General features: G+C 47.7%; 3 protein-coding genes and 1 pseudogene across 3 annotated transcripts; 3 read left to right on the forward strand and 1 right to left on the reverse strand.

Annotated features, from left to right (window-relative positions):
- Positions 1-8652: 8652 nt before the first annotated feature.
- LOC122732327 lies at positions 8653-9990 on the reverse strand (annotated as a pseudogene).
- Positions 9991-48936: 38946 nt separating this feature from the next.
- On the forward strand, positions 48937-58989 carry LOC122730483 (E3 ubiquitin-protein ligase Mdm2-like). The gene is made up of 6 exons (XM_043969621.1): positions 48937-49229; positions 50903-50987; positions 53147-53253; positions 55986-56096; positions 58162-58252; positions 58564-58989. The coding sequence occupies exons 1-6, from the start codon at positions 49164-49166 to the stop codon at positions 58869-58871; spliced, it is 768 nt and encodes a 255-aa protein (XP_043825556.1). The 5' UTR covers positions 48937-49163; the 3' UTR covers positions 58872-58989.
- Positions 58990-62072: 3083 nt separating this feature from the next.
- On the forward strand, positions 62073-66814 carry LOC122731470 (GTPase NRas-like). Its single transcript, XM_043971597.1, has 2 exons — positions 62073-62192; positions 66339-66814. The coding sequence occupies exon 2, from the start codon at positions 66368-66370 to the stop codon at positions 66812-66814; it is 447 nt and encodes a 148-aa protein (XP_043827532.1). The 5' UTR covers positions 62073-62192; positions 66339-66367.
- Positions 62839-63402, forward strand: LOC122731471 (GTPase NRas-like). The gene has a single exon (XM_043971598.1). The coding sequence runs from the start codon at positions 62839-62841 to the stop codon at positions 63400-63402; it is 564 nt and encodes a 187-aa protein (XP_043827533.1).
- Positions 66815-70646: the final 3832 nt, after the last annotated feature.

The following is a 70646-nucleotide window of genomic DNA, read 5'->3' on the forward strand; positions in this document are numbered from 1 at the left end:
TATATTGTCTGTCAGTCTTTTCACCATACAAATGCTTTATAAGATTACTAATTAAAGACAAAAGCAGGTTAGCAAAATTATGAACAAAACGAGCATATCTGGAATTTAAAGGGTTTTCTAAGGTTGTCTCAGAAGCACAGCCAGGCCGGGGAAGGGCTGAGCCTGAAGCTGCAAATGCAGGTAGAAAAAGTTGAGCATGCGCACCAGATCTCTGGACTTCCCAGGCAGGGGAAGCTATGGGCTTGGCCATAGGAGGAGTAGAGGGTGGGGTCTGGAGAGGAGGGGAGGGACCAGAGCAATTTGAATCAGACTTGATTTTGAACTCAGGCCTGGATTCCTCTTCCCCCACTTTGCCTCCAGGTGCTAGGGGATTAAAAGCTTCTAGAGGGTGGGTCATTGCCTCCAGGCATGCAAAATTAAAGCAACAATTACTGTTAGAACTGGGAAAAGCTGCGGGAATCTTTTCAGGTTTCTCTGAAAAAGCATGGTTGGGAGAGGGAGAGATATTTCCTTGTGTGAGTAAGTTGCTGGCTCTTTTAACAAAAAGAAAAAGAAAAATAGAAAATCCACAAAAACAAAGCATTAACATGATCTTATCTCCCATTTGTCTGGTTAAACAGACTAAAATCAAAAATGGGGTAATTAGGGAGTTTAAAAGGTCCATTCGAAAAAATTTAAAGGAAAACACAGCCAGTGCGCCAGTACTTAGCAATTTAAAGGGAGAGGGAGGGGAAATTTCTTACCCAACCAGAAGATCAGAAGACTGAGGGTTAGCTTTCCTCTTCGTGGTCAGCCATCTGTTAAGGGGTAAAATTCTAGCTAGTCTAAAATATTTAATGAGTGGTCGCCAATAAATTATAAGCTTTAGCAAGAGTTAGACTTTTAAGCATTTATTAAGGAGAATAAGAATTTGGTAAAGAGAAAGGCCTAGATTCCTATCTATTAAAGGGAGAGCACATTTCTAGCTCCGCTCTCCACCAGAGTCCAGATGAAAGACCCCTAGAGTCAGCGCCAGTCTCTTCCTTCCTCCTCCCACTAGTCCGCGTCACTTCCTCCCGCCAAGAACTCTTCTACAGTAAGTATCCAGCAGGTGGCGTCATTCCAATCGTTACAATGCCCTACTAGTACGTTCACCCAACCCATATCATTCTTGCTTTCTGCCATCTTACAGGGCAGCTAGATATCGTTGCCAGTCAAATACTTGACCAGCAGGAGGGAGTACGCTGTATTAGGCACTCGGCCCCATGAGTAGTCTCCCCCACCCTCGCAGCTTTGTGGGCTCAGAGCACACATGACTTTCCCTGGGTGTATAGTGATATGGAGAGTGATCTCAGGGTGACCAAAACCCACAAAATCCCTCACTGTTATTCATCTGTTTCCTCCTTTCTCTGAACTGTATGTGCCAGCTCCCACCCTCTTGAATCCCTCAAGTCATAGGAATGACTCCCTATGATCTCTTAGACTTTCTGGTGGCAAGTTCCCACCCCACACCCCACCCCTGCACTCTTCATTCTCAAATTTTTACCCATTACACTGACTGGAATAAGAGGCACAAGACTGAGCAAGTCTTGGAACTTACAAATGTGTTCTCTATAGGTGCTCGCTGAAAAAAATGGGAGGAGGGACAGTAGAGCAGAATTAGGCAGTTGCCAGAAGCAGCCTGGTTGGGTCACTAAAATCAAGCCAGCCTTCAGCTAATCTTGGCTCACTTGCTCTTCATCTGTGTTCTCCTGCCATGGTCCTCTGGGCTTTTCCCAAGATAGTTCACTCTCTCCTTTCTATTCTGCTCCCTGTCACTTAGGGACACCGTGCTTTCAGTTCCTGGTGATGGAGTCTCCAATGTGGAGAGTTGCCTTCTCTCTCACTCTGAAACCATCAGTTCTGAGCAGAAGTCCTCCTCCCAAAGAAACGAAAATGGACATCTATTTTGGAATGTGCACCGTCCTGTTTGTTAGCCCCTCTGATTAGACTGTGTCTAGGAGATCTCAGCCAGAAGCTGTTAGGCACCAAAATACTAAGTATCCACATTACCCTAGGATTAACTCAAGATGCATTGCTGATGTGCTCAAAGACTGACAGGAAGATCTGCCTGAAGAACAGGGTGGGTTAGGGTTAGGGATTTGTGTCCCTCTTCATCTCTTGATCCCTTGGATGTACTACTGGTGGCACAGTCCTGCTGCAAAGGTGGGAAGTTTGGAGTGAGCTCCTTTACTGGAATCATGGATCTTTTTAAAAAAAAATAGAGAGATGTTGTGCATATAATAGAATATTAATTAAAAATAATATACATTTCAGAGAAGGGAGAAATTCCAGTGGGGGTGGGGAGTATTAAAGAGGCTTCCAGCTCTCTGGGCCGTGTGGCTTCAGGGGAGGAGGGGTAAAGCTCCAGGTGGCTCAGATCAGAGCTGGTGGTTTCTCAGGAGAGAAATGTGTATCAACACGAGCTGTGACCAAGGAGAACCTGAGAAGTCCAAGCATCTTGTCCTTTTTCCCTCCCTTTTCTCTGCTGACTCTTCCTCTTTGGTTTCCCTTCTCAAATAAGTTTCTACAGGGCCACCACCACCACCACCTCCCTCCTTCCTTTACCTTTTGCTCCTTGATGGAGCTGCTCATGTATTTGCACTCTTTGATTGGCCTGCCTGAACAATGCTTGGATCCACTAGGTCCTTCATGGTCTCTCTGGTGTAGGGACCAGAACTGGAAAGAAATACAATGTTCTTTTTCCCCCTCCCACCATTTGGCCTCCTCAGCTGCCATGTCCCCCTTTCCACTCCCTGATGGATCAGGGCCAATCTTCACTGGAGACAGTTTGCCTTGCCCCTGTCTACTCTAGACTTGGCTCTTCTCCTTGCATTAGGAATGAGGAAAGGACACCTTCTGAAGTGGATGTTGAATGAAAAAGGACCCGATGGCCAAGGAAAAGAGGAAGACCTCTGAGAAAATTGGAGCATGCAGGATAGTGAAGACTTTGTGAGCTTCTGTTCCTCATCTGCAGAATGGGATAATGGCAACCTCTACCTCAAGGTGAGGATCCTTATGGAAGTCCTAATGAGGAACCCCTGAAGCTGAATGCCACTGGAGCTCCATGGGGCCCTTAACCCATGGTGGACCAGACCTCTTGTCCAGAGAGGTCAGAGCCCCTCTTGATAGTTCCTAATGTTTGGGCTTCTCTAACCCTCTTCCCTATAGATGCTGGGTCACAGCAATTCATACTTGGACATATTTCTTGTGCTATGGTACTACTAGATAGTAGCAACCCTAGAGTTACTTCAAATCACACAATCTTTCATCAGTCACCCATCTTAAGTGGACTTTTTCATCTTCCCTTTATGACCACCCTTCCCCAAAAATCTTAACTCCATCCATGGTCCTTTGCTGCATTAGACTTGCAGTTAACAGGCTCTCTATCCCCCTCCCACTCTTCATCCCAGCCGGTTTAGGGGGTAGGAAAGAAAAGGAAAGAATCAGGTTCAACTTAGAATTCATGACTCTCTCCATACCTCACATATGAGGAGAGTGTGGATGGAGAAGGACATGGTAAATTGGAGCAGAGCAGCTTCCCAGAATGTGGCTGGCCTTGGTTTACCTATTATTGCCCCCTGGCTTAAGAAGAGACCAGTGGGGGCAGCTAGGTGGTGTAGTGGATAGAGCACCAGCCCTGGAGTCAGGAGTACCCGAGTTCAAATCTGGCCTCAGACACTTAACACTTACTAGCTGTGTGACCCTGGGCAAGTCACTTAACCCCAATTGCCTCACTTAAAAAAAAAAAATTATACCTTCTTGCACACAAATCCAATTGGAATAAAATGATTAAAAAAAAAAAAAGAGACCAGTGAACCTTGACAATTTGGCCCAATGTCCAGCCTCTCTCCCTTCTCTACTCCCTGCCACCCATGCCTCTGTCTAGCTCATAGTGGAGGAAAATCCATGTTAGAGTGTTTGCTTCTCTCTCATCTCTAGGCCACCTACTGGGAATGAAGAAAAAGCAGCTGAAACTTCAGAATGAATGTGTTCACACATCTCCTAGCCTCTCATCCTTCACCCCAGCCACATCCAGGAGGAGAGAAACAAACCCATTTTCTTGCCTTTCCTGGTGAAAGGAAAAAAGCTCAATAATCAATGCCTTAAGAGTTTTGCTCTGTATTGCCTTGCTAATCTTTTATCAATTGTAGCTATTATAGGGGCAGCTAAGTGGCACAGTGGATAGAGCACCGGCCCTGGAGTCAGGAGTACCCGAGTTCAAATCTGGCCTCAGACACTTGATACCTACTAGCTGTGTGACTTTGGGCAAGTCACTTGACCCCCATAGCCCCCACCCCCCCAAAAAAAAATTGTAGCTATTACAATAAGAAACAATTGTGTGCTTTCTTTTTTTTTTTTTTTTTTAGTGAGGCAATTGGGGTTGACTTGCCCAGGGTCACACAGCTAGTAAGTGTCAAGTGTCTGCAGCCAGATTCGAACTCAGGTACTCCTGACTCCAGGGCCGGTGCTCTATCCACTGTACCACCTAGCTGCCCCTATTGTGTGCTTTCTAGTAAAGATATAGTCCCAAGTAGAAAAACCTATGTGTAACCAAATTATGATACAGTCCAAGGAAAATTCCTGTGTTAACCTAACAAGTAACTATAATCACTATCAGAAGTGCAATATTGTAATCATAATCATATTTGTGACTATTAATCAACTTGGCTACATCAATCATATTTATATTAAAATATAGTTCTTTACTCTGTTCCCAAAAGGGATTCCCCCTTTTGCAGTGACCTATTAGAAGACCAAATTCACAGCATTTTTTCTCTCCTAAACAGAGACCAGAAAAACTATAAATGAATGAATTCTCTATCTCAGGGTCTGACTGTACTGGGCAGACTGTAGACCCCATCTTTGTTTCTCTTAACAAAGGTTGGTTTCTTTGCCCAGAGAGGCCTCCCAGGTTTTTTTAATAAATTTATTTTATTCTGAACTTAATAAATAAAAAACATTTTCATAACAAAGTAGGATAAAAAAATCCAAAGCATTGTCCTGAGAATGACAATCTACTATGTACAACTAGCTTTTTCTTTCAAATATACCACCCAGTTATCGTGCAATGTTTTTTTTTCCTCTCCCCCGACCCCTGACTTCGAGATGGCTACCATTAGACATAAATCTGTGTGTGTGGTGACATATGCGTGTGTGTGTGTATGTGTATGTGTGTATATATGTGTGTATATATGTATGTATATATGTGTGTGTATATATATATGTACATATATGTATGTATGTCAGTTATTTTTTCTGTATTTGAGCAGCTTCTTCATTCATAGTATCTTTGCAGCAGATTTGGGTATTTGTGATAGAATAACTTGGTTACTCAAAGTTCTTCTTAATACTGATGTTGCTATATAGAATGTTCTCTTGGTTCTGCTCATTTCACTGTTCATTATTCCCTGGAGGTCTCTCTAGGCTTTTCTAAAATCACTGAGCAGAGTAATATTCCATCACAAACATGTGCCACAATTTGTTCAGCCTTTTTCCAGTCCATGGGCATCCCCATGATTTCCAGTTCTATGCCACCACAAAGAGTGGCTAAAAATATTTTAGAACGTGTAGGTTCTTTTACTTTTTCTCCAATCATCTTGGGAAAGTCCTAAGAGTGGTATTGCTGGGTCTAAGATATAGGCACTTAAATAACTCTTTGGGCATAATTTCATCTCTCTCCAAAATGGTTGGGTCAGCTCACAGGTCCACCAACAATGAATTAAAGACCCAATTCCCCCCCCCCCCATCATTTTAGCCAATTTGATGGGTGTAAAATGATCTCAAGGTGTTTTTAATTTTTAATCAGTGATGACTTAAAGCATTTTTATGTGGCTATAAAGTGTTTATTGGTAAACTACCTGTTCAAATCCTTTGACCATTTATCAATTGGGGAATGATTCACATTCTTATAGATTTGACATAGTTCTTTTTATATGAGATATGAGACCTTTATCTGAGGAAATGTATATAAAAATGTATTCCCCAGTTTTCTGCTTTCCTTCTGATCTTGGCTACATTTGTTTTATTTGTATAAGAACTTTTTAATGTAATCAAAATTATCCACTTTACATCTGTAGGGACCAATTTTTAATTGGGGAGTGTTAGGCGGCTCACCACAATACTGGGGCAAGGAAGGAGACAGACAGCCTCCCTCAAAACAGAGCAGGTTTTATTTAACAAGAACAAACTTAAAAAAAATAACCACAAATAGGTTCAGTAGGATTAAGGGAAAGGGAAATTACACAACCTGAACAACACCACCACCCAGGAATCTGCTGAGAACACACAGCAGTGTCCTGTTGCTTTCTAGCTTCAAGCTAGAATGGCAAAGAAACCTCCCTTCTTCCCAGCAGACCCCAGGCTGACCACACACAGCCCCCAGCCAATTGGCTGGCTGCTCTGACAGTCACATGAGTGGCTCTCACTGAGCTTCCAATCATAATTTTGCCAAGCCCATGTAGGCATCAGTGAGTGGTGATGACGTGAGGTGCCAGCGCCACGGGATGGCTACAACCAGTGGGTAGAGCACTGTGAGGTTTGCGGAGCCCCAGGCAAGTACACATGCCGAGGGTTTTTTTTTAAATTCTAGCCAAAAGATGGGATCATAAAAACCTCAAATAACAATTAATTCTTTACACATCTCACAATGTTCTCTCCTATTTGTTCACAAATTGTTCACCTCTCCCTAAATCTGATAGGCAATATATTCCATGTTCTCGAATCTTTTCTTGTAATATCTACCTTTTTTATCTAGGTCATGTATCCATTTTGACCTTGACAATAGATATCAATCCATACCTAATTTCTGCCAGACTGCTTTCCCAACAGTTTTTACACTGGTAAACATAGTGTTTCATTCCAAAGAGGCAATATAATGAACCCTCATGTTCTACCATGACAAAGTTGAATATTTGAGGGAATCTACAGAGAACAATTGTTTGGCATTGCTGCTACTGCTTCTACTTACTCTGAACTGAATGCTATTACCAAAATTAGAAGGGAAAGAGGCACAAGGTTCTATCCCCATAGTTGGGTTCTATTACCTGAACATTCTGGCCTTAAAAAAGCAAGATAATTGTCTCTACACGTGTCACTAAAATTATCTTCAAATATTAGAGAAGATAAGCAGCCAAGAGGTAGTGCTGAAGTAGAGGAAGACCTTTCTAATAAAATTTGTCATCCCTGACAAATGGGTAGGGGTGTATTTTTTTTTTCCCCTACAGTCCTTATCCCAAATTCAGAACAGTCCCCTGTGACCTCTGAGGTGGCATAAGCAATGTCCTTCCTCTTGCTTCACAAATGCTGTTCAATAAAGTCTCAAAGATCATATGCAATCCCACAAGTACAGATGAAAATCCACAATTATTTCCAAATACAGAGAATTAGATTCACAGAACAAGGAACTTTCCACAAAGATCCACAAATAAGCCAACAAATTAAGAAGCATTTCACAAAGTTTACTAAGTATCTCGGCTTGCTTAGCCTTACCCTTGTTATAACCCTATTGAGTCTTTTTTTTAACTTACAAATGAAAGGGCAAAGACAAAGAAAACTGGTTTTCATCTTGAATAGAAGCTGGTCCGCATGGAGTTTTCCAATCTACATAGAGATCTCCTTTACAGGGATTTGGGACCTTGAGTCAATGTGGTGGTGTGGTCCTTTCTCAGATGAGAACTGTCCTGGGTAGAAACTCTTCCAATGCTTCCCTCAGTGCAGAAGGTCATGCAAGTGGAAATTGCATAAAATGTGTCCCTTTCCACACAGGGCACACCAAAATTCTTAGGGTTCCTCCTAGCAAAGAAATCCTCCTAGAAATCTAGGCAATCACTTTCAGGCCCTTTATCCTGAAGAGCACCGAAGATTCCCCATAGAGCTATGCTCACTGCTAGAGTAAATCCACTGGAATTGAAAACTCACCCAGTGCCAGTAATGGTTTGAATGTAAACTTCCTGACCACCTGTCCAACTCCCTTCCTATCTCTGGTCTGAGAGCTCCCAAAGTAGCAGCTGCTGCTACTGCTATCACTTCCAAGGCTGCTCTTTAAGCAGGTCCCATTCCATTGTCACAGACCTCTCTCACCAACCTCCCTCCCAAGTTGTCTTAGGCTGGAAAAATGTCTCAATTCGATCCTTTGTTGGGTATGGCACTCCAAAATTTGATTTGAAGATTTATTTTAAAGTTGTTTGGAAAGAAATGTTGGGAGAATTCAACTAGGTTGTTGCCTATATACAACCTTGGCCTTGCCCACCCCACCCCCAAACCATACACTGTTTTGTTGTTCTTGTTGTTGTTTGTAGAATACAAACCACCTTAAAAAAAATGTAATTGGCTGTCCTGTGAATACATTTTCTTAAAAAAACATTTTTATTTAGTTTGGTAGCTTTGTATTTTATTGAAAATACAGTTTAGAGGGGCAGCCAGGTGGCACAGTAGGTAGAGCACCGGCCCTGGAGTGAGGAGTACCTGAGTTCAAATCTGATCTCAGACACTGACACTTTACTAGCTGTGTGACCCTGAGCAAGTCACTTGACCCCAATTGCCTCACCAAAAAAAAAAAAAGAAAATACAGTTTAGAAAGAACTGTAGTAAACTGACTCGGGGAAATATTTTGAACCTTATTCACATGGGAGATCAACTTATTGGTGCAGCAACAATCTTCCAGAGTTCCAACTGCTCTGTACGTTCATAAGGAACTGAGGGAAAGTAGCTTCTATTGGCTCTACGATAAACTTCATTTTGCTGCTCTCTCTCAGCTTCTCTAGATCATTTAGGGAAAATCAAAAATGATTGTAAGCTTCACATGTAATGTCCAAATGTCTAAGTGTGAAGTTTAGTCTTTTCTCTATTAAGATTGTACAAGTATTGGGGCAGCTAGATGGCACAGTGGATAGAGCACCGGCCCTGGAGTCAGGAGTACCTGAGTTCAAATCCGGCCTCAGACACTTAACACTTACTAGCTGTGTGACCCTGGGCAAGTCACTTAACCCCAATTGCCTCAGTTAAAAAAAAAAAAAGATTGTACAAGTATTTTTCAAATTGTGAGTAATTCTGTAGAGTGTTTTAAATAAAGCATCTGAGGTCATCATCATAAAAACATCAGCTGCCATTATGATAGTAGTATGAGCATATAAGTCAGAAACTTCTTCAGACCAACTGAAAGGAACTTGAGGATCGGTGCACAAGTCATCTTTTAGCCAATCCAGTTCTTTAACCTTAACTGCACCTCCTCTAGTTGAAGTTAGGTTCCTGTTGAGGGCAACATTTGGTTGGCATAGATCCAAGAGATCTTCACCTACATCTATGCAGTAAACAATCTTAGCAGCAGTTGCTGTGGTGATGCTGGCAATTCCGGTGTTGGCCCCAAGCTTAAGCACAATGCAACTTTTGAACAGATCACGTTGGAACAGGATGTAGTCACCTAAAAGGAAAACTCCTCAACACACCTTTTTGCCAATATCTTCCAGAGGGGTTGCCATGGCGTGCTCTATTTTAACCATGTGGTGGTAGATATTTTCTTGCTCTTCACTGAAGTTTTCTGCTCTCTGGGTTAGGATTTTAGGATGTATTTTATTTCTTGATAGCTCTTTTTGTTTGTTTCAGAGAAAGCCTGTGGTCTTCTCACCACTTCCAAGTCACCATCATCATCCAGTAGAGCTTCTATTCTCATAGAAGGGCAAGTTTGAGTTTCATTTTTGTTCAGAAAATCTACAGAATTGCTACTCTTACCACAGGGTTCCTGAATACTTCTGTCTTCATGTCTTTTTGTTTTTTACCCTTAACTTGAATATCTTTCCAAGAATCTTTGTTCTACAGAAGTTTGAATTGTGACAGAAAAACAGATTGGCCAACAGCATTCTGATGAACCATGAGGTGCCTTCTGTTTGGGATATTTAGATGCACATCAGACAGCACAGTGTCACTTTTAAATGTTATTTCTTCCATAGCTTCCTCCTCTTCTAGGTCCACCATGGTGCAGTGTTACTATTGTGAGATTAAAATTGGATATTAGATCATAAATCTCCCCTCTTTAACCTTTCCCTTAATTTATCTCCCAGACTAATAAATGGAAGAAGCTTCTGGTTTTCTAGATAGACCTTTTATTGTATGGTAGTCACAAGATGATGTTGATTAGAAGGATAGGAAAGTAGAAATACAATACAAATAGTCTTAAGTCTAGGCTTAGTCTATATTCGGTATAAAACTCACCAAAACCCAAGGCCACCTTTGGGGAGAGAGACCAAGTCAAGCGCGTGCTGTTAACCGAGAGCCGGGCCGAGTCAAACTCCAGTCAGCGTCTGTCTGTGCAGTGCAGCCAGGAGACCAGCAGAGCAGGAAAAAAAGGCCCCACTTCCATTCTCTCCTTGCCTTTTAAGCTTGCACCCAGGAAGTCGAGTGCTCAGCAGGCAATCTGGTGTGCGTAGCTCAGGCTGTTGGTCTCCTCCCCAAAAGGGTGGTCCTAAAAAAAAAAAACAAAACTGGCGTCTCTCCATTATCTAACCAACTGTTAAAACTTTTTATCACATTCCCCCCTTTTGTTCCTCAAGAAACAAAATATTTCCTTGATGGAACAGTAAAAATAATATAATAACTATTGCTAACTAATAATATGTGAACAACAATATAGAAAAGGAAGAGAGGAAAGTTTTGTCCAGAGGGGCGATTTTTTTTTTTCTCATGAACTGACCCTTTGACATTAGTCTTGCAAAGGGAGAGCCTCTACAGAGAGTACATGTTACAGATAGTTTTTACTATCTCCTTTCTGTTATAGTATACACTAACAAAACATATAAAGTCTCTGAGTTCTCTTGTCTTCTTGAAGTGGTAAGATGTCATCAGGAGGAAACTGGATTCTGGTCTGGAAAACTGGATTCTGGACTCTGGTCTGGATAGCTGGATTCTCTTTAACTGTTTGAATTGCTGTATTTTTACTAAACCTTAGCATAGCATTGTCAATGATCAAATTAATAAATTCCATTACATTCCCTCCTTTATATCCTTAGACTTCTAATAGAGGGTTGAGGTAGTTATGCAATCTGTAACACTTTTTACCACCATGTGTCTGGATCAAAGCCAAATTCAGTATGTGTTCATGACACCTGAAAATGTTATGGAAAGGTTATCATACCATATCTCATGGTTCCAAGACAAGTGATTGTGCTAGGCCACAGCTGAGTTCAACTGAGTGAGATAAAAAGATAAATAAGTTCAGTTAAATTAGGTTAAATTAGAAGGGAGAGAGGATGAATACTGGACTGTGCCTAGTAATTGTGTTCTACATAGTCACCATCATAAGCAAACCATGGACTTACGTATACTTGTCTCCTTTTGTTGCACATATATTCTCTCCAGGGGCTGCATCAGAGTTCACAGCAAGTTACTCTGAAATAAGTTTCCATACTTCCAAAATCTCATTAATTTCACCAAAGACAGTATGATGGTAAAAATGCGTGCTATGCTGCATAACTGAGAACATATTAGTGATATATACAATAATTCCAAACCATACCCAGCGTATAATGACATAAATAATAAATGAATGTAAATAGCTGATTATATTAGACATTATTACATAATCTTCTTTTAGCAAGTAAACCACATCATCTTATACATGACTCCTCTAGTATAACAGTAGCAGATACTTAAAGTGGTGATTAATTTATCAAAAAGAAATAAGACTTCAATTAGCAAGATTCAATATTCAATGTTTTTAGTGAGGTATCAAGCAATAGGGTTCAATAACCCTTTCTGGTCTTTTTTAGTTAAACAGAACACAATAAAGAGAAAAGAGAGAAAAAAATAAAACTCATTAGAACTCATGGTTCTCTCAAAAGAGAGTAAAAAAAAAAAAAAAGAAGAATTCTGGTAGCTTCTGAGGCTGGATGGTCTCACCCACAGCATATACTTAAAATGTCTTTGAAAAGTCACTTAGTTTACAAAATCAGGTTTTTAAAGAAAAGCAAAAGAAACAAAAGTCAAAACAAAGAAAAACCAAAAAGCAAAAGATTTGCTAAGCACCCTTTCGTGCTCTTAAAGAACTTAAAGGTGTGGTGAATTCCAGGTCTTTTCAGTGCCTTTCAAGAGTCAAAACAAAACAAAAACAAAAACAAAAAGGATTAAAAAAAATAGGTATAGGGTAGGGAAAGGGTGAGAGAAATTGATGTGGGCCAGAAAACTAGGCCATGTGCTTCAGTGCTTTTGCCTGTAGAAGGAAATGCTTGTTAAATTTTAAAGTATTTAAGCTGCTAGAGTTTGGGGTATGCCACATTGTTTTAACTGGTTCCCCAATTCTCTGCATGCCAAAGTGGGGTTTCTGAATTGTCATTGATCTTTCTAATGCTGTCATAATGTTCTTTATGGTAGAAAATGTGGAGTTCTCTAGCATCAGTTTTGTCTGTGCCACTGATTTTTGCCATAGGGGGTTATTCAACTGATGAATGATTACATTAAGTTGGTTATATTTTGCAAAGGCTACAATTGCATTGTTCCTAACAAAAGTACTAGCTTTTTTTCGGTATAACTTTCAAGCACCCTGGTTTAATTTCAGAGAACCTGAAGTTGTGACTTGTGAGGTATTTAATGACTGCTGGTTTGATTCTAGCAACTCCTCCCGGACTATGCTTTCCTCTTCCTGTAATCACAGAAAGATATGGTTTACCACCATTCTGCTTATGCTCTTCAGTTTTTTGTTGCAATATAGTTGTTAAATTATTTATGGCTTCATCTACGTGGAGTCCATGGAGGTCTAAAACATTCTTTGGTAGTAGGGAAGCATTGACTTTCTCAAATATCTGCACAGCAGCAAGATGGTTGGCTTCTCATCTTCTCCTCATGGAGACTACCCTGCTGTGCATAAAATGCGGCAACATTTTTTTTTCCCGTGCGATAAGCTTCTTTTGCCTTGCTATAGCATTCCAATCTCTTTTGCTGGTGAAGGACAGCCTCTGCCCTATAGTCATCATACTTAGGGGTTTTGTGCTGACCTTTAGATGCCTGACCAGAAAGCACTGGTGCCAGAATGCTCTGTTTAGGCTTATTCTCCTCATTTGACTCGAAGACAGAGGTGGCAACTTCCTTAAGCTTATCTATGGTCATATTTTTCCACTGTGGACATTGTGTCAGAAAATATCTGTATTTCTGGCAGTGAATTATAAACATATGTGTTGAGAACGATATAGGAATCTCTTAAATCTACTGGATCCAATCTGGTGTACTGTCTAGCAGCCTCACAAAGTCTATCATAAAATCTGTTTGGTCTTTCATCAGCCTCCTGAGGTAGGCTTAAACATTTCTGCCAGTTTTCCGGTTTTCTAGAGCAAGATTCCATTCCCTTCAGAAGTGTTTCTCTAGCATCTTTTAATCTTTGGAAATCCCTATCATTATTATAATTCCACTCTGGATCCTTTAGAGGCTATTCCACATCGGCCTTACCCTTTGCAACAAGGGCATTTCCTGCTGAGATAATATCTGTAATCTCAGTTGGGGACAGTAAAGTTTCCATAAGGCAAGTAACATCAGCCCAAGTGGGTTGATATATATTAAATATAGTCCTTAACTGTGAAATTACAGTGTTTGGATTTTTCTCAAAACTAGGGATGATTGATTTCCATGTGCTCAAGTCACTTGGTTTAAAGGGGCTATATTTTCTGTCTTGAATTGGTGCTCCTTTTTCAGTATGTTCTATAGTTTCCTGCAGGGGGAGCAGTTTCTGCTGATCTGATTCTAAACTTGGATCATCTCTAGTAGAAAGAGCCATCTTGACGGCTCTCTCCATATGTGACAATTTCCCCCATATTATAACAATGATAATAGCAAAAATAAAATCCTTAGTTGTATGAACTATGGATGTGGTATTAAAAGGTATTTCAATTGCAGGCATAAAATTTCTACTTATATTAAATGTATTTTCCCAAAGATTCACACTTAGACTATCATACAAAAAACTTTTTGCTGCCTGAATGAAGAAAAAACCAATAATGTTATGAAGGACCATTGAGTAAACTATTCCTCTAAGTCGGGACGTTATGCTGTCCCAATACATTCCGATGAGAAAAATCAAAGGGATAGTAGAATATTCGAGCATCTTGCCCTTTAAACTGGGCTGGCTTTTCTGTTTAAAGCAAGGCTTTTAGAGGCTTTAAAGCAAGGGAGATTAGGCAAATGAGGCAAAGCCAGTGGGGGTATTTAAGAGAAAGTCCACTAAATTAGGTGGCTCATGGCCAAACTAGGGAGAGTGGGAGGGTCCTTAAGATCCCTTCAGGGGTTGCCAAACTGTGAGATTAAAATTGGATATTAGATCATAAATCTCCCCTACTTAACCTTTCCCTTAATTTATCTCCCAGACTAATAAATGGAAGAAGCTTCTGGTTTTCTAGTTAGAGCTTTTATTGTATGGTAGTCACAAGGTGATGTTGATCAGAAGGATAGGAAAGTAGAAATACAATACAAATAGTCTTAAGTCTAGGCTTAGTCTATATTCAGTATAAAATTCACCAAAACCCAAGGTCACCTTTGGGGAAAGAGACGGAGTCAAGCACATGCTGTTAACCAAGAGCCGGGCCGAGTCAAACTCCAGTCAGCGTCTGTCTGTGCAGTGCAGCCAGGAGACCAGTGGAGCAGGAAAAAAGGCCCCACTTCCGTTCTCTCCTTGCCTTTTAAGCTCACACCCGGAAGTCGAGTGCTCAGCAGGCAATCTGGTGTGCGTGTAGCTCATGCTGTTGGTCTCCTCCCCAAAAGGGTGGTCCTAAAAAAAAAAAACTGGTGTCTCTCCATTATCTAACCGACTTAAAACTTTTTACCACACTATTAATTAGTATAGAAGCATCTGGCTGCCAGGGGGAGGCTGAGTCTGAGTGGACCCGCCAACCCTCAAGGCCACCCATCGGGGAAGCCTGAGCCACCTCCTCCCCCACCGCCATGTTCAGCACTCCCAGGCCAAACATTTTTATTTAAAGTTTTAAGTTTCAAATTCTAGCCCTCCTTCCTTTCCCCTCCCCACCACCATTATAAACATATATATGTATGTATGTGTGTGTGTGTGTGTATCACACACACATACATATAAATGTGCAGTTATATAAAACATTTCTACATTCATTTTGTACAAGAAGATGAAAAAATGAAAAGTGAGTTGGACTCTGGTACTACACTTACAAACTTTTTGTGTTGGTGCTGGGACTTGGGGTTTTACTGCTAGCTTTCATTGGGCTTCAGACCTTAGTTGCTTATTTTCATTGGAGGTTAGGTTTCCCTTCTGGTAGAGATCTCCTTGTTGTTCTCCCCTGGAGGTGGGGTTTAGCTACTGGTCTGCCCCAGGTATAGGGCCTTGCTGCTGGGTTGCTAATGAAACAGGATGTCTCACTGTTAGCCAGCCCCTGACCCCATTGGTGAGACCAGTAGTGTGAAGGTTTTGCTGAGGGCTTGTGCTGGGGGTGGGGTCTCTGGGGTGGGGCCTCACTGGTGGATTGATGGAGGCTTGAAGCTTTGGTGCAAGCCCCCTGCTGCTGCTGCTGCTGCTGCTGCTGCTGCTGCTGCTGCTCTTAGACTTTGCTTCCCTCCCATCCCAATGAGACAGAGCTTTCCTGCTGTGCTGTAAGCTGCTTCCCTGAACCTTTAATTGAGGGCAGTTTATTGGTTTTTTTGGAGGGGATTTGGGAGAGCTTCAGAAGGTTTCTGTCCTCACTCTGCCATCTTGGCACTGGAAGTCTCCTGTCAACATTTTAAAGAGATTCATGTAAAAATTGTCATGGAATCTGATACGTAGGTGAGACCTCATGGGCTATTTCTCTAAAGACATGAGGATACTTAGTCCTGCCATCTTTATAACCAATCTTCATAGCATTTAAAGTCCTCTCTGTACTCTTTCAATATATTGTTTTGAAAATCTGGTTCGTTTTTATAGTTTAAAATTTTCAACCAATTCTTTCTGAAAATCAGACAGAATTGTTTGGTGGCACCCCGATATTTAAAACATATTAACTGGTTTCCCTTTATGGTATTTCTGTTACCTCAGTTCAAACTCATCTCAGTTATTTTCTGCATCATCAGTTGGCTAGGACTAAAACACTGGATCCTGGCTTCTGACCCTCCCAAATAGGCCTGGAGGGAAATGGAGCATGCCTCATTGGCATGGCTCTGGGTGACATAACACTTGTCACATGGCAAAGCCCCTTAACAAGCACCAATATCATTGGCATACCAATTCATTCAGTAGAGTCCCTTGTTATTGCTTCTGGACCTCTTTAATAGGGCATCCAATACATCTAAAGATGAGCTTCCATCTATGATTTTTCTGAGATGTTTCGGTAGATCCCCTGCCTCTTCTACAGCTTTGGGCTGGGATCGTGTCTAGGACTTTCTATAGCTACAAACTTTTAAATATCCATCACCAAACTTTACATACCAGTCCCTTTCTTTTCTGCTACCGTTAGTCAAGAGCCAATTATGGGTTAAAAGTCTAGTTTTAGGTGGTTAAAATTTTAGTTTTCAAATACTAAGACAATTCTTCTCTAACTCTAACCTTGGCTTCTATCCTTCTTACCAGGACTTACCAGAGACCTATTTGTATGCATGACCCTAACACATCCCTCTTCGCTAAACTCTTCCTATCCTTAGTCCTACTCCCTTTCTTTATTACTACCTTCAGCACAGCCCTTCCCATGTCCCTAAGGGAAAGAAGCCAAGGATCCCTAGCAATGTCCCTCTTCTTGCCCTAAATTCATTCGTAATTCTCTGGTCCTGTTTCCCTTCCTATTGGTTAATTACAATCTTATCCTCACCCTATGTAATATGTAAACACAACAGAATAGAAGCTACACTGTAACCACGCCCCTTCCATACTGTAATCATACACAGACTGGAGCAAATCGTACAGAACCCAGCTCCTCTACCATCTGAAGATATAGCATACTCTGTAACCAGACACAGACTATCTCAGGATACAAACTCTTTCATGTTCCTTCAGCTCTCATTGGAAATCCTACATGTCACATGCTGACTCCATAAGCATGCATAGCACACAAATCTCCAATGACACAAACTAAACCATCTCCAGATCCTATTCCTAACCCCATAAATGGAATTACCCAGGAACCTCAATTCACATCCCTACCTGTCTCGCCCCATACACATACCCACAAACCAGCTGATGCTGCCCCCAGTTGTGGTGAACCCAGAAGGCTCTCTGTCACCCCTCTGAGTTCCCCCTCCCCAGGCTTGGGCCGTGGTCACTGAGGCAGCAAGTCTCCTAGGAAACTTTGTGGTCAAGGCCTGAATTCCTGAGACGATGCTTGGCTGGCCTCCCAGGGGTCCAAAGCCTCAGCTGTACAAACCTTGCTCTACCTTAGCCTAGAACAAATTCTGCTAGGTCAAGGCTGAAGGGCTGAAAAATTATTCCTATTCTCTTAGAATTATTCTAGCAGAGACTCTATTCGATTTCTTTATGGCTTTCTGCTATAAATACTGAGCTATCCTGGATAATAAAACACACATAATTTATCACACATAATGTGGTGTTGATGTGTCAATGATTAATGGTCTGCAATCCTCAACTTCTGTCAAGGGAATTAAGCCTGCAACCCCAATACCCAATATCTTCCTATTTCTGAAATGCTCTATCACACACTGTCACATATAATAACCTGCTTTTTACAGCATGTGCTATCAGGCACATACTATCTCCACTAATTAAACACCTGCTATAAAGTTAGCCTGTAACCACCTCAGTCCATGTACAACCATAATCTGACCCAGATGCAAATGCACACACACAATCCCATATCCACTCACATGCACATGGACTGACTCCAAATCCCATGTTATTTCCCATGTTAGGCTCAATACTAACCACTTTAATGATCACTGGCCTACAAGGTAGCAGAGAACTATGTAGGGGACAAGGAGGGATCCTTGTAGAGTTCTATGCTGTGTGAAGCCATAACCAAGAGCTTCTGTCAGCTCATGCTCTCCTAAGTTCCCTGTAAGTCAAATGTAGGCCTTCTTCATTTTTATATTCCCCTACTGTGCCTAGCCCAGGGCCTTGCCCTGAGAAGGTAGGAATCCGTATTTGCTGAATAATTGTGCAAGGTATTATTATAATAATATTTTAATAACTAATGCAAAATATCATTCAGAATTTTGTGTCTGTACACACAAGGCCTGGATCTGCCCTTTCAGTGGAAAAGGGAACTCCTATACCACTGGGCAAGGAAGCTCCCTCTATCGATGTGTGCAGATCAGCCCCTTCTCTGCAAAATATTTTCCTAAAGAGGGGCCCACAGCACTGGGATGAAGTGACTTGCCTAGGGTCACACAGGCAGGGTGTCTTCCTGACTCAGAGCCAGGAAGTGGCCACACTGTCTCTCATGGGTGTGTATACTTATGATTTAGCCATTTTTCAACCACAGCCTCATTCAGCTTGGCCCTAAAGGGCAGAGCCAAGAGCAAGGGCTACCACTGTAGAGATGGGGCTGAATGAGCCTTGGTGTCAGCCAAGACTTTGACGATGAGAACCCTCCCCGGGTGGGCTGAGCTGCCTCGGGAAGTGGCAAAGGGCAGGGATCTGTGTCCTGGGAGATGTCTAGTCAAAGCTGGAGGAGGGCCTACTTTTCCCACGGGTTATAAATTATAAATTACAGGAATTCATGTCCAAGTACTAGTTAGACTGGATGACCACAATGGCACTTCCAACTGTGAGATCCTACGAATAACCTAGGCTGGGGATACGTGTCTTCTTGCAGGCCTCCTCTTTGGGCCCTGGAAGTTCCAAAGGATGCTTGTGGCCTTTGCTCAGACTCCCTGCCTGCAGCCTCTCTGGGGACAGGACAGGTGAGGCCAGTGTCCACTCCTAGAGAGATCCCTGGAAGTTCCAGCACAGCTTGTGTGGCTCTGTCTGGAGCAGAAAGAGGCTTGACAACAAACCCCAAAACTGATGGAAAAATTATTTCCATCGGCACCGACAACTGTACTTAGCGTATTTTCTTTCATTAGCAGCAGCTGACATCTGCTAGGGATGATAAAGAGGGACTACCTGGCTTGTGACACTCCCTGGTTTTTGAATGAAAATCTAAGTTAGTCAAACATTAAGTGCCTACTATTTGCAGGATGGCCTTTTGCTTTGTTTTTTATTTATTAATTAATTTGGGGGGGGCAGTGAGGGTTAAGTGACTTTCCCAGGGTCACACAGCTAGTGTCAAGTGTCTGAGGCCAGATTTGAACTCGGGGTCCTCCTGAATCCAGGGTCGGTGCTTTATCCACTGCACCACCGAGCTGCCCCCCCTTTGCAAGACAGTTTTAAGGGGTTCTGGGAGAGCCATTTCAGCTGTGGCCTGGGTGAGTCACTTGAACTTTGTCTCTCCATCTGTAGAATAAGTCAGTTGGATTAAATATAATCCAAAGCTTGGATTCCATATACAAGAGCAGAAAAAAGGTGATGATGGGGGAGGATAAAGGGGATGAAGCAGAAAGCATCAGTCATTAGTATTGTCGTCTGACTGTCTAAGAATGAACCATCACCAAAGCACACAACTAAGCAACTCTTTAGAGAGAGGTCTAACTGGCAGCACTCGGCACAACACCTGGCACACCAGAGGCACATGATATATGGGCAGTAACTGACCACCCAACAAGTGGAAAGGAGCTGGTGTTTGACCCTGCCCACATGCTCTGCCTCCCTTCCATGGGCTCTCCCTCTCCATCCCTGCCTGGCCTCAGAGCCCAAGAAAGTCCTTGGCTCCTTGGTTTAAATTCTAGCTGAGGGATAAGGGCATGGTTTTCCTCCAAATGTTCTCCTGAGGGTTGGATGGGTGGCTATAGCTCCATAGGCTAGGCACAAGCTCTCTTCCAGACTCTAACTTCTGCATCTTCCAAGGATGCTTCCAGATGCTGCAAAAGAATCCTCAGTTCATCGGCTCCTACAAAATCCCAAACAAGGGGAATAACGAACTCGATGCTAAGGGATACTAGTATCTCATCCAAAATATCAATGCTTTACTCTGCATTCAGCCACCAACAACTTTCTTTGTATCCCATGAGCAATTAAGTTTATGATTATTTAGTTCTGTATTCATGCAAGCAGTCACTTGTAGTAGTATTCACATGGGTCTAATGTGTGTGTCTCGGTAGGCAAATTCTAAAGTACTTTATATATTTAGACTGACTGTAAGTGGAATTGTTCTTTATCTTCCTGCTGGGGTTTATTGGTGCTAAATAAAGATTTGTGTGAATTTTTTATTTCCTGCAAATTTTCTGAAGTTAGTTTCGATTAAATTTTTAGTTGAAATTTTTAGGGTTCTTTAGGTACACCATCACATCATCTGCAAAAGGTGATAACTCTGTTCTTTTATTCTCTCAATTTCCTTTTCTTTTTTCTTTTAGTACATACTCAAATAGAAGTGATGACAATGAGCATCCTTGTTTCACCCTGAATTTATGGGAAAGGATTGTAGTTTATTTTTAATATATATAACATTAACTCTTGATTTTAAACATTTTCTATTTGTTATTTCTGTTTTCTAGTGCTTTTAGTGGGTGATGGACACTAATACACTTAGTGGAACTGTGAACTGATCTAACCTTTTTAGAGAGCAATATGGAATTATAAAACTGTGTATAGCCTTTGACCCAGAAATACCACAATTAGGTCTGTTTCCCAGAATTCCTAGAAATTATAGGAATGCTCATCAATCAGGGAATGGATGAAAAAGTTGTAGTATATAACTGATGGAATACTACTGTGCTGTAAAATGATGTGCTGGTTAATTTTAGAAAAACATGGAAAGACTTTCATGAAATAATGAAGAGTGAAATAAGCAGAACCAAGAAAATGTTGTATGTGGTAACAGCAATATGGGTCCATCAAATGTGAATTACCAAGTTGTTCTGAGCATTATAAACACTCAAATCAACCACAAGGGCTCTATGAAGATACTATCCACTTCCAGAGAAAGTGATAATAGAAGTATGCATAGTGTGGTTTTACATATATTTATATATTTGTTTTTTGAATGGTGGCCTTCTCTAGTGCAGGGAGGGAGGTTAATCATTTTTTTTTAAGCTTAATAAAATGTAATTCAGAAAATAGGGGAAAAATAGGATTGGCCAAAAGGAAAAGGAAACACAAAGGCTCATTGAAGAAAATACATTCCTTAAAGATTCAATCTGGCAAGTGAAAGCTAATGACTCTGTCAGACATCAAGAAAAAAAAAAAACAAAATTTTAAAAATTAAAAAATAGAATGAAATATGAACTATCTTATAAGGAAAAACAATTGATGTGGTGTAACAGAACAGATCTGTTCTTCCCTAATCATGGCCAGTTGTAGGATGGTATAGCCTCCAAGAGAGTACTAAGATACCAAAGAGGGGCTCATACCACTTTGGTTATTGGTAGTTTTTCATTAGGGTTAATTAGGTTAATTGAGGGAGTTTACTCACTAGGTGGCAGCAGGATAAAGCAACACCCTTGATCCCACCACATCCCTAGGATCAGCTGGGGGGGGGGGGGAAGCTAGGTGGTGTAGTGGATAAAGCACCAGACCTGGATTCAGGAGGACCCTGGGCAAGTCACTTAACCCCAATTGCCCAGCCAAAAAAAAGAGTCATGAGACAGGCCAAGAGATCAATTCATAGAATCATGTATCCTGGGGACCAGTGGATAAAGCACCAGCCCTGGAGTCAGGAGTACCTGAGTTCAAATCAAGTTTCAGACACTTGACACTAGCTGTGTGACCCCTGGGCAAGTCACTTAACTCCCACAGCCCCACCAAAAAAAAACAACAAACCATGTATCCTGTTAAAGGGGGCGCCAGTATGCAACAAGGATCCCTGATCTTCTCAGGTGACCTGGCAGTCACTCTTCCCCCGATCAACAGCTGTCATTAACATAGCCCCTTAAGCTTGGCAAAGGAATGAATGAGGAGCCAGGTAGCATAGGCAGAAAACTCATCTTCCTGAGTTCAAATCCGGCTTCAGATACTTCCTAGCAGTGACCCTGGGCAAGTCCCTTCACCCTATTTGCCTCAGTTTTGGCATATGTAAAATGAGTTGGAGAAGGTAATGGCAAACCCCTCCAGTATTTTCACCAGAAAACCCCAAATGGGGTCAGTCAGACATGACTGAAACCACTGAACAAAAAAAGCACTTTATAAATACATCATTTAATTTTTTATGTATTTGCCTTTTAATAATAAACACTTTTAAAGTTCCAAATGTTATCGGGATAACTGCCCAGGCAGTGGGCAATCAGATATAGGTTATACACAGGCAATATGTAAAACATCGCCATTAAATAGATCATTTGATCCTCACAACGACCCTGAGGTAGTTCTAATATGATCCCTGTTTTACAGAGGAAGAAACTGAGCACCGAGAGGCAAACGGGCAGTGTCCGAGGCTCCAGGTCCAATACTCTATCCATAGCACAGCTCTGACAGGGGGCTCGGGATAAATCAGAAGTCTCTCTGGTGAGAGAAGCGAAAGCAAAGATAAGCAAATAACAGGAAGGACATATTGAGGAATCAAGGGACTGTTAAAGTTTAGACTGACCAACTAGCTATCAGGAACAACACCCTAAGAAGGGAGCAGAGAGAAAAGTCAGGCGTGGCTACTACCTGACCAGAGGAAGGAGACAAGAAGAACCCTAAAGATCAGGTCACCTGTTCAAAAAATCCCCTTTGGCTCTTGAGAACGACAAGCAGCCAGGCTTTCCCCACCCCACAGGGAGCTTGACAGGTTTTCAAGCGGACGCCCCATCTACCCTCTAGAAAAGCTTTTGCCTTCCCCCGTTCCAGGAGGAGAATGGTTCTAAGCTCTTCTCCCCAGGGCTTAAGGCTTGACTTCCCACTTAGTCATTTTCCTAGCTCCAAATAAAACACCGGCCACTTTGATTCTATTGGAACCGTGGGAGAGTGTAATTCCTTTTGGAGGATACCTAAGGAGCATCAGCTCTCTCTCTCTCTCCCCCCCCCCCCCCCCCCCCGGGGACAGCCTTATCCAGCACCAGGCATTAAGTCTAAAACGTAGGGATAACCAAAGAAGGCGCAGGGCGGTTGCTGCCCTCGGGGAGATTCCAGTCCAATGAAGAAACGGGCAAACAAGGGTACCGACAGGATGACTTGAGGGCAATCTCGGGAAGGCACTAACATTGGAGGGGATCCAGGAAGAGTCCCGCTAGAAGGGGAACTTGAAGGAAGTGAGGAAGGGAGAGAGAAAGGGAGAGACACCCCCTCCTCACCTCCCCCACCCAAGTACAGGTTACAAGGTGGGAGGGGCTTCAAAGACCTCCTCTTCAGCTTCCCCAGAAACAAGAGGCCCCTCCACCAGCTCAGAGACCAGACCCACTCTAGGAATGCAGCATTTGGGAATGATCCCACCCAGCAAGCCCCCCAGGGAAAAAGAGATTGTCATTGAGATTAACCGAAATCCCTTGGGGGCAAAGGAGATGCTAACACAACTTCAGGCTTTCCAGTGTGTGCAGGATGGGGGAGGGGGAAGGAAAGGGGAAGGGGAGAGAAGTGATAGCTATAGATAGATGATATAGGATTGATCTGTGATAAAGGATAGGTGAATTATTATTATTATTATTATAGATCATACAGATGGAGGATGGAAATGGATGGTGGAGATGAGTGGATGATAGACTCTATCTATGTCAATCCATAGACGTAATCCATCCTCCCAACAACTTGAAGTTACATCCATTTTACAAAGGAAGAAACTGAGGTTCTGGGACCAGGGTTCATAGACTTATAACCTAGTACTTAGAGTTAAGAGGGACCTGGTGGAGCAGCTAGGTGGTGCAGTAGATAAAGCACCAGGCCTGGATTCAGGAGGACACAAGGTTCAAATCTGGCCTCAGACACTTGACACTAGCTGTGTGACCCTGGGCAAGTCACTTATTCCTCATTGCCCTAAAATAAAAAGGCTCGGGGGAACCCGAGAGGCCATTCAGTCCAATCTTCATCCCCCCAAACTCATACACACACCTTACTCAGAGGAACTGAGGCCCGGGGTCCCATGGCTAAAATACCCAAGCCTTACTGACTCCCAAGCCAGCTCTCTCTCCACTAGGCTACAGTGCACTCATATATTCCTACCCACAGCACACCAAGCCCCTGAGAACCACCAAAGACTTATAAACATACCAACAACCTTTATTTGTAATAAAATCTTAGACAAGAAAAATGACCAACTTTGAATTCAAGTGGGAGAGAGGTCCCTTTAAGCTGAATTCCCCCTCCTCCCCAACCAGGCAGGTTAGAGTCCTTCGTACTCTCAGCCGAAACAGGAGACTAGCCCTCCTGCACTTTTCCCAATGCTCCCAAGGTGGCTCAGATTCCCAGGGCAGAAGGCTCCACCTGACCTGTAGTTGTGGGGTCTCTAAGAATGCTCACAGCCTGCCCACCCCACCTCCCCCTTGACTTCTCTGGGAGACAATAAGACCCTGAAGCTTACTTGGTCTAAAGGGGATTAGCTGGCTGCTAAAACATAAATAAAAATAAATAACACTTATGGCACACTTCCCATCCAGGGCTTTCCTCCTGACTGGAGACGGGCCCCATTCTACCCCACCTCCCCCCCTCTCTGCTAGAGAAAGCACTTGGGGTGGCAGGCTAGTGTGAGCAACAAAACTGCCCCTGAGTCCAGTCTTGGGACTGACTGGGGGCCACTTCAGAGCAGGCTCTTCACTAACACCACAGACGAGGTTCTCTGGGCCACATCCAGAGCTAGTGTAACCTGGCCCCCAGGCAGTAAAGACACCCAGGCCAGGGGCAGGAGGGAGAATCACTAGTGACCTGATTCCTAGTCAGGGTCTCTGTGGGGCAGCAGCATGATTGTCTGAGGAAGGGAGAGGAGACTGCTGAAGACCATGAGCCAGATGGGGAGAGAGAGGGCAGGGCTCCGGCTGTCTCTGGGGCCTGTAGAAAGGAGGAAGGAGAGTCTTTTCTTGCCGGGTCAGGGTACCAAGTCATTGAGATAGGCAGTCACTGCTTCTCAAAGGGAGGGGGGGGTGTCAAACCCCAACAAGCCTGGGTGGAGACAGCTGATGAGGCCCACCATGAAGCTCCTGAGAAATCCTGGTGAGGCCCCCAGAAGAGTCCGGGGGAAGAGCAGTACAGAGGGAGTCCTGGAGTCTGGGGAGGGCCCCGGGAGGCAGGACCAGCTGAGGGGGTGCACCTGCTCACAGGATGGTACAGGGCTTGAGCCCACAGCCCTGGTTCTGTTCAGCCTCAGGGAGGTATCTGAGCTTCTCAGCATGCATCCTCCGAATCTCTCGAACCAGCTCATGGAAGGCGTGCTCCACACCCTGCCCAGTCCTGGCTGACGCTCGCACAAAAGGAACCCCAAAAGCTGTTGGCCACCGCCTGGCCCAGCTGGAGTCCACCAACCGTCAGTCACGTCGCTTTGTTGGCCACCAGCACCACGGGCCTTGGTTGGTGTCCTTGACCCTCTGGAGAATGTGAATGTCTTCCTGGACCAGCTGCAAAGACCTGATGTTGTCCACTGCATAGACACAGAGGAAGCCCTCCCCCCAGCGCATGAACTGGTCCCTCATAGAGTTGTACTCTTCAGTGGCCCGTGGTATCCAGAATGTTCCAGCTGGCAGGGTTCCCCGTCCACTACCGTCTGCTTGTGTAGGAATCTTCAATGGTGGGGTCATACTCGGTCACAAATTGGTTCTGAACAAACTGGACAGTCAGCGCACTCTTGCCACAACAACAGGTGCCCATGACGACCAAGTTATACATCTTGATCTGACTCTGTCTGGACCAGAGACACCAGAGTCAGAAAGCATGAGAAGTGGAAGGGACCCCAGAGGTCTCTAGTTCACTTCCAGCCTCAGTTGCACGAGGACACCTGCGCGCATGAGGATTTTCCCCCATCATCCAACCTCAACTGGCTTTGCAACTCCACCCCCCCCCTTCCAGGCCCAGCTGAACAAGACTCTTCCCTCCTAATGACAGACCTTCTCCTTGAAAACAGCTCCCATGGGGCCCCTGGCTCTCGCTGGACCGTGCCAAATAGCCCTTAGAGCACATGGGCTACAGACCATTTCATCCTGGCTGTCTTCTTCAATACCTCGCCACTTTCTGGTGCTCTTCAGCCTTCGCACCCAGAACTGACCTCAGGGTCAGTTAAGGGGGGGGGGGTCTCAAGGGAGCTCCAGTTTAGGTGGTTGCAGGGCCAGTATGGCCTCATTAATGCAACCTAAGAGTTGGCTTGACACAGACCAGCGCTGTGGGTTCCCCCCACCCAACCCCATCCCTATATTGATGCAACCCAAAAGAGTATGGGCTCAGGCTTCTTGAATAATGCAGCCCAAGCGTGCACGGGCTCGGTTGGCTTGGGAGGGGGGCAGCATCGTCTATATTAAAAGCAGCCTTCAAGGTGGCAGGAGTTCCGCTGGCTGCAGAGTCAAACTTCCCACGTTAATGCAACCCAAGATGGTAATGGCTTTGGCCTGATAGTAGGCTCAATGACCACCCAAATCATTCCCTAACCTGAACAGCTCAGCTGTCTCTACTTACCTTTTCTGAATTGGTAAAATACCCAGTCACGATCCCATTCAAATCTAATCTGAAACCACGTGGACCACCTAGAATCCAAGATTAGGAGTCCCGCCTCCCACGACCTGCAGGGGCTTCTGGAGCCCCACCCCAAAAGGGATTTGGGGAGCCCCGCCCCCAAGCAACAAAGGCTCGTGGGAGTCAAGCCCCCTGCTCCTTGAGGTGGGAGCCTTGCCTCATCTTGGAACTTCACCCCAAAAAGATTTGGGGAGCCCAGCCCCCATGCTACAAGGGCTTCTGGGGACCCCCTACTCCAACACTAGGGCTTAGAGGAAACCTGCCCCCATGCTTTAAGCTCTACCCTTAAGAGGACTTGGGGAGCCCTGCACCCAGATACTGCAGGAAACTTGGAAGCCCCCGCCCAAAGGGCTTCTGGGAATGTCCCCACCTGGGTTTGAGGGGACCTCTACCTATATCTTATGCAAAGCATTCTAAAAGCACTCCTCCCATGTCACCCCTTTATCCACCTTATGGCGATTCCGCCCCACCCCAACAACAAGAGGACTTCTGGGAACCGTCATCTACTCTGCTGTTGGAGCTTAGGGACCCGGGCCCCACGGCCCAAGAATTTCTGCAGTCCGCAGCCGCAAAGATTACCTAGAGCCTGGGATGGGGGGGGGGGGGGAGAGGGGTTGTGGCCCGCCCAGAAAAAGCGGAGCCTTGGCTTTTCAGGCCTTTCCCTAATCCTCTCCTTTTTTTTTTTTTTTTTTTTTTTTTTTTTAGTTGAGGCAATTGGGGTTAAGTGACTTGCCTAGGGTCACGCAGCTAGTAAGTGTTAAGTGTCTGAGGCCGGATCTGAACTCAGGTACTCCTGACTCCAGGGCCGGTGCTCCATCCACTGTGCTATCTAGCTTCCCCTAATCCCTCTCTTAAACACCTCTTCCTCCTTGTCTTCCTCTTTCTTTTCCCGCCACCTATTTCTCATCCTCCCTTATTCCCCAAACTGGCTCTAGGCGGCCTTGCCCTTTTCCTTCTGGTCCCAGCTGCCTCTGGTCTGGAATCCCTTTCCCCTTCTTCTCTGCTTCTAAGTACTTCAAACGCCTGTCCCCAAGCCTCCGCACGGATTTCTTCTTAACTCCTGGGACAGGACTGAAGGTAGTTGCTGCGTAGCATCAGCTTTTTATACTTAGGTCCTATCAGCCCAACTCCAGGACCAGGGTGTTTTGAACATCCTGACCCAATCCCAGAGATCCAAACATCTTTTCTGGAGTTTTTTTACATCACATTCCTTTCACTCCATTCCCCAATACAACAGGCACCCACAACAACCCCTGCCCCTGACAAAACCAGATGACGGGCCCTCAGTGACTGACCTCAGTCCCCCACACTCAGTGCCCAGAGGAGAGAAGCTGTGAGCTCCATTTTCCCAGCCAAAAATGATTGTTCCCGTCTTACACTGTTTGGTTTAATAGTCTTTGAATTGGCCATATTGTAGTCACGGTCCATCCGCTTCCTCCTCTGCTTCTGCTCCTCATTCTCCACAAGACTTTATGTGTTGGGGCAGCTAGGTGGTACAGTGGATAGAGCACCGGCCCTGGATTCAGGAGGACCCGAGTTCAAATCTGGCCTCAGACACGTGACACCTACTAGCTGTGTGACCCTGGACAAGTCACTTAACCCTCATTGCCCTGCAAAAAAAAAAAAAACGACCTTCATTGCCCTCACCAAAAAAATTTAAAAATAAAAAATAATAATCACGGAAACTACATTTTGCTAAAAAAGAACGATGAAGTAAAGTCAAACTTCTATTACAGCAAGTTTCTCAAAGGCCTCATCTCCCCAAATATGAGTATAGAACTGAGTCAAATTTATAAAAAAGAAAGCCATTCCTCAATTGATAATGGTCAAAGGATACAGGCAGTTTTCAGAAGAAATTAAAAGCAATCTATAGTCATATGAAAACATGCTCTCTGATTAGAGAAATGCAAATTAAAACTGCTCTGAGGTACCACCTCACACCTATCAGAAATGACATGCTGGAAGGGATGAGGAATATAGGTCCCCTAATAAAAAATAGAATAGAACAGTCCAACCATTATGGAGAACAATTTGGAACTAGGCCCAAAGGCTATGAAACTGTGTATACCCTTTGGCTGGCATACTACTACTACTGGCTCTGTACCCTAAAGAGATCGAAGGAAAAGGACCTAGATGCACAAAAATGTATAGTAGCCCTTTTTTGTGACAGCAAAGAAATGGAATTCGAGGGGATGTTCATTTATCAATTGGAGAATTGCCTGAACAAGTTGTGACATGTGATTGGATAGAGTACCTTGTGCCATAAGAAATCAACAGTAGAGTAGTTCAGAAAAAAACACGGTAAGACCCATAGGAACAAAGTGAAGTAAGAAGAACCAGGTTATCATTGTACACAGTAACAATAGTGTGTGCTGATGATCAACTGTGAAGGCTTGGCTCCTGATCAAGACAATGACCGAGACAGTTCCGTGGGACTCGTGATAAAAAATGCTACACACTGCCTCCAGAGAAAGTACTAATGGAGTCTGTGTACAAATTCAATATAATTTTCTTCTCACTTTATTTTTTTTGTTTTTTTTTTTTTGGGGGGGGGGCGTGGAGCAATGAGGGTTAAGTGACTTGCCCAGAGTCACACAGCTAGTAAGTGTCAAGTGTCTGAGGTCACATTAGAACTCTGGTCCTCCTGAATCTAGGCCAGTGCTTTATCCACTGTGCCACCTAGCAGCCCCAATTCTTGCTGTTTTAAAAAATATGGCTAACATGGAAATGTTTGTATGATTTCACATGTATAACTGATATATTGCTTGCCTTCTCAGTGGTGGGGGCAAGGTATGGGAAGGAGAGAATGTGGAACTCAAAATTTTAAAAGAAAAGAATGGGGGCAGCTAGGGTGGTGCAGTGAATAAAGCACCAGCCCTGGATTCAGGAGGACCTGAGTTCAAATCTGGCCTCAGACACTTGACACCTACTAGCTGTGTGACCCTGGGCAAGTCACTTAACCCCCATTACCTCAACACGACAAAAAAAAATGTTTAAAAATAAATAAATCAAATGCTTTTTAAAAAAAAACTCAGCAAATCCATCCATCTCCACTAGGTTTCATCCTAACAATTTTCCTCTCTTAGTGGAAACTACTTTGAAATGAGTCTACTCCTTTTCAGACTTGCTTTCCTCTCAGACTCTCCTGAACCCTCTAAATATAATTGCCTTTCTACCTCAGCTGACACTGCTCCCTCCAAAGTCGCCAGTCGACTCTGGGTTCCAGACCTCAATGTCTGATCAGTCCTCATTCTTGATCTCTGTCAGCATTTGACACTGCTGAGAACCCTCTTCTCCTAGGTACTCCCTCCTCTCTCCTGATTCCTCCTCCTGCCTATTCGGACAGCTCCCTTTTCAGTCTCATCTCCTAGCTCATCACCCAAGTTACAAGTGATGATTGATCACACAAGGGACTCTGCCCTTCTCCATTACCTGTAAATGCTCTCACTTGGTGATTGTCTATTCCCATGGGTCCAAATACCACCCTCTTTAGAGAGGATTTCCAGCGTCTGACCAGATTCAGCATTGTTCTCTCTCCTGACCTCACATCTCCAGCTAGCTTTTGGACATTGGGAACTTTATGTTCCTGTGGGCACCCCAAAGTGCAACATGTCTAGAAACGACTCTCTTTTCTCTCCCAACCCCTCCCTCTTCTGAGTTCCCTCTTTCTCTAAGAACTCTGGTTCTTGCATTTGTATTGCCAGTAGTCACAGCACAATGCCTGGCAGGCATATAATAAATGCCTTGGTGATTGGATGGATTTGTAAGGACATTACTGGAATTTTGCCATTGCCATAAGATTAAGAGGTGAGACAGTCCATATTGTAATGAGGATCAATAATTTTCTATCATTAATAATTTTGTCATTCCTCCCTCTGGTTCTGATAAGGTCTTGTCTTCTCAATACTCAGCTGAACCTATTCTTAAGGGTAGGAGAGGACATTACTGAAATACTGGCATTACAGGGATCATTTAAGAGAGTGGCAGTCCATATTACATTTGGTATAATTTTCTACCGAATTAATCTTTGATAGCCTCCACTCTCCTTCACCCCACATCTGGTCAGCAGCAAGATATTGTCATTTCTGTCTCTACAGTGTCCCTTCCATACTCCCCCAATCCCATAGTCAGTAAGTCCCTGTTCTGGCCTCTACCACCTCTTGACTGTAATAGCCTTCTTGTTGGGTTAGAGAAGAAAGAGGCTGGAAAAAGGGAGTCCCATGACTCCCAAAGGGCTTCCTCTTTTGGGTGGGTCTGACCATCTCACTGCCTTCCTCCTACTACAACAAACATTTCTGATACACCTGCTGTGTGCCAAGTGCTGTGGCAGGCAAATGATAGGGATAACAAAATACCATGAAGCTGTGCCTCTAGTGGCAGGTATAAAAAGTCCTGACATTCCCGCTCTGTCCAGCCTGCTCCCTCCCCAGCTTTGTTACCTGTCATGCTTCTCACACATTGCAGTCCAAACTGTCGGCCTTCCTGCCATTCCACACATACAACTTTCCATCTCTTTCCTGTGTCCGTGTCTTTGCTTCAGCCACCCCACCCTGCTTGATGCACCCTCCCTCCTTCCTGCCTCCCCTTGAATTGCTGGTTTACTTCAGGATGCACATCAAAAGCCATTAACAGCAGGGGGCCTTTGGGGGGGGGCCTTGGGCCCCACCCTGGTAACAATAGTGCTCCTCTGCAAGGTTACCCAATATCTGCTTTGTGTGTGTTTTGTATTTTATACTTACATAGCCTTTATAAGCCTGGGGATCCCACTCGCGGGCATGAACTTTGTCCCCCTGTGCAGGGCCAGTATTGTTTTAGGGTTACCCTGATGGGCAGTGAGTTGTCTTATTCATGCTACTGCTCCAAGTCCCCATTCTGATGCATTCTCCCCAGTGTTAACTATCATTTGCATTTTGTATCTCTCTTGTATCTTCAAAGCTACAATAAGGTCCCAGGATCATTTCACCAATTGACATCAATTAGCTTTTGCAAAGGAATATTTATTGAGATTTTTAAAAAGTATTTGCCCCAACTGAGGTGACTTCTGTTTAGCAAATGATGGCTAGATGCGTTGCTGACACTTCCTCTAGGCTGCCTTCCTGGCCTGCTATGCTGACGTCAAGCATGTTACTCAGGACTTCATCTGTCCTGGCCCAGCTGATTGCAGAGTCTGATATGGAGTCAGCTGCTGGCAGTGGGGCCACTTGCTCTCCTGACCTGAAGCTCCGAGGTCGAGGTCGCTGTTTCACCTGATACTCCTCCACCTAATTAATAGCAGAAAAAACAAGCGCAGAAGAGTCCCATGTGGGCCTGGATAAGGATTGTCTGGTCTTCTCTCACTGGAAGTTTATAGCAAATCGTCTCCGCCCCACCCCCTTCACAGCCGAGAGACGAAGGGACAGAATTGTTCCTAATTGGATCCTTGTAGGGAGATGCCCCGATTCTCTCTTTGTTTGTTTTGGTGGGGCAATGGGGGTTAGTGACTTGCCCAAGATCACACAGCTAGTAAGTGTCAAGTGTCTGAGGTCAGATTTGAACTCTGGGTACTCCTGAATCCAGGCCGGTGCTTTAACCACTGTGCCACCTAGCTGCCCCTCCCAATTCTCAATGTTGCCTCTGCTACCACTCTTCACGTGAGAAGCAGGCAGGAAACAATACCTGCACAGCTGCAAAGGATATATGGGATTGGATCATCGGTGTACAATACACCTGTGCCTCTGAGGACACCCCACCCTACGTTGTATCTGTGTGTAGCCCTGTCTGGAGCTGTCCCATCCTGCTGATAGTGGGGCTTTCAGGCTTAGCACCAGGTGATCTAGATGCCCCATAGGGAGATCAGGGAAATCACTGAAAGAACCCCAGAGGGGGGGGTCTAGGGTAATGGCCCTAAGGTCAACATGGGTGTGGGGGGGGGGGTATTTCCCTACCCCTGCCCTCATACCCTGAGCCTCTTGCAGTGGCTTCCCATTTAGTCACACTACTCCAATTCCACAGACCCCTTTCCCTACTCACTCAGCTGACGACCCTCACCAAGACACTGAGGACATTCTCAGAGTGTCCCCTCATCTCCCCTGTTCCATCACACATTCAGATGCCTTCTGTCCTCTTGTCTTCCTTCACCCCGTCTCACATAAATAGATACAATGGATCGAACACTGAGCCTAGAGTCAGAAGACAGCTGACCCTAAGTTTGCCTCAGTTTCTTCAAATGTAAAATGGGAATAATATAATTACACCTACCTCCCAGAGTTGTTGTGAAGCTCAAGTGAGATAATATTTTGATTTAAAAAAAAAAGTAGGGAGCCTAAGGTCACGGAAGAATTGATTGACACAATCTCACTTAATTAAATCATCAAGGCTAAAATAAAAATAAAAAAGGAATGGGGTAGTTTTTTTTGTTTTTTTTTGTTTTGTTTGCACAGGACAATGAGGGTTAAGTGACTTGACATTTACTACCTGTTGTGACCTGGGCAAGTGCTGAGGTCATAATTGAACACCTGGTCCTCCTGAATCCACTGCGCCACCTAGCTGCTGGAGAATGTGAATGTAGTTTTTGATCTTCCTTTCTACCTGAAAATCATAAGTCAGGATGGCAGGTGTAGTCAAACAACATGCGACAATAATCTGCTAAATATTTTACATAACCAAATTTACAATATCTCAATACAAATCAGTTTTCTCATTCATGATAATACCCCATATACACACACGTAGGTTAAGTAATCATTCTCATTCACTCCAGTCAATTCCTAGGGACCAGTCCTCTGATTCATTGGTAACGAGAACTCCAGATGGGGAACCTCCCTCCACCAATGCAGGATGGCACCTTCTCTGCACCTCATAGTCTTGGAGAGGTTGCCTAAGGGATTGAGAGGTTAAATGACTCATCCAAGTTCACATCAGCCAGAATGTGTCAAAGGCAAGATTCAAAGCCAACTCTCCACTATGCCATACTACCTCTGTGTGTTTGTATATATGTTTGTATATATATGTGTGTACATGTACATATACAGGCATACACTTACATATGCATATACACAATTGCATTAGCAAAAGCAACATCCTCTCATAAGTATATATAATTGAGAGGATGCTTACTTTTGATTATATATATATATATATATACACACACACACACTATACATTCAATATATATTCCATTCTATAGTACATAAGCAGCATCTGAATAAAAATACAAGACATATTACCGAGCCACAAAATGAGATATTATAAAAGCATTTTGCAAGTCTTAAGGCACTATATAAATGCTAGCTTTTGTTGGTTGTTACCAAAGCAAATTTATAAGAAGGGTGCCCCAGTGACACTTCAATAAAAGCTGAAGTCTCCAAGAGAAACAACCAGAGCTGTAAGATTGCAGCTGCCTACCACAGATTGGGTGTGGAAGCTCTGTGGGGAGGGTTGGTCCCTTCTTGGTCTCCCAAGCTCAGAGACCCCAACCTCTGGTCTCTCCTTCCAGCCTGCTCCAGCAGCTGCTACCCAAGCTAGGCCAGCTACAGTTAGTGGAGCCTATTGAAGGGTGAGCACTGCACCAGCCAACCCAAAGGCAGATTGGTTCATCTAGCCAAAACATTGTTCCTTGCATCAGAAGAACCAAGCCCAGCTTAATTACCGGTTCAGTCCATGAGGACCTTCCAGAGAGAGAAAGGACATTAAGGCTTTGCATATAAGGCTATGTGAAATGATGCTTTGGGTATTTTTAACATTCAGAACAATTTCTTCTTTTTTTTCTTGATTTCATATTTTTTCCCAATTACATGTAAAAACAATTTTAACATCTATTTTTAAAACTGAGTTTCAAATTCTCTCTCTCCCTACCCCTACTTTGAGAAGGCAAGCAATTCAATATAGGTTATACATATGGTCATATACAACATTTCCATATTAGTCATGCCGTGGGAAAAAAAGACAAAAGTCAAGAAATATAAAGTTATGTGTGTGTGTATATATATGTATATATATGTGTGTGTATATATATATATGTATATATTTCAATCTGTATTCAGACCCCATAAGTTCCTTCTCTGAAGGACTTATGATGAAAAATGTTATACATACTCAAAGTTATATTGGATCATTGTATTGCTGAAAATAGCCAAGTCATTCACAGCCGATCATCTTACAATTTTGTTGTTACTTTGTACATAGTACATTTGACTTTGCATCAGCTCATGTCTTTCCAGGTTTTTCTGAGTATCCCCCTTATTTCTTTATAGTACTGTAAGGAATTAATTGTGATTTGGAGTTTTTATAACCCTAACTTTGCTTCATCACTGTCACACGGTCAGACAGAAAAGATGCAAGTTTTAAAAGCCTAAGAGAAGATGGGTCTGTACTTTAAGAGGTCTTAGAACAAACAACACAAAGAACATTTATTGAATCAAAGTATCGAACTAAAGTACCTAAACCTCATCGGAGTTCCCCCACATCCACATGGGCCTAGCTAAATTATAATGGGGACAGCCCAGGGGGTATGTTAAACTAATTGGAGACTCAGCCTGGCTATAGAACCACCCTTCCTGTGAGAGAGGCAGGAAGGGGAGAGAGGGGGGTGAGGAGAGAGATGATAGGGGCTGGTGTGTTGATCTTCGGACCTAACCAGGAGACACTGAAAGGCTGATTCTCATTAGAACTAAAGATACCAGGTGGTGGTGACTGTGTGTCCCTTCCAGCGAGGCTGGCTTGTTAAATTTAGTGTTGCTTTTTGCCAGCCCTAAGCTGTTCTGAGTAGCTGAGGAGACAGAGCTTATTCAAGGGACCTGGGAGCTAATTCCCTTCCTTTCCCTTCCCTTCCCCCCTTTTCCCCCTTTCCCCCCTTTCTCCCCTTTCCCCCCTCCCCTTCTTCTCTTCCCTTCCCTTTTCCCTTTCCGGCAATTGGGGTCAAGTGGCTTGCCCAGGGTCACACAGCTAGTAAGTGTCAAGTGTCTGAGGCCGGATTTGAACTCAGGTCCTCCTGAATCCAGGGCTGGTGTTTTATCCGCTGCCCCACCTGGGGGCCTTTTTACCCTCCACTTGTGTTATGAATTTTGTTATTAATAAACCCTGATTTGTTTGTGGAAAAGAGGCTGTTAATCTCCTTTCTTATTCCTCTGGGATACATAACTGGAAAAGAGGCAGTTTGGAGAAGGGGAACCTCTGGACCTAGAGGTCCCCCATTATTTTCTGAACCCCCATATTACAGGGAGCCACCCAATTAATGGGTGGAAAGGCCTGGAAAGACTTGTATGAACTGATGTTTAGTAAAGTGAGCAGAACTAAGAGAACATTGTGCACAGACACAGCAATATTGTTTGGGATTGTCTTGGAGAATAGTTAAGTCTTTCACAGTTCTTCATTAAAGGACTATTGAAAAAGCATACTATCCACCTCCCAAGAAAGAACTGATAATGATGGAACACAGACTGAAGCACACTATTTTTTACTTTTATTTTGTGTTTTTATTCAAGTTCTCATACACAATTACTAATATGGTAATGTTTTACATATTCATACATGAATAACCTATATCTGATTGCTTACTACTTCAGGGAGGGGGAAGGGGAAGGAGAGAAGGAGGGATAAAAATTGGAGCCTAAAACTATAAATAAAAATATTTCTTGGGAGGCAGCTAGGTGGCGCAGTGGATAGAGCACCAGCCCTGGATTCAGGAAGACCTGAGTTCAAATCCGACCTCAGACACTTGACACTTACTGGCTGTGTGACCCTGGGCAAGTCACTTCCAGTGATGGTAGCTTGCTCGGTTTCCTTTTTGCTGCTATAGATTGGGTGGTGGCTGAGTTTTGTCTCTCTTCCTGTCGCCACAAGGACTGCAGGGGACCTTGCTAGGATAGTCACTCCAGGCAGTGCCATCCCTCCCCTGCCCCTATAGGGCAGGGCGATGTCCTTAAAAGGCTTGAAGTAGACATTCTAGCTCCTTCTCTCCCAGCCCCCCACTTCTCCCAGAGAGACTTGATTACCTGCTAGGAGGGGAAAGGAGGGCCCCAGGCCCTCTACCCAAGACCTGACTCACATGGAGACAAAGCCAATCGTCCAATCCCATGGCAAAGCAGGCCTCAGAGGAGGTGCGCGTAGGAGAAGATGGGCCAGACACTTGAGAGGGAAGAGGTGTCCTGTCCCGGGGAGCTCAGCTGGGCCTGGAGAGGGGGAGGAGGAGTCCCAATCTCCCTGAGAGCTGCCCAGTCTCTAATTGGGCCAAGCTGGGGAGGGGGACGTGAGGGACACTGAGTTCCTCTCCTGTCGGCTTCTTCCCAGTCCTCTTCTTGAGCAGCCCAGGCCGGGCTGGCATGTCCCCCAGCTCTCTGAACTGAAAGTCAGAAGGACCCAGGGAGCCCAGAGCTTGGCACAGCCCGCAGAGGCCACAGAGGCCACAAAGGCCAAGCTCCTCGTTTTGTCCCCCTCCCACCCCTTTCTCTCTCCGGGTTTCTTCACTGGTTCTCCATAGATGGTGCCTAGATGCGGTTGCTTGACTCAAATTCCATGCCTTGGGTCACCCCTACCTGCTCCAAGTTAGCCACAGGGAGGGGCAGGGCCAATACATTGAGGTATCCCTCTAAGCCGAGGTGGGCACCAGCTGGGCTAAGCGGGCTGGGCCAGGCTGAATGGCCTCCCAAGACCCTGTCTGGCTTTGGGCCCCGGGCCAGCTCTTGGAAGGGAGTAGGATGGGTACATGGGTAGAGTCTCAGCTTAGGCTGGGTCTATACAGGCTCCCTCCAAGTGGCCTTGGGGGAGTCTGGTCATTTCAGGGAAGCAGCCTCCCCTGAAGCACCAGGGCCCCTCTCCACACTGGGTGTCCTTGGGCAGGCTCAGGCCCCAGGCTTTCCCCCTAGCCGGCCATGGTCTCCCCTTCTGCTGCGGGGAGCTGTGCATGGAAAAGCCAGAAGCCAGGCCTTTGCCTCCTGCCCCTGCAGGGCCGGCCCCCTGCTGCACCAGCTAGGTGCATGAGCACTTCCAGCCTCGCTTGGGCACCTGGACCGGAGTGGGAGGGGGGCGAGAGCAAGGCCTGGCCCAGAACGAGGCTCAGAGAGCGCCTGGGACGCTGGGGGCGGGGTGTCTTTTGTGGGCGGGGCTAGGAAGGCGGAAGGGGAGGGGCGAGGATCCCCTGGTCCTCACATAACTTGAGGGACTCTGCAAAGCAGCGGTGTAGCCATGGACTCTTCGGACCCAGTTGAGGGACCCTCCGGAAAGTCTCTGGTGAGACCCCACAGCCCCTGAGAAACTGAGGCAGGGACTCCTCCAAGGGGAAACTGAGGCAGAACCCACACAGCAGAGGTGGCTTCTGTGTGGGGAAACTGAGGCAGAGCCCCTGCAGGGTAGAAGCACGGGGGAGGGGTGGGTGGGGGGGGGCTGGCATGGTCACAGACCCCCTCCCATGTGTCGCCCCCAGTTCATACCCCAGCCCTTGTTCCTGAGGGTGCTCCAGGGCGGCGGTGCCCGCAGGGACACGTTTACCTACGACCAGGTGAGGGCGGGGTACAGACCCCCCACGGGGAGAGGGGGACGGGGACGGGGACGGGGACGAGGGGGGGGCAGGAGGAGGAGAAGGGAGGGAGAGCTCCAGGCCTGTGGGGGACAGGTGCTGGGGACGAGGCGGGGAGAGCCGCAGGGGGAGGGGTGCTGAGGACGAAGCGGAGAGCCCCAGGCTGGGGGGGGGCTGGGGACGAGGAGAGTGGGAGCCCCTGCCTGGGGTGGGGGCTGGGTTCCCCCCGAGCTCTTGAGGTATCTGCCTCTGAGCCAGGCCTTCTGTACCCCGAGCCTTGAAGCAGGGACCGAGCTTGAAGCCCCCTGACCTCGTGGGATTTCTTAGCCAACTTAGCTGCATTTCCATAGAATTGGTTTCCTTTGAACCCCTTCTCTGACCCCACTTGGGGGGTGTAACTAGGGGAGTCTTAACTGGATACAGACATGATTGAGAGGAGGAAGGGCTCCTGATCCCAGAGGGGACCCCCCCATTAATGTCCCTAGTAGGCTGCAGGGATAGGTGAGGAAGCCACTGCTGGACCACCTTCTGTGTGCCCCCAGCACCCAGGGGTCTTGTGGTGAGCACCCCTCCCCCATATCAGAATATCTGTTCTCAGCTTGTGACCTGCTGTGAGCCCCTTGGGATGGAACTCCCCCATCCCATCTTTTAAAGAGCCTCTCATGATGGCATTCTGAGAGATTGGGGGGCAGGAAGGGATCTGAGCAGGGCTTTGCAGGGACCCAGGGCTGAGGGAGGCCTCCACCACTTGGCTTGGCCACGCCAGGCTCTTGGTAGTGGTGGTGGGCATGTAATGGGGGTCAGAGCAGCTGGGGGGGGGGGGCTTTTTGGATGAGAGCAGCTGCTTTCTGTCTGTCCTCCAGGAGGAAGATGCCCTTTTAGCATCTCTGTCCCCAAACAGGGCAGGATTACATCCGTGTGTATTACTATACTTTAAGCTTTTCAAAGATCTTTAAGAACATGACCTGAGCCTCACAACCCTGGGAAGTAGGTGCTGTTATCCCCATTCTATAATTGAGGGAACTTGCCAGGTTCAGTGACTTGGCCAAGGTCATACAGGCAGTAGGCACCCAAGGTTTTCCTGGCTCCAGGCTCCCCACTGCACAGCTGTGTCCTCCCTTTGGGGAAGGTTTGAGTTAAGTCCCATTTCTCCCCCCACCCCCCAGCTGCTGCCTCCAAAATGAATTGAATTTTAGACACCTGCTAAAGGGCTGTTGTTTCAGAGATTAGAGAAAGAACAATTGCTTGGGCCAGACATTTGCATTCCAATGGGAGGGAGCGCTTGGGGGCAATTCAGGCGATTTCTAGGTGAGAAAAGCACTTGAAGCTAGGGACCATGACCTGTCCCGAGGGCAAAGGTGGAGCCGGCCAGGCGCAGGAGTGGAGCCTGGGTGGGCACCGAGGCCTCTGGGTCGTGGTAGGCAAGAGGGGACAGATGTCAGGTTTCTGGCAAGGAGCCCAACTGCAAAGTTGCCCGTGTAAGATGAGCAGCAAGCATTTATTAGGCACCAGGCAGAGCCTGGGAAAGTTGGTCCCTGCCCCAAGAAGCTAACATTCTAATGGGAAAAGACTACACCAAACTCTGGCACGGGGCGGCAGGGAGGTGTGCAGGGGACGCGCTTGGCTCCTGCTGTTGGTGTGGAGTCTTCGAGGCAGAAACTCCCCTGTGAGGGCCATGAAGGAAGGCCACCCTGGGCCCCTCTCCCTGGAGAAATGTGAGGAAGGGGCTGGTGAGGCAGACCCCAGGAGTCGGTATGTCCTAAGGCAGTGAGTGACACGGGGAGACCTGGGCTAGGGGAGGGGGGGGGAGGGACCTCATGAGAGGAGAGTGTTGCAGAGGCTCTGGTGACCGATCGATCAGCTGTGTGGGGAGGGAGAGATTGGACAGACTGAGGCTGTGGATGACAGAGCCTAGAAGGTTGGTGGGTGATGGTGTCAGACACAGGGAAGTTTGAGTGGGGAAGGATCCCATATCCACACCTGCTATCGGCTATCTAGGTACAGTGATCTACCTAAGGGAGGTAGATAATGAAATAGATGGCGTAGATAGATACTGGACTTTCTATACACCTGCCGACCTAGATAGGCCACCTAGGTAGGTAGATTTCTAGATAGGGATAAGAGAGAAGAAGGCGAGAGATAAATATCTAGATCCTTGGGTAGGCAGATAGATACAGGATCTCCATCTATCTTCTCTAGCTTGATAGCTGCTGCTTTGGATGTTAGATAAGTAGAGGTAAGTGGATAAAGGCTAGATACAAGTGTGTGGAGATCTAGATAAAGGTAAGTAGGTAGCAATCAGCCTACCGATCCAGTTAGATAAACAGGGGATTTCTTAGTGCACAGACAAACCCTATCCCTATCTATCTTTTGCTGTTGAGTTGTGACCCCATTTGGGGTTTTCTTAGATATTTGAGTGGTTTACCATTTCTTCTCTAGAACATTTTACAGTTGAGGAAACTGAGGAAGACGGGGGTAAGTGACCCAGCTAGTAGGTGTCTGAGGCCACAGAGGAGCCCAGAGTTCTATGCAGTGAAGCACCACTTAGCTGCTGACATCTAGATATCTGATATCCAGGTTCATGGGTAGCTAGGTTCTCTAGACAGGTAGGCAGAGGGAAATCTGGGAGTCATCTGCAGAGATGACCATCTTATCCATGATAAGATCACTAAGGGAGTAAAGAGAAAAAAACAGGGTCCAGGGAGGCGTGGGGATGTGGGGGGTGTGGAGGAGAGGGGGCGGAGATGATGAGGCAGTAAGGCGTAGAGAATGGGCAGGCAGGAGACCCTCAAAGGTGTCCGCAGAGCTGAGACAGGACACCAGGCCAGGGAAGGGGGTGTTCCCCAGCAAATAGGTTAAAAAAAGCAGGGGTTGTGGGAAAGGCGAGCAGGGAGCACCTGAGAAGCTGCTCTTGGACACTGAGCAGTGCCCACGGGGGGGGGGGGGGGCGGGGTGTACTGCTGTGCTCACAGTGCCCCCATCCTTCTTTCTCTTCCTCCCCCTTCGGTCCCCACCACCACAGCCACCCATCCATCTGTATGTTTCAAACTGCACCATTGGGTTTTCTTCATAGGCTCATGGCTCATTTCTCCTCCAGGTTTTATTCTATCTTGGCGAATATATCAAGGCAAAGGGATTATTTGATAAAATACAGCCACATATTGTCTGTTGCTCTAATGACCTTCTTGGAGATGTGTTTGGAGCTTCCAGCTTCTCCATGAGCGAGCACAGGTGAGCAGAGTCCCCGCATGTCCAGAGCCAGCGGGTTTGAGGGCCTGTCGAGTGGCCACAGCCCTGGGGGAGAGGGCTAGCAGGCAGTCATGGTGGCTTAGGGCTGGGGCCATTGGCTGCTGCCCGGCAAATGCCTGGTGCCCAACTAATGGTTCGGAAATGAGTTTTTCCCAGCTTTATCTAAAGGGAGCATCAAAGCAGAATTGTTTCCTTTGGCTTCCTGTGCCTGGTTTGGTTCAGCGCTGGCCCCTGGCCCTCCTCACTATCCCGCTGTGTGTGTGTGTCTCTCATATGTGGACGTAGACATATGTATGTATATATACACATAAACATATACTTATATGTATTTGTATTTACATACACACACACACATACACTCAATAATTGAAGACAATAAGAAGTAATGAGTTATTTGAAAATTGGCATCTTGACTGATTTTTTTTCCATACATATCCATGAACCTTAGTCGTTTTCTACCTGGCCTTTTTATTACAGGGTTTTTATAAGAGGATGTAGTTTTAGATGTCGGAAGAATAAATATGTGGGTTGAGACAAATGACCCACTTATTTGTGATGGCTTAAGGTTCTTGGTAACATCTATTTGGACTTATTGAGAGCTTAACCACCTTTCTTCCCATGAGCCATCCTGAAAGTCTCCAATTTTCCTTCTGCCTTGGGCCCTACTGATGACCTGTACTGATGTCTTACCCTCCAGTCACCAGCCATGCTTAACTTCTCATCCATTTCCTAAAGGGACCGTAGCCCCAGATACAAAGCTGAGCTTCCAATGAGATGCATGTCAGATGAGAGCCTTCCCCACAGCCTCTCCTGGCTCATGGTCCAGATTGGCTTCTGGGCCCCCTGCTCCTGATGTCTTCCCTGGAGGTAGCCAGCAACCCGACTTGCTGGGGCGAGAGAGGCTTCTATTTCACTTCCACATGGTAGCTTACGCATAATACCCATAAGTCTTAGGGTACACTAAAGTGCATGCAATTGACATGCAGCTTTTCAGTTTGAAGTGAAATTTTTTTTGTTCTCTCCTTCCAAGGAAATTGTGTGCAATGATCTCTAGAAACTTGATAGAAGTTGATCTGTCAGGTAAGTTGAGTTTTAAGAACTGTTAAGTGTTTCTTAGAAGCGTGTATGTAGACTAGACTCTAGAACTTGAGAATTGTGCTTTTCTCAAAACATTGCAGGAATATTTTGTTTTTAGTGGCTTGATGGTGAATTGTACTGAGAGAGTAAAATGACCTGAAATTGTGACCCTTTAAAGGTTCCAGTACATCTCTTTGTCAAGACCTGAGCTACTTTAAATGCTGAAGCCCACAAACTGGAGTTTGGCTAGCAGTGAAAGTTGGGTAGCCTCTGAAGACCGTGGTGAGGCAGGGGAATCAAGAGCCACAAGGGCAGATTTCAGGCTGCTCAGAAGCACCCTCAGATGGCAGAATCTGCGCTTCATTCCCACTGGGCCAAGCTGCCTGGGCCCCTAGAGATGCAGATGCATTGCCCTGGGATTCCCTTGTGCCTGGGCTTGTCTTCCTGGGACCTTCCCCTCAAGACCAGGCCTCTCCCCTGGGTGGGGGAGGCCACAGGGAACTCCCTCTGGCTCTACAGAGAACTTGGAAGCCGTGAGGTTTGGGCAGAAAACGCAGGCTGGTAGAAAGTTACCCTTGGGGGGGGGCGGGGCAGCTAAATGGCACAGTAGATAAAGCCCTGGCCTTGGATTCAGGAGGACCTGAGTTCAAATGCGGCCTCAGACACTTGACACTTACTAGCTGTGTGACCCTGGGCAAGTCACTTAACCCTCATTGCCCCACCCAAAAAAAAAGAAGAGGAAAAGAAAGTACCGTTGTACCCTCCAGCCTGGGCATATTAGGCAGCAGAACTAGTCCTTGCTGCAGGTATACCACATGGGGTGAAGATGTGAGCTCCCCCCCCTCCATCTCCCTCCAGGCCAGCATAAGGGGCAATGAGGGTCACACAGCTAGTAAGTGTCAAGTGTCTGAGGCTGGATTTGAACTCTGGTCCTCCTGAATCCAGGGATGGTGCTTTATCTACTGTGCCACCTAGCTGCCCCCAGTGTAATCCATTTAGTCAGTCAATAAACACCAAGTCCCATGGGAATGGCAGGAAGAGGGCCCAGAAACCAGCCCCACTTGGGGGTGGCCTGGGTTGGAGCCCTAGTTGGCTTCATACCTTGGCCTGAACTCCATGGGGGGAAAAGATTTCTGCAATGTCATTTCTCCTGTTCAGAGGGGTGCTTCCCTAGGAGTAGTAGTCAGAAGACTTGGACAGGGCACTACAGCAATCAATTACAGCCCTAAGACGGGCGCCTCCACACACTTTTCTCTTTGACAGTAAAGCCTGAACATTTGCAAGAGCATGAAAGTCATGTAGCCTTGTTAGGCGGCTTCATGAGGTATTCTTATTGGTAGGAATTACAGGCATCCTATGATCTGTAGCGTTTTGCACATTTAATGATTCTAAAGCCCCAGCAGGGAATCTGCAGGTAGGAGCATGCCCATTTTAACGGAGGAAGAAACTGAGGCTTAAGAACACCAAGCATCCTTCCCATGTCCACTCCGCTGCCAACACTTAACAACTGTTATCCAGGGTCCAGTCCCACACTCCTCCCTTTCAAGGGGGAAAGTACTTGAAAACATCATCCGAGCTGGTAAAGAGAGTCCTATTGGATAAGACTCTAAGTGAAGTTGTGTTTGTATCCATTACTAGCTGATTCTCTTCCATGAAACTCTTATGCATCTTGCGTTCTCTTTAGAATCCACTAGTCCATTTGGGTCAAGGGAAGAGACCAGAAATCTGTACGAATTGGAGAGTGAACACCAGGTGAGCCTGAAGCTTCCATGTTTGGCCGTGGTGTTGAACACAGGAAGCAACTGGATACTTAAAAGGAGAACTGTAGCTGCCTGCCATTCTTCAGCCCAATTTGTTTGTTTCTTTGTGTCCTGTGTTTAGGAATTGGTACAAGAACTATGGGAAGAGTATCCATCCCCTAGTGTGGGCACTACACCACCTAACTCTGAGAGATCATCAAGTGAATCAGGTATCCGATGATACTCGCCTGAGATAGGAACCTTTTGTCTCAGGCCAAGCTGGAAATAACTTTGGTGTTCAGCATGGTTGACTTCCACTCATTGCTGGAAGGAGACTTTTGGTAGAATTTTCTTATTTTTCTAGCTCTATAAAGTAATTCCTTGGTACTTTGGTTAATATGGCACTGAATAAGTAAATTGATTTAGCAATAGTCATTTTTATCATATTGACTCAGCTTATCCATGAGCAATCAATATTTCTCTAGTTGTTTATATCTATCTTTAATCGTATGAAGAATGTTATGTAACTGTTCATATAGTTCCCATGTATCTTGGTAGGTAGACTCCCAAGTTTTTTGTGTTGTCTGTATGTTCTTTTGTTTGTTTGTTTGTGAGGCAATTGGGGTTAAGTGACTTACCCAGGGTCACACAGCTAGTAAGTGTCAAGTATCTGAGGCCGGATTTGAACTCTGGTACTCCTGAATCCAGGGCCAGTGCTCTATTCACTGTGCCACCTAGCTGCCCCTTCCTTCCTGTTTAAAATCAAGTTTGCTAATTGCCTGTTTTATTCAGGGTTTTTGTTTTTTGTTTTTGTTTTTCAAAAAATAACACCTTGTTTTATTCAGTGTTTTGTTTTTTTTTTTAACTTTATATTTAAATCTCTCCTTCGATTTTTCAGGATTTCGATTTTGGTGTTTAGTTTGGGGGGAGGGGGTTATTGCTTGTTTTAACAGAGTTTTGTTTTCCAGACAAGTCAGCCATTTCTTCTTTCTAATCACTGTTTGTATGCTACTTGTTATCTTTCTTTTAGTCCCCAGGCTTTTAACATAAATACTTGGTGAAATTAGAGTCTGTATAGATGATCCCACCTTTGTACGTTCTTGCAGTTATCTGAATTAACCCCATTTTTCTTTTCATACAAAGAAGACGGTATAGATGAATTGCCTTGTACACAGCCTAGAAGCCAGGCAATGTCAGAGAGCAGCCTTCCTCTCTCATCTGATGGATGTGGTGTGCTTGGTGGCACAGGCCCTGGGCAGAACAGTCCGGGTCCCTCCGGGTCCATCACTTCAACTTCGGTAATCATTGTCTGGTTCAAAGAGCTAGGAACACTTTGTGAAGTCAGAAGGGCTGGGGAGTGGCAAGGGCAAGTGTGAGCTTCTAAACCTGGGAATGGCTTTTGCCTTCCCCCAGAGTCTGGGGTTAGAGGGAGGAAAGATAGGACAAAGAGTAAGACAGCCCGGTCTGGGTCAAACAGTGGAATCAGATAGCCACATGAATTGGGGAGCAAATATAGGGTGAGCCCCAAACCTTCCTATTGGGTTGTGGTGTCCTTGAAAACAGGAAGGAATCGGACACCTAAAGGAGACTTGGAGCTCACTGACACTCTTCAGCCTTATTTCCTTTCTCTGTCCTTTGTCCTCAGGAGCCAGTGCAGGAACCAGGGGAAGAGCATCCACCCCCCATTGTGGACACTGGACTGGCCACCTCCTCTGGAAGACGACCATGTGAAGCAGGTACCCACTGATCCTCACCTGAATTGGAGCCTTTGGCTTCATTCTGCACCCAGAACTAACCTTGGTGTGTGTCATGGCTGGCAAATGTGATCCCTGCTGGAAAGGCAGCTTTTGGGGCTCCTGTTGGGGCTAGATCTGAGATCTTTGCACCCTCCCTCTCTTCATACACATACGATTTGTTCTTGTAAGGGGTGACACTATTCAGGTGTCATATGCTAGTGTTCTTGACCTGGCCTGGTTATTCTTACTCTCTCCATTTTGCCACCTCTCCTGTTACCACAGTTGCATTTTACTGTGGGGCATCTTCAGCTTGGTTTATGGTCCACGTGACTTCTCATTGGATAAAATGAAAGTGTCCTTCAATGAAAAAAGGAAATGATAGGAGAGCTGAGCGGGAGGTCAGGTCCAGAGCAGGCACAGGCAGCATTGCCCTTGATGGCTCAGGAGTCACCAGACTTGTGTAACTTCAGCCCCCAGATGGATTTGCCCTTCTTAGATGCCTGCTACAGGGGCAGCTAGGTGGTAGAGTGAATAAAGCAACATCCCTGGATTCAGGAGGACCTGAGATCAAATCCAGCTTCAGACACTTGACACACTACTGTCACTTGGGCAAGTCACTTAACCCTCATTGCTCCGCCCCCCCAAAAACCTAAATAAAAACATCCAAAAGGTCTGTTCTAAAATGGACTTGAAAATGAAAAAAGACAACAAGACAAAATAAAGAACCATCTATAAATAAACATCTTCTAGGTTGTGACTTTCAGTTGACCTACAGAGTTTCTTTTCATACACAGAGGATAGTTCGGATGAATCGCCTTGCGGACAGCTGAGAAAACGGAAGAAATCCGACAGCAGCGTTTCTCTCCTGTTTGATGACTGCGACATATGCAGTGTCCTGTGCCCTGGACAGGAGAATGACTTGGAGGCTTTCTCTTCAAGTCCGGTAACTGTTGGTGTTTGGGTCTGGTTTTGCTTTCTAAATTAGACTTTTTTGTAAGTCAAAAGTTGGGGAAGGAGGCTCAGCATAGGGAGTGGCGGGAGGCCAGGTTTTTTTTTTTTTTTTCAAAGGTTAAGTGTGAGTTTCTCAGCCAGTGGTCTGGAAACTTACTTATTCTATTACTATCTCGACACATAGATTACGCTAAAATTAGGTTTTTCTGTAAACTCACACCCTTTATTTTATGCATCTAAAACTATCATTTTGAGAAGGGGCCCTAAGGGATCCTTGGGCACTTTACTGGATTGCCAAAGGCAGATTTTTTTCATCAATGAAACAGCTGCATCAACATGTCCTTTTATTTTATTTTAATTTATTTTTAGTGAGGCAATTGGGGTTAAGTGACTTGCCCAGGGTCACACAGCTAGTAAGTGTTAAGTGTCTGAGGCCAGATTTGAACTCGGGTACTCCTGACTCCAGGGCCGGTGCTCTATCCACTGTACCATCTATCTGTCCCAACGTGTCCTTTTAAAAAGAGGACAAGTGGGCTGGGTGAGAGAGTTGAAAATACCTTTTTATAAATATGGCATTTGCTTCCTTTTGCCAAAACAAGGTTGGGTCCTCGGCCATTCTTGGTGACTAGCCCCTCTTCTCTCTCGGTGGCCAAACCTAGCCACGAAGGCCACTCTTGCTGCAGATAGATGTGTGCCACCCATCCCGTCCCTGCTTGGGGTGCTCCTCTCTGACTCTGTGAAGCTTTCCTGGGTCCTTTCACCTTCCCTGACATGATAGAGAGGAGCCTCCCTGTCAGGCTCACACTCTGCAAGTTCCCATGGCCTCCACCAGCTAGATATGGAGCTGACGGAGGCAGGGGCTATTGGGTCATCACCCTCTTTTGTGCAGAAGGCTTCCTTTGGTCTGAATGTGCAGTCTCATTGCTGTAAACCCCTCTGAATGCACATAAGCCGCTGCCGTGTAGCTCATGGTGCCCTGCGGGCTTCACAACCTGCCCTGGGTCATAGAGCCCAGGGTGTGGGTCTGTGTGTCTGGGGGTGTCGGTGTCTTTGTATAGCTGTGTGTCTTTGGCGGTGTCTGTCTCTGGGTCTGGGTGTATGTCTGGGTGCAGGCAGAACCTGAACCCATCTCTGGGGATTCTGTGGTTGACTGTGTATTAGGACAGGGTATGTGATCTCATTGGTGTGGGACCTGCTGTCACCAACAACAGAAACTTCTTGTGACCTGGGAGGGTTTTGTGGTTCTGTTTTTTCGTGATTTTCTTCCCTTGGTGTCTTAGGCCTAGGAGAACTAGGTTCCCTTCCCCTCTCCACTGCCCCACTAAGGGTGCCTTGGTTGGCCCAGCCCAGTTCTCTGTGCCACTCTGCTACGGGGGACAGATAGCAACAGGTATCATGGGAGGGACGGCAGTGACACAGTGACAGTAGTAGAATAGGCAAACGTTAAGTGCCTGCCGTGTACCCACATTTCATACTTGTAACCCTGCAATAAAGGGACTGTTATCCCTATTTTACGATTGAGGAAACTGAGGCTGACAGCTGAAGGGGCCTGCCCCACTTCACACAGCTCAGAAGCATCTGAAGCCGAAGTGCAACTTGGCTCTCTCCGAGTCTAGGCCCAGCACTCTATGCAGCCATTGGGCCACTTAGCTGGAAATTAATAGCATAGGGTAAGGCAAGCAAGGACTCCTGCCTCTAGTTTTGAATGGGAAAGAAGAAATGTGTCAGTGGATGAAGCCAGATATCCACGTGAATTGGGGAGTGAATTCAGGGTGAGCTTGAAATAGGCTAAAGAACACAGATCAGGTCTGCTTCCCGTGTTTAAGAACATTATGGACAAATGTGACTCTCTTATTCAGTTAGTTTTTTTGTGTCCTGTGCTCAGGAATCCGTGCAAGAAGACTGGGAAGAGCATCTGTTTCCCAGTGTAGACATTATACCATCTGCCTCCTCTGGAAGACCACCAAGTGAAACAGGTGTGCACTGATCCTTACTTGGATGAGGGCCCTTCTGCTCAGTCTGCCTTGTGGGATGGGCCACATAGAAAGAGCTGGTGCAGAGCACTCCACTGGGCACCGCCAGGCTTGCCAGACTCTTTGATTGCACCTGCCTCTCAGGAAGAAATGGCCAAACCAAAGGCCCCGATCGGCGTACGCTTCTTTGGAGGCTACGTGAGCGGTGCAGTGTCTTCAAGTTCCTAGGCCTCTAATCACCAAGGTTTTGGTGAAAGTAAAGCTTCATCCACCTTTCCCGGGTGTTAAAAATTGTCTGTATTCGCTCTATTTTTTTTTTTTCCATACAAAGAAGCTAGTGTGGAGGAGATGCCTTGTGGAAAAGCAGGAAACCCTGAGGAAGCCAAAAGCAGTATCGCCTACCCGTCAAGTCAGGTAATCCTTGTTCTGTTCCAATAGATTAGGCCTCTTTGGTGAGTCAGGAGCTGAGGATCTGGAATGGGGGGGGGGGGCTGCAGGAGAGACAGTGGGTGAGTTTCTAAACTCATCAGACATTTTCTTTTTCAAGGGAAGCAGCCATATAATAAAATCCATTCTTTCACAGCCGTGGACAAGTAACTGGGGGGAGTTAAAGGGATCTCATCTTATGAAGGAACTTCTGATTATAAATAGAGCAAGCCCCCTAGGGCTCCCTTGCTCAGCCTACACTGTCATTAGCAATGCGGATGCTCAGAGCTGCATTGTCACTCTTCCCTGGTTTCTGAGGGTAACTTCACTGGTGGATATTCCCCAGAATGCTAGCTCAAGAGTCCTCACCCCTGTGACTGCTCAATTACAGCAACTGACTTTGTTCCTGAACAAAGGTACTCATTTGGATGGCATAGCACGTAAGAGATGCACAAAGCCAAGGCCACAGACAGCCCTGAAGCTGTAGGTCCTTGATGTTCTCTCTCTAGTGGGCTCTCCAGAACTTTGCAGGGAGCCATGCTGCAACTCTGCTGGGCTGGCCCTTTGCAAAGCCCCATGTCAGTGATGTGCAAGCAGGGGGGCTCAGCAGGTCATGTTCTTCCTAGGGCATAGATGCCTGCTAGACGGAGTACAACAGGGGCTGTGCTCCCTGGCTGTGCTGGTCTTACTGGGCTTTTCAGAGGACCCTGCACCCTTCCAATTAAAAAATCCTGAGCTGACTCCTCAGTGAGCATCTACAGCCACCAGATGAACTTCGGAGTGCTGTTCTTTTCCCACTCACAGTGTTCCAGTCTCTTCTAACTGTACTGTTCCTCTTAGCTTTCCAACAAACTCTTCCTTGCTCAAAGTCCCTTACCTCATGAATCTCTCTTTCCTTAGGGTCATTAGTTTCACTTCCCATACTCCTTTGGGAATCAGATGTAGATGAGGGGCTGGAGTTATAGATGTGAATGTGGTCTCTGCCCTGTAGACACTTTGATTTCTCTGTTGTCGTCTTATGCCTTTTTAAAGGATTACCAGCTCCCAGTTTTATAGATTTGGAATGTCTTTTTTCCAAGTAAAAGGTTTTTTCTTTCTTTCTTAGTGTCTCTAGTGTTGTTTGTAATCTTGTGGACTTTATTTTGTGAATTTAAACCAGTGAAAGTGTCCACAGGCTTTGCTAGACCAGCAAAAGAAGCCAAGATGCAAGATAACCAGAACCCCCATTTAAAAATGTATATTAAAGTCTCCCTGCAGGGGAGCAGCTAGGTGGCACAGTGGATAAAGCACCAGCCATGGATCCAGGAGGACCCGAGTTCAAATGCTGCCTCAGATCCTTGACACTTACTAGCTGTGTGACCCTGGACAAGTCACTTAACCCTCCTTGCCCTGTCCCCCACCCCAAAAAAAGAATCTCCCTGTTCAGTGAAGAAGTCATAGAGTAATGTCCTTTTTTAAAATTTCATTTATTTATTTATTTATTTTAGTGAGGCAATTGGGGGTAAGTGACTTGCCCAGGGTCACACAGGAGTAATGTCCTTTTAATGAAAGTATTCTGCTGTGGTGTTCTTGAAGATGGAAAGAAATCGGACACCTAAAGGAAACTTGGAGCTCACTGACACTCTTCAGCCTTATTTCCTTTCTCTGTCCTTTGTCCTCAGGAGCCAGTGCAGGAACCAGGGGAAGAGCATCCACCCCCCATTGTGGACACTGGACTGGCTACTTCTGGAAGACCATGTGAAGCAGGTACCCACTGATCCTCACTTGAATTGGAGCCTTTGGCTTCATTCTGCACCCAGAACTAACCTTGGTGTGTGTCATGGCTGGCAAATGTGATCCCTGCTGGAAAGGCAGCTTTTGGGGCTCCTGTTGGGGCTAGATCTGAGATCTTTGCACCCTCCCTCTCTTCATACACATACGATTTGTTCTTGTAAGGGGTGACACTATTCAGGTGCCATATGCTAGTGTTCTTGACCTGGCCTGGTTATTCTTACTCTCTCCATTTTGCCACCTCTCCTGTTACCACAGTTGCATTTTACTGTGGGGCATCTTCAGCTTGGTTTATGGTCCACGTGACTTCTCATTGGATAAAATGAAAGTGTCCTTCAATGAAAAAAGGAAATGATAGGAGAGCTGAGCGGGAGGTCAGGTCCAGAGCAGGCACAGGCAGCATTGCCCTTGATGGCTCAGGAGTCACCAGACTTGTGTGACTTTAGCCCCCTGAGCCCAGCCCCCAGATAGATGTGTGCCCTTCAGTAGATGCTGCTGTATGAGCTGCATCACTACTAGGGAATTAGATCTGTTGGATATATCCAGAAATGAAAAAGGACATTTTATCCATGTTTTTATTTTGTATTTTATTTAAAAATTAGCAGCTACTATTTTGGCCTGCCCAGCTATAATCAATAGTAATGATCGTTATACATGAATTATTAATGCTGTTTTCATAAGAGCAGCGTGATTGAACAGACTTGGTCATCTTTGACAAAGAAGTACCCTGGTTGCGTCATGCAGCCCTTGGATAGCAGGATTAATTCCCTCAGGCCCCTTCTCTGAATTGTGCTTTGAAAGGCATTCAATAAAGGGAAACCAGTTATCTAGGAATATGCTTCTGGGATATTTTACAAAACCAGGTCCCAGAGCTCAGGCCAAGAGCCACTGGTCTAACCTAGGCTTTGGGAGGCCTCCATGGGAAGGTGTGGCTATAGGGTGGGTGGGACTTGATATCAGTTTATCAAGTACAAGCTGGGCCTTCTCCCCGCCTAGTCCCCCACCCCACCATTTTTCAAAAAGTCAGACTCATGAAAGTAGGTTTTGTCAGAATGCAGCTAGCACATGGGGGTTTTTCATGGTTTCACCCAGTTCTCGTTTGTCATTGGAAGGTGTTTCATCTTCATATTTGTGACAAATGGGTCAAAAACCCATAGAAATTCTGCACTAGGAAGGTTTGTTTAAAAGGCTAAAAATTGTCTGAATTTTTTCTAAACCTTCTGTGGTCCTCAAGGTCTTGCTACTTTGGGATGGCTTCCTAAAGCCATTGGCTCACAGCACCAGGAGGGAAGTTTGTATTTCCGTTATCTTCATCACTTTCAGTACGGGGTACTGACTTCACGTCCAGACTAATGAGGACAGATCTTCAGTCTTGACCTAACATGGTAGAGGAAAAGCTCAGGTCAGGAGAGGAAAGTCAGCTTAGCCCCATTGCTGCTGTTTACACGTTTCTGGTCATCTTTGCCATGTTAATATTGTGTGGGGGCAGTGACCTCACAGACACAGCACCAGTCCTCTCCCTGTTTAGTCTCTGTAGATTTACTCAGGCAGTGTGCTAAGTAGGAGGAAGGGGGGCCTCACAGCTGCTGCTACCAGCCATCAAGGAACCTTCCTTTTTCTTCCTTCTGCACCACAGCGTGCAGTGTTTTGTACTGCGCACCCCACACTGGCACCCCTAGTAGTCAGCCAGTGAGGCTGACCTCTGGGGCTGGAGAACTTCAGTCCTTAAAAATGCTGTCACAATGCATTCTTTAAGGACATGGGGCACTGTTTTTTTTAGACACCAAAAGTTGCTTTCCCAGAGTGCTAGGTGGAGCTTTGATATCAAACATTTAGAAATTTTTAGAGAAAGAGCAAAGAGAAATAAAAACAATTTAATAAATGAGGATTTAGGAAGACCCAAGTCTTCAAGGGTGATGTGGGAGATGTGTGTTTAAATTCTTTTCTAGAGAGATTCCAGTCTAATAATTCATTTTTCCTTTTCAGTCACTGTGCATGACACTGTTAATTGCCCCATAGTCCCCAGGCCTCTTAAGTAAAGGTTCTGGTGATACTGAAGATTGGACAGGGATGGACCTGGCTCTCCAGATTGTTGGCAGCTGTCTGGATTAACTTTTTTTTTTTTTTATACAAAGAAAACAATGTGGATGAGCCGCGTCCATCGGGAGACTGTAAGAAATTGAAGAGCAGCGTCTCTCACTCAAGTGGGGGCTGCTGTGGAGGCAGCCGCCCTTCAAGCCCGGTAATGTCTGTTTTCTTCACTAGATTAGACCTTTCCAGAAACCAGAAGGGAGACACATGTGGGGGAGGGGCTTTTTCCTTTTTTTTTTGTTTTTGTTTTTGCAGGGCAATGAAGGTTAAGTGACTTACCCAGGGTCACATAGCTAGTAAGTGTTAAGTGTCTGAGGGCAGACTTGAACTCGGGTCTTCCTGAATTCAGGACTGGTGCTCTACCCACCGTGCCCTTTAGTTGCCTCAAAGGGCTCTTTTTTAAAGGGTGCAGTGAGCTCCTAGCCCAGTGCAGTCTGGGAACTTGTCCTTTTAACATTTTGGTAACTTGAATGTCAGTGTGTGATGGATTTTCTCTGTAATCTCATGTACTTTATTTTATGTGTCTACAACCATTCTTTTGTGGAATACTAGCATCTGTTTTGTGCTCTATGTCAGGCCCCAGTGCTAGAAATAGAAGCCCACCCCCCAACACAATCCTTTCCCTTGAAGAGCTGTCTGCTAATAGGGGAAGACGGGCCCAAGCAGGAGCTGAGGAGCAGGGAGGGATTGGGAGAAGGTACCGGCCCAAGGACGCAGTGGCCAAAGTCCATGCCAAGGCCGAGCTAGGAGCAGCATGAAGCTTGGCCAGCCTGGGCCTCACACAGCCACTGTAGGAACCCCCAGGCTGGGGTTCTAAATTGGAGGGTTCAGGGCGTGCATGTGGGGATGGAGAACCGAAAACATGAAGTTAGAAAACAGATGGGGCAGCAATGGATAAAGCACCAGCCCTGGATTCAGGAGGACCTGAGTTCAAATGTGGCCTCAGACACTTGACACTTACTAGCTGTGTGACCCTGGGCAAGTCACTTAACCCCCCTTTGCCCCACAAAAAAAAAAAAAGAAAAGAAAAGAAAACGGGCACCAAATATGCCTGAAAAACAAAGCTTCTTTAGATGGAGTGTCCAAGGATCTGGAGTTATGGCTTATCGGCTCAAGCCCAAGATGGACAATCTTTGTGGTTTAAAAATAAGGGCTAAGAAATGCAATTTTATTGAGCTAATTACCCCAAAGCCCATGTTTCCTGTTCTCGATGTCAAGGCCACAGATACTTCCAGAAGCTCCTTGAGTGTTAGATGCTGTTATGTCCTGTGAGCGATGCTGGGAGCTTCTTGCCTCTCCATTTCTGAAGTGGCCTGGGCTTCACTTGAGTCTCTCCAGCTAACACCTTCCCTAACCAGTCCTGGGCGACTGTGTGCAGAGGCCTCACCTCTTTCTGTGACCAGGATGGAGGGAGATGAGGTGAAAGGTTGTTTTGACCCATGATTGGCCAGCCTTTCTTCTCTTTCAGTCGAAGGCTCCTGGCCCAGCACAGGAACAGCTCTCCCCTGACCCAAAGGAAGTGTACCTATGCAGATGGAAGGGTGTTTTCCCCCAGAGCCCTGTTGGGTCTGATGCAAGCCCCAGGGGGTGCACCATGGAAGGAGACCCTTAGGCTTCCCCTGCTGTCTTTTCCGATCTGCGCCTGTCCCCTTTGTCATTTGGTCAAAGCCAAACCCCGTAGGGGTTAGAGAAGATAGCTACTGGATCCACCTGTGTTCTCATCTCCGTGGCCCCACAGAAGCCCCACAGGGACCCAGTCACACATCTGGCCCCGTGGGAGAACAACACCCGCTGCTGACTCCCCCGAGGCAGGGGAGACCTAAGGGTCTCCTTCCACGGTGCGCCCCCTGGGGTTGCATCAGACCCAACGGGGCTCTGGGGGAAAACACCCTTACAGGCCTGGAGGTCAGCTAGAGAACGGCCAGAGCCAAGAGATGCAGGGTCGAGTTGGTGGCACAGGCAGGAGGCTAGTGTCACTGGACTGAGGAGCACGTGGGGGAGTGAGACCGGAAAGGTTGGACAGGGGCAGCTAACAAAAAGCTTTGAATGCCAGGTAGAACATGCTGGATTGGGTTCCGGAGGCACTGAGGGAGCCACTGCAGTGTTTGGAGTAGGGGGTGATGGGGTCAGACTTGCACTTTAGGACAGTCGCTTTGGCAGCAGAAAGAAAGATAGACTGGAGTTGAGAGAGGCTGGAGGCTGGCAGACCGTGCCCCCTGCCCCAGCAGGCAATCGGCAAGCCAGGCCAGAGTGGTGGCTCGGTCAGGGGAAGGGAGGAAACGTATTCAGAAGATGCTGTGTGAAGGCCAGACCCGCGGGTCTTGGTGATACTGAATGTGGAAGAAGGGGGAGAGTGAGGAGTCCAAGATGACTCTGGGTGCACGTCTGAGGACTGGAGCAGATTATTTTTCATGTTTTATGATGGAAATGTGTTTTGCAGGACCCCACCTGTATAATCTCTATCCAGTCGCCTGCCCCTTCAGGAAAGAGAGGAGTGAAGGAGGGAGGGAGGGAGTCTGGAACTGAATTTGGAACTCAGTTTTGAAAAACAACTGTAAAAAATTGTCTTTACATGTGATCGGAAAAATACATGTTTTCTAAAAATTGGGAGAAGAAAGATGACTTCCAGTGGGTGAGTGGGACAGGCAGGGAGGCGTTGGGGTAGGCAGCAGGTAAGGACAGGAGGAAGGAAGTAGGTGAGACTGGGGCAGCCTGGCAGGAGATAGATGCCCACAGAGGTGTGGGCCCGACTGCAAGGCCTTGGCTTCCAAGATGGCGCTGAAGAGCAAAGTCGTGTGCGTCACGGGCTTTGGGGCAGGACCAGCCTGGGGCCGCCACTCTGGCTGATGGGAGGCTTCTTGTTCCCCCTCCTCTCCTGTTTAGGACAACCAGGCTGACTCTGCTTCAGACCGCTTCAGTGTGGAATATGACGTGGATTCCTTGGATTCTGAGGACTTCGCCATTAATCCGCAACGGGAGGAGCTGACCTTGGAGGTGAGCATTTGGGTCTCCCTCCCTCTCTAGGAAGGGGGCTTGGGGCTGGCCTTGGTGAAAGCCTCCTGGGGTGGTCACTGCCCTTGGGCAGAGCCTTTGCAGTGTGAACCAGGGCAGTCCTGCCCCTGGTGACCACCATCCCTCAGTCATTCCACAAACCCATATGAACAGACAGACACGCCATTTGTACTTTTTGGGACATGGCAGAAAATACTGGGTCACAAGAGGCTCTTTAACTAAGAGGCGACAGTTTAGACAGATATCTCCTGTAGCAAGCAGGCCAAGTGGCCCCCTTCCCCAAAGAAAGGGCCCTTTCTCCTGTTGGCTCTTTTTTCACCTTCTCAGGGTAGCCCCATGGGGGACAGCTGGTGATATACACACAGCCCAGTGTGGGCAGCGCCAAGCAGGCCAGCCCTACTTTTGACTGTGGGGTCTGAGGTTGGTCCAGGCCTGGCTGGGTGCCCTTCCTCAAAGATGAGGCAAGAAGTGAGATAACAGGGCAGCATCAGGCTGGTGTCTTCTCTCCTCCTCTAACTGCTGACCCTTTTCCCTATGAGCCAGGAAGACACCTGGCAGGGTGGGCTATCAGACCCTTGCTCTCCTCCTCTGAGAGTTCCCTGTGCCAGTGAGGTCAGGGGGCAGTCCTTGCCCTAGCCTGTGTTTGTATTCCTAGCACCAGAGGCCTAAGGCTCAAGCCAGAAGGGACCTTGGAGACTCTCCCAACCAGAGAGGGGAAGGGAGGGGCTTGTCCAAGAAGCATCTGAGGAGTCATTTGCACTCGCAGAGCTCTTCAGAAGACATGACTGCTCTGGGCTGATGGGCCGGGGAAGGTGTAGGAAGGCAATGAGGCCCCGCAAACTTACCCAAATCACACCTGAATTTTGGTTCATCCCAGACTGGCCATGAGGGAGCTCCATCAAGGTCCTTTCCCAGAGATTCCCTGCAGGGCTCAGGTGATGTCACCTGCTGAGCAGAGGAAGGGTTGGCTGGTGCTCAGCTCTGCTCACCAGGGAGGTCACTCGCCAGCGGGGCACCAGAGTCGCTCCTGACACTTCCTGAATATGACCAGAATCCTTGAAGGGCAAGGAGCCATGGGGAGGCTGGGCATTCAGCAAGCACGGTGCTCATCATCCTTGTCTGTGAAGGTTTAGGTGGTCACAGGAGGCAGCTCAAGGAGAGACCCTCCCAGGGGCAGCTCAAAGCAGCTCCACTACCTGGCTAGAGAGACCTGGGGCTGGGGTGTGGGGAGCCCCAGCTTTACAAGGCCTGGCAGCTCAGCTCAGTGACTGAGCCACAGACACAGCCCGCCCACTGTCTAGAACCCGTGGGCTGGGCAGAACTGGCCTGTCTGGTCACCCCAGTCCCATCCTGCCCCCTCCCTGGGAGGCCTTGCCACCTGCCCATGTGAATTGGGGATTGGGATCGGAGGGCACATGGGGAGAAAGAAGCCCGGAATGGAAGCGTGTGTCCCAGGACACCTCCCATTCTCCCCCTTCTCTGGGGCTGGGCCGCAGAGCCTGCTGGGTTCTGGGTCTGGGGGCTCCCATTTGTAATGCTGATGGTGACAAAATGCATCCCAAGTCCCAGATACCAGGACCGTAAACGTACACCATCCATTCGTTCCATGGGGGTGGTGCTTGTGAGTTCCTTTTGAAATTTACTTCACGAATGAAGGTTGGCACCTGTGTAATCTTTGGTCTTTGAGAGGCCACTGAGAGCCAGCCAGGGAGTGTCAGGACTTGTACCCAAGCTTTCTTGCTTCGAGGCCCCACTCCTCACACTCCACTGAGCTGCCCCCTGGCTGGTTTCCTAGAACTTGCTCTCTCTGAACATGAAAAAGTATGCCCTCACTCATGATGGTGGTGTGCCCCAAATCTGGGCAGGGTCCCTCTGCCGTCTGCTGGGGATACCTGGCATTTTTGTCTCCAAGGGGAGTTTTCCAGAGGGAGCCCTTAGCTGTGGAATGACAGTAGATGTTCAAATGGGCCCAGCAGTCTTTGGACTTGGGTGAATGCCTTGGGGTGCCCAGCCTCGTCTTACCCTGCTCCTCCTCGATTCTTTGCAGGGCGCGTGTGCGGAGGGGGACCCTGCCCAGCCGCAGCAGCCCAGCAGCAGTGGGATCGACTGGGAGCCCGGTCCTTCCCACGCTCAGACAGGTGAGGTGCCTGGATGGGGGAGGGGCTCCCACATTGCAGACAGAAAGCAGCCCCCACTGCTAGTCTGGGGCAGTCTCAGCAGTTGGCTCGTGTCTACCCTCACATTCTTGGATGAGGGGGGACTGTCTGCACCCATGATTTGGCTCAGAAGATGACCTGGGCTTTCCTTAGAAGGAGCTCTGGGGTGAAGAAGCTCCCTCTAGTCTGGTCTAGGGGTGCTGGCCCTAAAAGCCCAGCACCAGAGGGTCAGCTGGCAGGTCCTCCTGGCCGGCAGTCGCTCTCCCCTAATGGCTTTATCTTGGACATTTCAGGTGGAAGACCGGCTCAGGGGAGCAACCCCCAAGAGCCCCCTGAGCAGGCCGTGCTGGCACCCTGCTCCCAGGGCGCCTCCGGGGACTCTCCTCCCGCCCCGTTCCAGGTAGGCACCAGGCACAGTATGAATTTCCAGGAGCCTTGCATCCTCTGTCTGAGCGAACCCAAGGATTGCTGCATGGTGCACGGTGTCACCGGCCACGTGGTAACCTGCTTCATGTGTGCCTCCAAGCTGCGGCAACGCCGTAAGCCCTGCCCCGTGTGCCGATTGCCCATCGACCATATCATTTTCATCTACTTGCTCTAGACACCCCCCACCACCACCACCCCAGGCTCAGGCCTTCCCAAGGGCTGGGCCCAGCTTCCATTTGGTCCCCTTTGTCCCAAGAAAAAATTAGGTTAGTCCCTTATAGTGCTTTGTTTATCTGGAGAGAATCCTGCCTCTGACACTTGTACCCTTTGTAGTGATAGCTGGGCGGGGCTGGGGGCACTTGGCCAGAGAGAGAGAGAGAGAGAGAGAGAGAGAGAGAGAGAGAGCCCAGGCTAGTTAGTTCTCTTGTTCAAGGATTGCTGCCTTCTCATTGGGGAAGGCCCGATGGTGATGGGGTGATTGCTGTAGCAACCAGTTAATAAAGTTATGCTGTTGGTGAAAGTGCTGGAGTTCACAGATTGATTGCGCCTCTTAGTCGTGACCGTTTCAGAATGCACTCCCTGGGCCGGGCACTGCTGAGCTCAGCTGGAGGGGTGTCCCCTTCCAGATGCCCTTGGGATGGGGTAAACAAATGGGATTTCCTGTCTTCTGACTTCCGGCGTGGGGCCAACCGCCCAAAGTGGTGGCTTTGTTTAAATGGAGAGGCCTTGGTGGCCATGTGGGGTTCCTTGCTAGCCCCCCACAGCAGAAGGTAGCATTGGCCTTTGGAGGGAACAGTAGCTGCCAAGTCCTCCTCACAGCTGGAGGAGGGACACAAACCGGGAAGGGTCTGATTCTACCAAGTTGGAAGCAACTGAGACATTCTTAGTGCCTGCTGATGAACACTTCCATCCAGGTGGTCTGCCTGCTTGGCATCATTGCCATTTCCAGTGTGACTGCCTCCACTTCAGACAAGGCCCGAGAGGGTGGTTTTCCCATTCTGGCACACGGTGGGCAGAACCCTCTGTTCTTGGTCCTGTTTGGTTGTGGTCATCCTTTGTGCTGAGGGAGCCTCATGGGGGGGGGGGGTCAGTCTGGGCACTGTTTCCTTCCTGGGAGGGGCTGCTTTGGCTCCATATGTAACAAGCCCAGCCTCTTGGTGGGCTCAGGTGCAGAGAAACGGGTAGCTGGAACCATCCATTCCATGGGGATGGGACAGTAGGTCAAGTGGACTAGCTGGGTATGGGCCTGTTCCTACACCCAAAGCCCTGGCCTTTCCCTGCAGGGAGCCCTTGAGGTGTAAATTGAGGAAAGGCCCAGAAACTGGGCCAGCCTTCAGCATTTGGCCACTGCCCAGGTGTGGGATGAATGGCAGGCTGTGGGACTTCTACTTGGGGAGTCCCCAAGGACATCTAGAGACAGTGGGCACAACTCACACTGGAGTAAACCTACCAGTCCATGCACGTGGGAGGAAGAGAGGCTGGACACTGGCCTTAGTCATAAGGACTGTGGGGCAGGAGAGGACGGAGTGACCTCCTGGCCCAAGGGATGGCTGGGGTGGGAGGGGCTGGAGACAAAGTGGGCAGCCTTGTCCTAGGCTACTTAGAGGCCCAGGAGCAGAAGGGCCACTATGGGACTGTCTGAAAGGAGGGCAGGCATCCTAACAACCACCAAGTGACTTTCTGTAATTTGGGCACCAGAAACATCATTGAATAAAGAGCCAAGTCACAGTTCCTGGGGTGAAGTTTGCCCAAAAGGCACACTCCCTGCTTAGGGCTAGTCGTGTCTGAGAAGATTTTAGAATGACAAAAGTGAGTCTGGCCGCTCTAGAGTGTCCTCCATGTTAAGCCAGCCTGCCTCTGGCCCCCACTATGTGCCAAGCACTGTGCTACTACCAGGCTCTGGACAGTCGGCCCTGGGCTGCTGTCTGCTCAGCCCCTGTCTATAAACCATGCCAAGTCAAGACTTGGTCATGTGGGTGTTATTGGCAGGGGCTCTGCCGTGAGGTCACCTGGACGCCCAACACTTGGCCACCTCCGAGTGGACCTCGCCCATCCGAGGCACAAGGCCTTGCTTTTAAGTGTGGGTGTCTGGAGCTAGGAAGAAAGAACCTGTGCCCATCTGGAGAGGAGGCTTTCTGTTGGAAGAAACAGTCCCAGGTGGTGGAAAGAACATTCTACAAAGAAATGTGGAATCATTCCTTCCCACCTCCTTTTGACAGCACAGAGACTAACCACACCGAAACAGGAGGGATGGCTTTCTGGGAGGACATAGTGGGAGAGATCCAGGGTCACAAGTAGGCGGCCACGCCCGCTGTGGCACCAAACAGCCGCCCCTCACGCCTAGAAAGCGCTTCCTTCCTCCATCCAGCAGCCATTTGCTTCTTTGTACCTTCCCTTTGGGGCCGCTAGTTCTGTTCTCGGGCTGAGCAAAACAAGTGGAATCCCTCTTTGACATTAGAGGCCCCTCCTGCTGAGCAGCCCCAATTCCTTCAACCACCAGCCGTCACTGGCGGGGCACCCGAGAACCCCGGGCCAGTGGGGCTTTGAGCGGGATGGGCGCCGAGGACTTGATGTTCATCAAGACGGACTGTCTTCCCGGAGAAGCGCTGTCCCAGGACTGAACAGAGCATCCTGACTGATGCCCGTCCGGCTGGCCCGGAACCCAAGGTTCTTTTTTAGGTGTGGCCCGCCTTTCTAGCGGCACATTTTCTCTGTTCTCAGAGACTCCAAGCTCTGACAGTTAAGGCGCTGTGTCCCAAGAGCTCTGCTAGAGTTCCTTCCTTCCGCGCGCGCGCGCGCGCGGGCCTTCCCCGGCTCAGTGGCCTAGGTTGGCCCCACCCTCCTAGCACCCTGAGTCAGGATTTTCGTCCTCTTGGGTCCCGCGTTCCCCTTTCCGATCAGCTCTCCCATGGGGAGGCCAGATGACCGAGGCCTCTAGAGAGATCAGGTATTTTGCTTATGCCTCCCTGCCCGCTTTCAGCTCCTCCCGGGATAAACTGTCACGTTGCTAACTCCATCTCTGATGGCCACCACCTCCCTGGGCTTCGTCTCCTCAAGGTCCAGCGGCCCGGGCTCCGAGTTTTGCAATCTCCCCGTTCCCGCCAGCCCCGATGGATACAATGTTCCAGCCTCCCTGGCCGATACACTGCGTTCCATCCACCTGCCCCTGCAAACTCGCCCGGCCTCCCTTCCCGGGCCTGCCCCCTCTGCCTGCTCTCCACGTGGCCCAGCAGGGCTGGCCCAACCAGCCTGGGGGGGTCGGGGGCGGAGGCTTCAGGGCGAGGCCGGAGGGGGGCGGGCTTCCCCGGGGCCACGGGGCCTGGGGCGGGGCTTCTCACCCTTAGCTTTCTCCGAGTGGGGGCTGCGGCCAGTCTGCTCGCCTGCCTCCCTTCCTTCACACCGCCCCTCCCATCCCCCATCTCTCTCCCTTGCGGCCCGATCTCCCCGACGGCCTCTGTGAGCCTTCCTGCCGATCTCCATCTTCATCTCAGAAAGGGTAAGTAGAGGCAGGAGGAAGGACTTGTGCAGGTCATGGGGGAAGTATCTGGTGGGCAGCGAAGGGCAGGTCTCAATTCTGTTCCCCGTGCTGTTTTGAGAGAGAGAGAGAGAGAGAGAGAGAGAGAGAGAGAGAGAGAGAGAGAGAGAGAGAGAGAGAGAGAGAGAGACCGACCTTTTCTTTGGTCTGGATTCCTATTAGTGCTACCTCCGGAGAGACCTAGGGGCGTGGGAGAGCGGCACCCACTGGCGCTTCGATCTCCAACCCAGAACTGCTGAATTGCTAAATAAGAATGTGGAATTGATAAGACGTGTTGTTGGTGACTTGAGCTTAAAGTTAAAAATGTGGTATTGGTGATTCTTCAGCCCAGTGTATCCAAAGGTAACAATTAGCCTGGTCCTGCTTGGCCACGGAAGGTAGAGCTAGGAACTAGGGGCAAAGGAGGTGCAAAGAGGGCAGCTAAAGCTAGACATCAGGGAAACGGTGCTAAGGCCTAAAGCAGCGCCACTTAGCTGGATGATAGGGCTCTCCAAGCAGAGACTACAGGAGCACAGCACATGGGGAGGCCTGGGGTCCCTTCCGCTCCCATGGGCTCAACCTCCAGTGTCTGTGCCTCCCTAGGTAATCAGCCAGCTGCAGAGCCAAGATGCCGTACAGATTGGTGGTGATGGGCAGCCGTGAGGTGGGCAAGAGTGCGCTGACCATCCAACTGGTCAAGAACTGCTTTGTGCCGGACCATGACCCCACCATTGAGGACTCCTACGGCACCCAGGTGGTAGTGGATGGGGAGCCCTGCCAGCTAGACATCCTAGACACCACAGGCAGCGAGGAATACCCCCGTCGGCGCCAGGAGTTCATGCGCTGGGGGGAGGGCTTCCTCTGTGTCTATGCAGTGAATGATGTAAAGTCCTTCGTGGATGTGAACATCTTCCGGGACCAGCTGTGGAGGATCAAGGACACCAACCATGTGCCCATGGTGCTGGTGGCCAACAAGATGGACAAGGCCGACCGCCTGGTGACCCCAGCCCTGGGCCAGGAAGTAGCCAGGAGTTTCAGGGTTCCTTTTGTGGAGACTTCAGCCAAGACGCGGCTGGGTGTGGAGCACGCCTTCCAGGAGCTGGTTCGAGAGATCCGCAGGTCACGTGGCAAGGAGCTCCCTGAGGTGGAGCAGAACCAGGGCTGTGGGCTCAAGCCCTGTGCCATCCTGTGAGTAGGTGCGCCCCCTCAGCCTGGTCCTGCCTCCCAGGGCCCTCCACAGCCTACAGGCCTTGCTCTGAACCAACCCTCCCTCTGTCTGCTCTCGTCCTGCTGAGTCTCACCAGGATTTCTCCACCCAGGCTTGTTGAGGGTTTTCCTTTTTATTTTTTCCTTTGAGAAGGAATGACTGCCTACCTCACTGCCTTGGTATCCTGACCAGTCAAGAAGACTCCCTCCTGCTGTCTGCAGCCTCCCCAGCCTTTCTGGCTGCGGGCCCCAGAGACAGCCAGGCCCCTGGCCACTTTCCCCCATCTGGGGGTCTTCTGCAGCCGCCTCTCCCCTCCTGGGGCTGTGTGGGCTTTCTCTTCCTCAGACAATCATGCTGCTGCCCCTACGAGGAATCAGGGCACTAGTGATTCTCCTTCCTGCCCCTGGTCTGAGTGTCTTGGCTGCCTGAGGCCAGGTCTGGTAAAAGGGCAGGTGGGCCAGTCTCCTGTTTCAGCTGAGAGCACTAAGGAGTCTAACATCTAATGCTGCCTGGTTTGGGGAGGAGGGGGAATTCATCTTAAAAGGATCTTTCTCCCACTTGAATTCAGCTGGTCATTTTTCTTGTTCAAGGATTTATTACAAATAAAGATCGTTGGTTTGTTTATAAGTCTACTGGTGGCTTCTCAGGGGCTGGCGTGCTTGGGGTAGGAATCACATGAATGCAGTGTGACCTAGTTGGGGGGAGCCCGGCTTGGGAATTAGGAAGGAATGGGCATTTTGGCCATGGGACCCCAGCAGGCTGGTGGCCCCCCTTTCAGACCAGAGAAATTAGTAAGTCTGGGAGAAGCCTGCTCAAACCGTACCTGATCGAGTGGGAGGGGGTCCTCCCCAGGTAAACCCCAGACAAGTGGCCATCCATCAGCCCTTGAAGGCCCTCACAGGGCCTCCACTATCTCCAGAGCTGGCCCGGCCCTTCAATGGGAGGGGCCTCTGGATCCCCTGCCCTGATTGACCTGTGTCTGCACCCCTGTTACCTATTGTGCCTGATTCTTCCCTCTGCACCCCAGACATCCCAGTGACCACATCAGCCCTGGGAGGGAAAGACAAATCCTCTGCCCTGCCCACAGGAACTCTGACCACGGGTCTGTCCCTGGTGGAGCCCCTGGGGGCCTCAAATCCTCCATTGTCTTCCAAAGTGACAGCAGCACTTCCTTCGCTTCCGGTTCTGCCTTTTAATCCTGGAAGCCATCATGACAGAAGCCTTTAATGCAAAGTCCTGGGGGTTGTGGGGGGTGCTGCTTTAAGAATCCGGTCAACAAACTGGATTTGGCATTTCTGAGCTTTCATAAAGAGACGGTCCAATGAGATCCCATTTGTCAGGCTCCTGCCACAAGTGAGGCATTTGACAAATGCTTATCCTCTCCCGTTATGTTTCCCCTAATAACAGTTGATAAAATTAATAGGATATTTTTTACTGTGAGACTTACAAACAAAATATAATAACATCAAAGAGCTATTCACTAAATAGCCAAGGAATTTGTGAAAATTACTCAACCTTTGGATAAAGCTCTGGCCCTGGATTCAGGAGGATCCAAGTTCAAATCCAACCTCAGATACTAGACACTAGCTACTAGTTGAGTGACCTTGGACAAGTCACTTAGTCCTCATTGCCCCTCAAAAAAGAAAGAAAGAAAGAAAATGATACAACCTTGAGATAACAGGAAAATTTTACTTTTGAACCTTTACGGACAAATTGCATTTTTGTTTTTTCTTAGTATTCAAGATAGACAATAAGAATTGTATTTTCTCTTATTTTACTGTTTTGCAAAATTGTTCAAGTGCAAAAACCAGACAAAAATTGTATCGGTTGTCTTATCTTTTAAAAAATGCTCAGATTCAACTTACAGAGCAAAGGTTCTTAGTATGGATTCTTCAATTTGTGTGGTTTTTTTTATGTATGAGGTATTTTATTTTTTCCATTATATGTAAAGATAGTTCTCAACTTTTGTTTATACATGCTTTACAATTTCAGATTTTTCTCCCTCCCACCCCTCCCCTAGACAGCAGGTAATCTGATATAGGTTATATATATATATATATATATCTATATATATATATCTATACATATACATATAGATATATATATATACACACACACATATATATACACATAATAACATTAATCCTATTTCTGCATTAATCAATTTGTTTTTAAAATATATATAGTGCCCAGTGGCCACAGTTTTGCAGCGGGTGTGCTCTGCAGAAATAGGGGTCCTCTTCGACTACTACGCCATGAAGACCCCTTCAGAAGCCCTGGGGTCAGTTCTGGATGCCAGGGTTTAAGAAGGGCAGAGGCCATCCTGGATGGGGAAGAGGCCTGGAGTTATGCCCTCCCAGAACTGTTTGGGGATGGTCAGCAAGAATGGGGGGGGGGCTCAGGGCAGGTTCTCCAATACCTGGAGGATTGTTCTTGGGAGGAGGGTTGAGGCTTGTTCAGCTTGGGTTGGGGAGAGACTTCAAAAGAGAAGTGGGGTGAGAGCCTCCTTCTCAGGAGAGCTGCCCTCCAGTGGAATGGGCTGATCCAAGCAGGGCTCCCCCCAGCCCCTGTCCCTGCTTGGAGGTGTCCAGGCAGAGGCGGAGGCCACTGAGATTTGATTCTTAGTCCCTGTGACTGGTGCAGGTGATGTAGGCGGGTGGCCCACTGGATGGAGGTTTGGATAAGGCCTGCAGTCTGCCCGCCTGGAATTCAAATCCAAGCTCAGATACTTAGCGGGTGAGTGACCCAGGGCCAGCCTTCCCCCCCACACCTCAAGTTTTCTCATCTGGAAAATGGGGTCATGACAGCATCACTGCGCAGGGTGGCCAGGATCAAGGGGTACGATATTTCTGAAGTGCTCCGTGCTCTGCCTAGCGCACAGGAGACCCAATCGATGCCTGTTTCCTTCCATTCCTCCCTAGGTGGTCGGTCAGCTGCGTGCAGAGCCAAGATGCCGTACAAGTTGGTGGTGATGGGCAGCTGTGGCGTGGGCAAGAGTGTGCTGACCATCTGGTTCCTCCAGAACCGCTACGTGGCCGAGTATGAGCCCACTGCCAGAGACTTGTACCACGGCGTGGTCGAGGTGGGCGGGCTGCCCTGTGAGCTGGACGTCTTGGACACCGGCGGTGCTGAGGAGTACTACGAGCAGTGGGAAGACTTCATGCGCTGGGGGGACGGCTTCCTCTGTGTCTATGCCGTGGACTTCATGAAGACCTTTGTGGATGTGAACCTCTTCCGCACCCAGCTGAAGAAAGTCAGGGGCACCAGCCGGGTGCCCATGGTGCTGGTGGCAAACAAAATCGACGAGGCGCACTGGCTGGTGGACTCGGACTTGGGTCAGGAAGCAGGCAAGAGCTTCAATGTTCCCTTCGTGGAAGCCTCGGCCAAGACCAGGTAGGGCGTGAAGCATGCCTTCCATAAGCTGGTTCGAGAGATTCGCCTGATACGGAAAGAAGAGCTCAAGGGCCGCCCCTGGGGGAGTCGGAACTTTGGGTTCCATCACTGCAAGATCATGTAAGCAGATGCACCCCCTGGGCGGCCTCCCCCTGAACCACCCTCCTCCCTGGACTTCTCTTGGAGCCTCTTGGTGGGCCTTGAGGCCAGTCTCCTGTTTCGGTTAGAGATTCCAAAGCTGCCTGGGGCAGGGATTAATAAATACATCTTAAAGGGGCTTCTCTGATTCAAAGTTGGCTGTGCTTCTTCTGGGATTTATTGCAATTAAAGGCTGTTGGTTTGTTTGTTTGAAGTGGGTGGTGCTGGTGGTTTCTCAGGGCTGGGGCAGGAGTCCCACGAATGCAGTGTGGCCTAGTGGAGAGAGAGCTGGGAGTTAGGAAAGCTAGGTTATTTTAGCCATATGATGCTGGGACTAGTTTACCTCATAGGTTAAAGTCTATGTGACTTCCGGGCTGCCTTTCAGCTCTAGGTCTAATCCTGAGGCCCCACTGAAATCCTATGAGCCCCCTGGCTCCCAGAACCTCAGTTTCTTCATCTGTAAAATGGGATTAATGGCCTGTGACACACTCTGGGGGAAGCTGTCTCACAGGTGCAGAGTCCTCTGGAGATTTGGGAACCTTGTTATCTAGTCCCTTAATAAGGCGGCAGCTTCCCCATCTCCATGGTGCCTCTGGGTTTCCCCAGGACTACCTGGGCTTGTTGAAAGCTGCTGGTTCTGACCTGGTTGCGGGAAGGGCAGGGGGGTGGTACTGAAGCTACAGCGATTGGAAAAGAAGCGGTGTCTTGCCTGGGAGGCACTTCTCTTTTATGAGGGGGAGTCCTCAGCAGGAGGGGAGAAAGGACCTAGGACGGGAGCTTTGTCTTGGGAAGCCGGCAGGGGTGGGGGTGGGAATGGGGGGATGATGGCAGAGGAGAGGGCCCCGGCGGGTCCCTAGTTGGGACAGCAAGCTGACATAGCCTGGCCTGGCGGCTTCCTCTGAACACAGCTCCACTCATCTGGGCCTCCACCTAGGACGAGGCTCTCGAGGTGAGTGCATTCACTCCCTCACGGAGTGGCAGACCTGGTGAGGAAGGAGACGCCCCGCCTGGTCCAGGCAGAGCTAAAGTGGCTAAGAGACCCACTGAGGCAGGCACACTTCCAGATTGGCTGGAAGGGGAAAGAGGGAAAGAAATACATGGGCTGGACCTGCGAGACCTGAAGCTAATCTTACTAAGGAGATCTGCTAGCTGCAAATCCCCCAGCAAATCCTGTGGCCTCTGTGCCTCAGTTTCCTCATTTGTGAACAGGAGGGTGTAGCCTTAGATTACTTTTATGGTGGGTCTAACTCTCAATCCATGATCCCACTTGTGAGGTTTAGTGTTTAGCTGGTGTCATTCCTGCTTTACAGATAAGGAAACTGAGGCTAGGGACTTAAAGCATACAAAAAGTCTTCTCTCCGCCACTCCCCGCCCCCTGCAAACCCCCTAAGTGATCCAAGAAGCCCTGGACATGTGTGTCCGTAGGGTTGGGAGCTTCTGGGGTGAACAGTTATCCCTTCCTGACTAGGGGCTGTTCCCTCCCCCAGCCTTCCTGACGTTTGGGAAGCAGCCCCAGGGCATGCTGAATTCCAAAGGATGTTCTTCCCTGGGACCCGGACTGGCTTTCTACCTTGGACGGTGGCTACCCCCACCCCCGCCCCACCCTGCCCCGGGCCCCAAGACTTAGGACCCGATGGTCTCTGCAGATTCCTCTGCCTCTCAGAGCACACTCCCCTTCACTGGGATCCCTGCCATGCACACCTATCTGGTCTTGGACAGGTCCATCCCTTCCCCTTCTGGACCTCCATTTCCCTTTCTGTACAGTGGGGGAGCTGGGCCAGGCGAGATCCCTTACTGGTCTATTAACCTATAGCCATCAGCAAGAGCAAACAAACTCCTGAGCCCAAGTCAGAGCCTGAGTTTCCTGGGCTTCCCCCTGCTCTCATAGTGTCTGAATCACTAGGTGGCTTACTCCTGTGTGTGGCTGGTTATTCACTGCGTGCGTTTCCTCATTGGCCTCCTGACGCTTCTTCCTTTGGGGGATAGGCTTAAGTCCAACCTGCAGAGCTTCTGGACTGGATGAGTGCTTAGTCCAACCACTTACTGCGGGTGGCCAGCCTTTCCTGGCTGGGGTCTCCTATTATCCCCACACAACCACACCCCTTCATCCACGTTTGAGCTGCTTCTCTTGCTTCAGTTGATCAGAAAGTCCGTCCTCTAATCCAGCAGAGTATCTGCCTTCCTTGTTTCCTTGGATGTTAGTTAGATCTGGATTCATACCATTTTCCCATTTCCCAGAACTCGGCAATGTTTAGTCGTTACTGCTGGGCACACTGCATTTTTTAAAAACAATATTTTATTTACCCCCAATTACATGTAAAGACATTTTAATATTCATTTTTGGGGGGAGCAGGGCAATGAGGGTTAAGTGACTTGCCCAGGGTCACACAGCTAGTAAGTGTCAAGTGTCTGAGGCCAGATTTGAACTCAGGTCCCACTGAATCCAGGGCCAGTGCTCTATCCACTGCGCCACCCAGCTGGCCCCCTCTAATATTCATTTTAAAAGTTTTTGAATTCAAATTTTCTCCCTCCCTCCCTGGACAGTAAGCAGTTTGATCTGGACTCCCCTAACATTAGTTTGGCAATGGGATTCCTTCCCCTATTCCCAGATCTGGCTGACCTCCCTCCTGCTCTCAGTAATCTCTTCCCTCCGTTCAGGGCTGACTCAATCATTAGCTTTATTTTCACTGAGGGGATTGCAATACCCGCTGGCATTTCTAGAACTCCCAGACTGGCAGAGCCCTTTCCAGTCATGAAATCATTTCATCCTCACTGTCCCTCTGGGAGAGAGATGCTATTATCATCCCCATTTCACAGAGGAAACCAAGGCTCCCAGAAGTCAAGTGACTTGCCCAAGGTCATACGTTTTAGCAGCTGAGGCAGAAGTGGATGCCAGCCTCCTGAGCCTCTTTCCACTGGCCCTGGGCACTGGGTCTCGGCATCTGAGCACCCTCAAGACACTGCCGGGAGTTGTGGCTAAGCTGAATAGTCCCCGGGCCTTTGATATAATTGGTCATTGTTCTCAAAATCTCTCATTGTTTTATAATCTTCTCTTTGTTGGGGGGGGGGAGGGCAGGGAGGAGAGAAGCTGGCAAGGAGAACTCCCAGCGTGGGGATGCCCTGTGCTCTGCAGTTCCTAGTCTCAGAGCACCCGGGGCCCCAGAGTGGCCAGGTGCCGGTCTGCAGCCTGGGTCTGCCTGAGTTCCCAGTCACCTCTCCAGTCCCTGCCCCATGCTGCTTGCCTGCCTACAATAGTGATGTGACGGGTCCCTTTCAGGTTCCCTCTCCGGGGCCAGGACATTCATCATCCATCTTTACAGCCCGTCTCCCTAATCTAAAGAACAGGTTCCTGTTTATAAGGACAAGAGCCATTGTTTCCCCAACTGGGAGATGGTTTGAAGCAGGAACAGGCAGCTCTCATGTCAGTAGAAATCGATGTAGACACATGCCCCCAATGCCCACTCATTGGGAAATGCGCACTGAAGCCCTAAGCGATTTCACCCATGTGATTCTTAGGGAGTATATGTTGCCTCTGGTCCCCAGAACCCGATCCCTTTGCCCTTCTCCAGAGAGCTAAGATGGGGGAGGGAGGACAGGGGCCAGAGCAGGGGAGGGGGGAACCTCCCACTGGTGGCGCTCCTGCCCCTCAGGGCACAAAGGGGGCAGGGCTGGGGGTTTGGAAAGAGATAGCCTCTGCT

Source organism: Dromiciops gliroides, chromosome 6 (assembly GCF_019393635.1).
Source record: "Dromiciops gliroides isolate mDroGli1 chromosome 6, mDroGli1.pri, whole genome shotgun sequence".
Classification (NCBI taxonomy): Eukaryota; Metazoa; Chordata; class Mammalia; order Microbiotheria; family Microbiotheriidae; genus Dromiciops; species Dromiciops gliroides.

Coding starts and splice junctions, on each gene's coding strand:
- LOC122730483 (XM_043969621.1), top strand. CDS start 49,164: ATGCCTTGTGGAAAAGCAGGAAACCCTGAGGAAGCCAAAAGCAGTATC. Junction 49,230..50,902: donor TCGCCTACCCGTCAAGTCAG/GTAATCCTTGTT, acceptor CTTTGTCCTCAG/GAGCCAGTGCAGGAACCAGG. Junction 56,097..58,161: donor GGGAGGAGCTGACCTTGGAG/GTGAGCATTTGG, acceptor GATTCTTTGCAG/GGCGCGTGTGCGGAGGGGGA.
- LOC122731471 (XM_043971598.1), top strand. CDS start 62,839: ATGCCGTACAGATTGGTGGTGATGGGCAGCCGTGAGGTGGGCAAGAGT.
- LOC122731470 (XM_043971597.1), top strand. CDS start 66,368: ATGCCGTACAAGTTGGTGGTGATGGGCAGCTGTGGCGTGGGCAAGAGT.